The sequence below is a fragment of the Antedon mediterranea genome, chromosome 5 (genome assembly GCF_964355755.1).
Source record: "Antedon mediterranea chromosome 5, ecAntMedi1.1, whole genome shotgun sequence".
Classification (NCBI taxonomy): domain Eukaryota; kingdom Metazoa; phylum Echinodermata; class Crinoidea; order Comatulida; family Antedonidae; genus Antedon; species Antedon mediterranea.
This window is the reverse complement of record NC_092674.1, coordinates 14,062,460-14,134,548: the sequence shown is the minus strand read 5'-3', so window position 1 is coordinate 14,134,548 and position 72,089 is coordinate 14,062,460. Positions and strand designations below refer to the sequence as shown.

The 72,089-nt window shown below is 33.2% G+C and overlaps 4 protein-coding genes across 6 annotated transcripts in view; 1 reads left to right on the top strand and 3 right to left on the bottom strand.

Annotated features, from left to right (window-relative positions):
• LOC140049444 (uncharacterized) overlaps positions 1 to 10,539 on the top strand; it is a 16,213-nt gene extending 5,674 nt beyond the window's left edge. The window contains exons 9-18 of the mRNA XM_072094326.1: positions 540 to 629; positions 940 to 1,119; positions 2,050 to 2,292; positions 2,518 to 2,712; positions 3,197 to 3,379; positions 4,499 to 4,810; positions 5,510 to 5,587; positions 5,850 to 6,051; positions 6,766 to 6,795; positions 9,357 to 10,539. Coding sequence (XP_071950427.1) covers positions 540 to 629; positions 940 to 1,119; positions 2,050 to 2,292; positions 2,518 to 2,712; positions 3,197 to 3,379; positions 4,499 to 4,810; positions 5,510 to 5,587; positions 5,850 to 6,051; positions 6,766 to 6,795; positions 9,357 to 9,634 — 1,791 coding nt within the window. The 3' untranslated portion in view covers positions 9,635 to 10,539. The remainder of the gene's footprint in view (positions 1 to 539; positions 630 to 939; positions 1,120 to 2,049; positions 2,293 to 2,517; positions 2,713 to 3,196; positions 3,380 to 4,498; positions 4,811 to 5,509; positions 5,588 to 5,849; positions 6,052 to 6,765; positions 6,796 to 9,356) is intronic.
• Positions 10,540 to 23,115: 12,576 nt separating this feature from the next.
• Positions 23,116 to 33,744, bottom strand: LOC140049338 (organic cation transporter protein-like). The gene is made up of 8 exons (XM_072094210.1): positions 33,188 to 33,744; positions 28,735 to 28,838; positions 27,430 to 27,584; positions 26,326 to 26,494; positions 25,771 to 25,900; positions 25,110 to 25,195; positions 24,252 to 24,460; positions 23,116 to 23,353 (listed from the first exon to the last, which is right to left on the bottom strand). The coding sequence occupies exons 1-8, from the start codon at positions 33,596 to 33,598 to the stop codon at positions 23,232 to 23,234; spliced, it is 1,386 nt and encodes a 461-aa protein (XP_071950311.1). The 5' UTR covers positions 33,599 to 33,744; the 3' UTR covers positions 23,116 to 23,231.
• Positions 33,745 to 34,576: 832 nt separating this feature from the next.
• LOC140048585 (integrin beta-PS-like) lies at positions 34,577 to 46,794 on the bottom strand. Of its 2 annotated transcripts, XM_072093336.1 has the most exons (8): positions 46,721 to 46,794; positions 45,574 to 45,658; positions 44,746 to 44,948; positions 44,170 to 44,299; positions 40,027 to 40,134; positions 39,264 to 39,430; positions 38,105 to 38,823; positions 34,577 to 37,385 (listed from the first exon to the last, which is right to left on the bottom strand). In XM_072093336.1, exons 1-7 carry the CDS (start codon positions 46,727 to 46,729, stop codon positions 38,761 to 38,763), a joined length of 765 nt encoding a protein of 254 aa, XP_071949437.1. In that variant the 5' UTR covers positions 46,730 to 46,794; the 3' UTR covers positions 34,577 to 37,385; positions 38,105 to 38,760. The 2 variants fall into 2 exon arrangements, with proteins under 2 accessions (XP_071949437.1, XP_071949436.1); XM_072093335.1 differs by lacking the exons at positions 34,577 to 37,385; positions 38,105 to 38,823 and having other exon boundaries at positions 38,837 to 39,430.
• A 1,873-nt stretch (positions 46,795 to 48,667) lies between these two features.
• LOC140048586 (uncharacterized) lies at positions 48,668 to 56,939 on the bottom strand. 2 transcript variants are annotated; one of them, XM_072093338.1, is made up of 7 exons: positions 56,856 to 56,939; positions 51,911 to 52,157; positions 51,260 to 51,710; positions 50,730 to 50,816; positions 49,955 to 50,032; positions 49,379 to 49,486; positions 48,668 to 48,969 (listed from the first exon to the last, which is right to left on the bottom strand). In XM_072093338.1, the coding sequence occupies exons 2-3, from the start codon at positions 52,112 to 52,114 to the stop codon at positions 51,423 to 51,425; spliced, it is 492 nt and encodes a 163-aa protein (XP_071949439.1). In that variant the 5' UTR covers positions 52,115 to 52,157; positions 56,856 to 56,939; the 3' UTR covers positions 48,668 to 48,969; positions 49,379 to 49,486; positions 49,955 to 50,032; positions 50,730 to 50,816; positions 51,260 to 51,422. The 2 variants fall into 2 exon arrangements, with proteins under 2 accessions (XP_071949439.1, XP_071949440.1); XM_072093339.1 differs by lacking the exon at positions 56,856 to 56,939 and having other exon boundaries at positions 51,911 to 52,214.
• Positions 56,940 to 72,089: the final 15,150 nt, after the last annotated feature.

Genomic DNA, 72,089 nt, shown 5'->3' with positions numbered 1-72,089 from the left:
AGAAAAGAAATCAACTAGGCCTAGAGAAATATGCCTAATTACCGTAATAAAATAAACGCACTGCTTTGAATAAGCAGACGAACCTACCCCTCCTCCCCAAAAAAAACATTTGGAATAAACTCCCCTCAAATAAATTGCCACTATACTTATATACGTTCAACGTTATGTTAAAACATAGTTCTAGATGTAGTAGAATTCATTGATAATTTATCAAGGATTTTGATATTTTTTATTGTATTTCATAATATAAATTCATCAAGACACTAAGAAACATTATTTTAACAAATAACCAATAAATATCCAGTAAACATTTAAAATGTATATTTTAAAATATCTCATTAAAGAATTCCAATAACAAAGATTAGGCTATGGTAGCCGCCCCCCGAAAATAGACCGAAACAAGCTGTCGAAACGTCCGTGGACCAGACTGCTTTTTACCCGAGTCATTATTAAACATTTCGAGAACCATCGTCTACACTTACTAGATGACCCTCTAGTCATAGTAAATAGCTGTATAAATAATTGTTTTTTTTATTTAGATCTTTATGACACTAGGAGCAGTGTATCTAGTTGTATTTGACATGAGTAAAAACCTCTATGATCCTGCAATTGTCCTAGATTCAAATGGAGTAAGTATGTTTTTTTAAGTCATTTGTACAATTGTTGAGTAGATTGAACAAGTCACGAGGAATCCTAACTGTTGATGAAGATCATTTATTTAAAAAAAAAAAAAAATCACTATGCTTATATTGTACCGTAGCGCGGAAAGAATTATTATTATTATTATCATTTTTGTTTTAAATTATTATTTTTATAATGACCTTCAAAAGTTTAATTGTGAAAACAATTGTTGAAGTGTATGTTTGGCTTTGTATAAACTGAAATGAAAATTTCACACACAACTAATTTATATATAATATATTTTGTTTTATGTTTTAGCACGAACGTGTACACCATTTGACCAATCTCCAATTCATATTATCGTCGATCCTCTCAGTTTATTCTCATAGCCGTAACGTTATTGAGAATATAAAGGAGAAAGTTCATTTACCTGTTATTCTTATTGTGGGTACGCACAAAGGAAAGCTTGGAGACACGGAAGAGGAACGAAATGACATGGTACAAGTCATATTTTACGCAATTCTAGAAACGTTACTTTAGTTTTGAATGATTGAGTGCGCTGCTTGCACAGCATTTATTGTCAAATATATAAAACATTTAAAATGTATTATTTGTACACAGACAAACCTCGTAAAATTATTTTAAAAAAACCTCAAAAAACACGATAATGAAAAAACACATTAAAAGATTAAAAAAAGCATACAGGCAAAAGAGAAATTCCAATAACAACAAATTGTCATGATGCCTACAATGAGACACAGTTTATAGTTAGACTAATCTTATCTAGATGTTTTGCTATTATATGGAGTTGACTTTCTATATCTACCAGTTCGAGTGTAAAGAGATCTAATACGGACTAATGATGGGAGAAATTCGTATTCTAAAAATAAGGGATGAGACGGTTTGTGGGAGTATACGCTATACCTTTAAGGATCGCAACTACATATTTAGACTTGAAGTCGCATAGGTTTAGGCCTAATTTTGCTATTTTATTATATTTTTTACCAAATTATTGTTTAATGGTCATCAAATTTAAATCGTTTGATGACCTAATAGTGAAATCATATATAAACAATGTTTACTCACTTCAGTCACGTTTATTATTACATTTTATATATTGTAATTATCATCCTAATACATTCAATTGACCGCGTTAATTTTCATTTTTTTTAAATAAAATATTCTGACATAATCGGTACGGTATGTTATCCTAACTTACATCAATCAATTGTACATTTGAAAATTTAGACAGTTGTAAAATTTAAATTTTGTCGCCAATGTTAACGTTTTATACAAGGAAGACAAAATGAAAATGGTAAACATTTTGCATAACATGTTTAATAATGTGCTTATATCCTGTGTCTTATATTGATAGTAGGCTAATTGCATCTTCACAATTTAGTTTAGTTGTTGTTTTTTTTAATTCAGTCAAAGAAGTTGTTAAAGAAGATTGACGAGACTCTCATAGGGAAACCGTACCAAAAGCATGTACATGGAATGTTTGCTGTTGAAAACAGTGAAGCAACTACTGATAAGAGCTTTGATGATCTTAAAAAAGAAATTAATAAGCTTATGAACCATTTAAAAAAGGTTATTCCGTTGAAGTGGATGCGCTTTCGATGTGAAATATATAATCTACGGGTGGCAAAATTGATATGTACTTTAGAAGAGGTAAATTAAAAAGAAATATCCATTATTGTACCATTTTTATTTTAAAATGGTACATTTTTTGTAATACAACGGTTTTGATTTGTTAAAATTCTTTTAAAATGTACATTATAAATATTTATTTATAGTAAAAAGAAAAAGCAACAGTAAAACTGTTCGTATTACACATTGCTGATACGATGTAAGAAAAGAAAATTAGATTTTTGTATTTCGATGTAAACTTTTCAGGTTAAAGTTCTGGCAAGAAAAAGCGGAATTCTTGAGGAAAATCAACAGTCGGCCCTTCTTAACTTCCTGTATGATCTTGGTGACATCATCTACCTGCCTGATAATGAATCATTAAAAGACGAAGTGGTGGTAGATCCTATGGGATTGGTTAAAGTTATCACCGCGTTTGTCACTGTGATTCCACCTGACTTTCCAGTAAGTTACCTCATAGTACGGGCTGACATTTTCCTTTAAAAAGGATAATGTGAACAACTTAGTTTTATTATCATTTGTCTCAATGTTTACTTTCTCGCTTTCTGTAAAGTCTTAAGATGTATGTTTCGTTTTTTGGCTTAATAAACTTTCATTTAGATTATCAAATTCTGTTTTATATTATTTCTACATCTCTTTTAAATATCATATGAAATTTGAGCATCATAGCTCGTAGTTGGTTGTTACTTCTTTCTCTACAACGTCTCAAACCTGCGACGGTTTCATTTATTTATCAACTTACCATTTACAAGATAATTTACACTGATGTGCCTCCTTTCCAAAGAATATATTATTGATATGTTTTGCTGATGATCCAATTATCCATCAAAAAGAAAACGTATGAGGCCTAATACTTTTCACCATAGAATGTATTGTGCCTTATACAGAAACACAAAAATCATAATATTTATTTTGTATTCTATTTTAGACAGGTATGTATCGTGAAGCCTTTTGGAACCTTAACAAAGGCATACTGGATGAAACGTTGTTACACAAATTATGGGAGGAGCAAGGTATTAACATGGAGAAGTTCCAGTACCTCGTAGAGTTAATGATCCGATTTGGCTTCATTTGTAGGAAGATAACCTCTACTAGTCAAGTCACGGCAACGGTATGGGTTTTTTGTACTTGACTCGAGCATACTTGGTTAGGTGGGTTGACAATGACAGAAATAGGTCCCTGTCTTCTATATATGAATTTACATAAGGGCAAAATGTGGTCAATCGCGCGTTACTTCTAGAATGTTTACCCGATGGTATATAAAGTTGGTTTGTACTCTCGGTACTGATTTTAACCACCTGATGTAACCCTGTTTGGTAATTATGTTGAGTTAAATAATTAGTTATTTACAATTAAACCGAATTTAGCTTCAACTATTTGCTCCGACCTTGGTACACACAGTCTAATGGATGTCCATCTTGAAAAATACCAGTTTTTTACGCTGACATTCGAGAACCATCTGCGGGCACGACCTAGATGGTACGCGAGCGAAGCGATCATACCAAACATTTGTATATTGATATTAGGCCTATAATATAACCCCGTTGATAATGCTTCCTGGTTTATGTTTGTGTTGCGAGCTGATTCGGTCAAAATAAGAAAATTACTGGTTTAGTGCACTACATATACTCATAGTACATTTATTATTGTGTGTACGATTTCAATTAAATGGCGTCTTATATTTTTTTTAAAGATGTATTGTCCCTTGAAACACAACAAAATGGAAAAAAAATATTCTAAATTTAAATTGGCCACATTAAAGTAATATTAAAGTTATTCAATTTTACGTAATTAACAGGTAAATTAATGTGATTACATTTCGTTTGGAAAATCGTCACGAGCGAAAGTAAACAAAGATTTCAAACCATGAGTATGCATTATGCATGATGCTAATTAGGATTGTTTACAACTCATTGCGGTTGAGAAGGTGTTTTCACACAGATCGCGAAGAAGTTTTTTTTTATTATGCATACAGAGTAGCCAAACAAGCGCGTTGCATTATGAGATATGTTTTGATCGAAAACTTTGACTGGAAGTCAAAGTTATTTTTTGAACAAAAAAAAGGTATGTATTTCGGTTAAATTATGTTTTTTCCGACTAGTTTTTGGTGAAAGTTAATAACTATTATGATACTTCAAAATGACCCACTTTTTTCGAAATATTAAAAACATTTTTTTTTTAATTAGTCAAAGGGACAATAGATCTTTAACAATTTCAATTAATATTTCAGGAACCAGAAGGTGTCAAGCAATCGTTTTTTGTGCCACTGCGACTTGCTTTTGATACTCCATTCAGTGAATCGAGATCTCTACCTGATGACAACCAATCTATCAGTATCTATTACGACCTTTGTGGATATCTGCCTGACGTAGTGTTTCCATATTTAGTTATTGAGTTCATTAACAAATATCAGAAGAAAACCGGAGATGATCCAGCATTAACGCATGATTTGGCCGAACTCTACTTAGACCAATTTCATCACGTGATCTTGTCTCTTGACAAATTCGTAACTAAGAAGAATGAGCGAAAGTTCCTGTTAAAGGTATGATATATTATTTTCAGTAATCTACTACTTTTCATATTTCTTTTAGTAGAGTCAATGTTTTAAAAAATGGTTTTATTAGTAGATTAAGTCAAACTTATAATTCTTTTACTTTAAGAAACCCTGAGTTAGATATCTTTAGTAATAATTTCCGTAAGTTTTCGTAACATTGTTAGTAGTTTAGTTTAATGTTTGTTATTGTATATGTTCGTGTTTGTCTGTGTTCTCTCTTGTAAGTGGTGAACCATGAGCTCACTGTTGGTTGGGAAATAAATAAATAAATAATTCAAGTAATATCCATTTTTTAAATCCTATTGTATAGCAACTTTTTAGCACCACCATTACCGGCGCGGGTGGAACACTTTTTCCAAATTTACAGGCATCAGAGAAACTTCAAATGTTATTACTGTAATTATATTGTACTATCAAAGGTGAACAAAAACAATGTAAAACGCAAAAAATAACTTTATGTTGCAGCAATTGCCGGTACCGATTATTGATTTAAAACGCTTTAGTACTGTATGCCTTATATACAAAAGAAACATAAACATCATTCCTTTAATAATTTTTGCCACAATCACATTTAGCTTACACAACTTTGGACAAGATAAAGTATAGGCCTATATTATGACAGAACATTCGTTCATAACGTTTGCTATGCACATACCAATATACTGCATGCTTCTTTAAAAATATTAGGTAACTATTACGCGTAGAAAGGCAATTATGGAACCAATAAACACAGTATGTGAACTCACTCCCGAAGCATGTAAAGAGGTATGTATTTATATATATATTATAATATTAAAATTTACCTATTGTAGGCTTTTTTTTGTAAGTACTCGACAAGTAAACACATTTTGCCAACGTTAATAATTTATGCAGGTCAATTAAGGTGGCTCTATATTTATTTCCGTTTAATATTGTATTTTTGAGGTTTATTTAAAAAAAAAATAACAATTAATTTTGTACAACTTTTGCTATTGATAGACATCCTAATTTAAAAAAAACATTAAACTGCAATTCTTGTTTTTGAAAGGTGTTGTCAACGATTGAGATGTCATTTGGACATTCCAGAGACGGTGGTAGGAGGGGGATTACCTTCCACAGATGCATTCCCTGTGTTTGTAGCGAGACATCCGAAAAGAAGCATATGCAAATTCTTGGAGATTTCCAGGATGACATGTTGCCATGCAACATAAAAGGCATGGATGTGACACGTTACAAGCGACTCTTTGGCGGTAAGTTTAAGGATAGACTATACTACAGTAAAAAATAGAGAACAAATAACCTAGAACTGGTTCATAGATTATAGTGTTATATATAGGAAAATATGTTTTATTACTATAGGCTGACATACTGTGGATACTACCCAAAAGTTAACATTTCAATAGATTATGCTTATATATAAGTTATAATTTAACAATTAAATAACTTTAAATAATATATTTCAATCAAAGACTAATTACGAGTGTTTTTTATATCCATGCCTAAATTGTTTTACTAGTGTACAATCTGAGATTCTTTTTTAAATCAAAATGAAACGATGCAATTTTTTTTTAATTTTTAAAAAAATGTTTTGAATATTGTGTTTATTTTGTTTATTTTGTTGTTTATACAATAATAATCAAAAGTTCAGTAAACTTGCGAAATATGATTTTAAAAGTACACTTTATAGTTAGGTATGGTATCATATCAGATACTTCTCACTTATGTTATTTGGTCACTATCTTTTATTTTATTAGCTGCTCGTTTCAATGTAGAAACAAGCACAATTCGACCTACAGTAGGTAGTTTGTTGTCACTGTACCTAAAAACTGATCTAGCAACAATGTTATGTAAACGTTTTGTAAAGTAAGCTAATAATAATTCAATTGTAAGGCTTACCATTTTTTTATATGAGCAATTAGTTTTTGAGATGTTTACTAATACGTAGTCCTACGTTTTGTACATAGATACACCGAGTGATGGTCCTCAGGCTACAGGTTAGTTGGTTCAAATTTTTGCATCAAGTGCGAATTGTTCTTACAGATAGGTGCACACAATGCAAACATTTCGTTAAAATCCCCGTACAATATACGTGCTCTCCTATAACTGTTGATCAGTATTTGAGGCTGATTAATGGAAATATAATGAGGATTATGCATTATAATTCTGTCGCTCTGTTTAGACGCCACATAAGATAAAAAATGAAAAGCTAATTACTGGCCCTGCGTCATATATCATCACAATGGTAATGTATCTAGATTTCTCAAGTATCATATGAATGTTTGGTATTACAATATCACATGTGTGACACATGTATCTCATAGTATCATACAGTATACCATAGACTTGCCCCAAGTCTGTATTATCTTTTTTTTTAATTTATTTGTTTTTATTTCGACCGCGATTTTTGTCTGAAAATACAGACTTGTGAAACACGTATAGAATTCGATTTGCAGACCGCAAACATCCGATAAGAATGACGTAGTTTATCATACCGTATTTGGCTATATGGGGCGGGCGGTATGTAAATATGGATTTCGAATCAACCAATGATCATTTTGTTTCAAAATGAAAAAGATCGAGTACGTACAGTGCTGAATGTACGATCGAGACTGTTGAAATATAAAATCGTAATGCCAAGTTGTTTTGTTTATTAATTGTTTAGTCCTTGGCCTAGACCTCTTTCGTAGGTCCTACTCAATTCGCACGTATGACCTGCCAAATAAAACGCCAATAAAGTAGGCCTACATACCACCACCGGCGGCACACAACAACAGGGGGTTTCGATCCAAGTCGGCCCTAAACCGTCTCGGCCAAAGTCAAGTCGGCCCCAAGTCAAGTCGGCCTCAAGTCAACTCGGCCTCAAGTCAACTCGGCCTCACGTCAACTCGGCCAAAAAATAATCGGTCAACTCGGCCCCGTTAAAGTATGGAACGCAAAAAGTGCAAATGAAGGGGATTGATAAAATAATATTTCTTCACAATTTTTTAACTATGAATAATTCTGACTTTTAATGAATATTATTATTTAGACAATAATATATTTAGCAAAAAAAATAAGAATGATTTCACCAACTTTCCTTTATTTACGTTTAATAAAATTTCGTAGCTGAGCCTCCCTGCGCGTTTGCCAGCTTTTTCGATATCTACAACTGCTACGTGTTTTCGCTGACCGGGGGATTCCCCTTTTTAAAAAACGCAAATCATGCACAAAAACGATGTACGATCATTTTTTCTACGGCCAAATGGTGGAACGTAGGCCTCCGTCTTCGATTTCCTAAAATACGGTACCTGCACGTGTTTTTTGTAACACGCGGGTACTTCTATTCATATCGGCAATGAGTTCATTTTTTTATATATTATATTTTTTATTTCTTCATTTTTTTTAAAACGTGGATAGTAAGAATCGTAATAATATTAAGCACTTTTTGCGTTCCATACTTTATTGTGGCCGAGTTGACGTGAGGCCGAGTTGACTTGAGGCCGAGTTGACTTGGGGCCGACATGACGTGGGGCCGACTTGACTTTGGCCGAGACGGTTTGGGGCCGACTTGACCTGCACCCCGACAGGGCTACACCACCACACAGAACAGGACAGGGTCTGGGTGGGAATTAAATCAAAATTATCTCCGCGTAATAAATGATCCATTCAATGTTTGATTTGCGGAGAAGCTAGCCTATCATATCACGAGTTTTCATGTTCTTGGGAAAAATCTCATCAAATGTTTACCAGACTACTAGTACTAGGCATATAAAATTATGTCTAGCCTTCAGAAACTTTCATAAATGTACCCAAGTACACGTTGTCTAAACGTAACATAGCGCATGCGCATCATCTTAGTTGTTGAGTCTTTGAAATTCTGAAATATGAATATTAAAACGGTGTACGAGTGAGTAGCCAATCGCATGCAGCTGAAACTAGTCAACCGGATAATCGTATGCACCAAGAATTCTTGGTGTCAAACCACGTGACTTGTGCGTGTTTCCCCAGACGGAGTATCCAAAATCAAGTAGTATACGTATGAAACGCCATATGTGCCAAAATATTTATCTTTTTACTAATATTAAGACAAAACTCCGTCTGGAACCCAGACTAAGTATACCATAACATAACACTTAACCTAACCTTATACGACACGTCAGGCTCCACATAAGGTGACATGAGATACAAATGAGATACTGTATTACAAACATATTCCTATGATACTTTGCAAATATTGAAGTATGTGTAGATACAACACTGATAATCGTAAAATATTACTTTAGGTAATATAGATGTGCCTACAGTATGTCCGATATGATGTATACAGTTAAACAAACGTGCATTATAAAATCTCATCTGTATACGTCAAGCAGGAATGCCTCCGTCAGGTGAAGTAAAAAGAAATACAAAACAAAACTTAATAACATTATAAATGTGTATACAGGCCAAATACAACAATTACTACTAAATGTCTAGCAAGCTACCTTATCTGATTTATAATCTATCAGAGACGATGTTTTTTTTAGTGGATGATTTATTTAATTTATATATATTTAATTTATATATATATTTTTAGATGCAGGCTTGACGAGCAGAGAATTAACGGGTGGAGAATTAGTGGATCTAACCAACAACCTGTGCGGTGAATGGGAAGAACTAGGATTACGTCTTGGCTTCACGAAAGCCAATCTTTATACATTTAAACAAGACAATCCTAATAACATACAAGGAGCAATGCAAAGCATGTTGGAGGTTTGGCAGAGTCACGAGAAGTCCAAGCGTTCACAGCTTATAGAAGCTCTAAGGCATACAGGCAGAACAGACCTAGCTGATCAATTTGAAACTGAACCCTAACTTCCTTGTGGGAATCACCACTGGTCGGTATACAGGAGCGTGGCTGGAACGTGCGTGGGTTCACCAGGCAGCAACATAGTCAGGTAGATCGTCGCATTCGTCAAATACGCCACCAGCATCATTAAGAACATCACCACTGTCAATAATTCTCAGGTACATTACCAAAGTTATTGTATACATCATACTCGCCGTATACCAGTCGACAATGTACTTGCACGATTCATTCAGAATCGGCTGGGATTCTCATCATCACATCAATATAATAATACAACCTTTTTCACAATTGTACATGTAACAAAGTCTGTATTCGGTTATAAACCTTTAGACTCTCTTTTATTTGTGTATATTGAAAATACAGTTATGTAAACTACAGATTATTGAATTTATAATTACTTATGTATCCTGAGAAGACAAGCTTACAGGCTTATGTTACAATAATATTATTATATAGACGAATAGTTATAACTTGGAACTTTTAACACTGCACTACAGGCTGTTTAATGAGGAGTAACTCAATCGCCAGGTGATTGGTCAAGTCAATCCGTTTACATTAATACATATATTTTATTATACGTATATTTTGTCAACAATAGAACGAAATCAATAGAATTAAATTAAATTCTTAACATTTTGTAGTTAAGATTTGTTTATGTTTTTCAACAGGACCATAATATTGGTAACCAGAAGTAAGAAAGATTAAAGATTAAAAATTAAATAAACAATAATAAATAACTTGTATAGAATAAATATATATAATAAATAACGAGCCTACACGTGGTGTTATATGATGTATTCAAATAAGTTTTAAAAGCTTTTCATGTTGAGTTAATAGCGTGCATTATAAAATCTTAAGTCTTAAGTATTTTGAAAGAAAAGAAATTGTTGGCTGTACTTTTTTTAGTTTCTTTTTTTGTGGGATTCACTCTAACCTTTTTTTTCAGTACATCATAATCTTTATTAGTATCTATATATAAATTTACGTAAGGGCAAAATTCGGTAAATCGCGCGTTACTTCTAGAATGTTTACTCGATGGTATATAAAGTTGGTTCGTACTTTCGGTACTTTAACCCCTGATGTAACCCTGTTTACTATTTAAATTGAGTTAGATAATTAGTTATTGACGATTAAAACGAATTTAGGTTCAACGATTTTCCCCAAATAGGGGTGTTTTCCAATCGTGGTATACACTGTCTAATGGATGTCCGTCTTGAAAAATACCCGCCACAAAAATGCGAAGAGGCTTCGCATTTTCCTATCTCCTCCTACGATAATTGTTTTTAATAGCTGAAAACTGGTTGAACAGCTAGAGTACAGCATCATAATTTTGAAAATTTTCTTTAAAAATACTATTTTGATAGATTTAATATACGATTATACAAATGTATTGATTTGCGATGAATGGAACATCCCAATTTCTCAGTCTGCCAGAGTTTGGTTTAACACAAGTAGGTAGATTTATGAGCCCTTGGTTTAATACATACGGTAGGTAAATATATGGGCCCTTTGAGAATAAACTTTAGCAATACTGTAAATACCTATTAACTATTTTTGATCCTCATTTGAATCGAACATTTCTTACTGTGAATGTTCGTACTGTTAGGTGTAATATAAAAATATATACAAATAAACGTTATTACTGAGATTGTGGATAGGCTCTACTGTTAGATATATAAACACATTATTATATACACATAAACTTTATACTGACAGTTCCTTCTCAACGTTTGTATTAATTAATAATTACCAACAATATAAACGTCGTAGTGGTGTATCGTGACATGTACTTTAATATTTCAATCGATTATGACAGTGACAGTTTTAACAAAGTATTAAATCGCAAATGTTTTACTGTAGTTAGAGGTATATTATTTATATAGGCGTATAAAACATGAAAAAAATATTTCGTTACTGAGTGGATAAAGAATATATTAAAAAATTGTTCCTATTTGTACACTATCAGCTTTTCCATCCCTCAACCCTAATGTTACATACAAAACACAAATTGGGTTTCTTTAAATGAGTCCAAATCAAAAATGTGGACTCATTTTGTGATAAGTTTCTCCTTCGGAAGTAATTCCCAGGGTGCTAATTTTAGTTGACTACATAAATCATCGTGTCTATTTATTCGTTTCTGTAAACGACAATTATAGTATTATAGTCCTGCGGAACGTACATTTGAAATCGCCAGTTTTGTTACGCTGAAATTATTGTGTATTCAAGTATGCAAGCGAAGCGAGCGTACCATCTAGTTAGTATAATTATCACTGTTGCAAATTATAAGAAAAAAACAAATTTATATTTTGTTTTGTTTCTTTTGATATTTTGATGTTATGGCTTTTTTTTGTTAATAAAAATTGTCCCATTTATTTTTAAGATTATTTTACAATTCAACAGATCATCCATACATTAAAATAAAAATATACGATATGTACATCAATAACCATTATGCAGTGTATTATTAAATCGTTAACAAGGCAATAATTTATGGAACGCCTCCTCTGCCTTCAGTTCACAATGGTCATGTAGTACACATCAATCGTCATGCAGTACACACCAATGGTCATGCAGTACACACCAATGGTCATGCAGTACACACCAATCGTCGTTCACATTTATCATGCAGTACACACCAATGGTCATGCAGTACACACCAATCATCATGTAGTACACACCAATCGTCATGCAGTACACACCAATCGTCATGCAGTACACACCAAACATCATGCAGTACACACCAATCGTCATGCAGTACACACCAAACATCATGCAGTACACACCAATGGTCATGCAGTACACACCAATTGTCATGCAGTACACACCAATCGTCATGCAGTACACACCAATCGTCATGCAGTGAAATATTGCGTAATTTATACCGCCACCTATCGACAAAATCGAATATCACGTGACGTTTATTAGACGGCTGTAAAACTAGGCCATCGACTCTAAGATTTCTTTTATGTTTGACATACTGTACTTATTTAAACCGCTACACATCTCTGTGAATGCTCTGTTTTTTATATATACAATAATTTATTATGCGAGACACAGGCGCGGCTAGGAGGCCATTGCAATTATTGAATTCCATAAAAGAAGTTTAAATAGTCTTAGTTTTACAGCCGTCTAATAAACCTCATAGTAGAGAGGCCAAATACACAAAAGTCCTCTATAAAAAGTTTGGGGGGCATTTTTTGTTAATAGCAGGCAACCATGTTGAATGTATCCTTTGTGGGGTGACAAAAACGATAGGGGTGGATGCCATCTTCAGTTTTGGGTTTTAAGGTCAGTTTATGTGGTCAAGAGGTCAAACAAGGTCAAAATATAGGATTTTTTTTTATTCACGGAAAATCATTTACATCATCAGATCTATCCAAAAAGGTATATCTGAAGATCAATAATAATTATGAGATAAACATTTAATTTTACACATAAAAACATAGGAAATTAAATATAAAAGTGTCATTTTCTCAAAATGTTGTTTTCACATATTTCTGTAAAGTACACACAGTTTTTAATAGGCTTTTCCCAGTCTGTTGTAAATTTGTCTTTTTCATGTTGTCCACCAGTCATCGTTTTAATTTTTTGTCAGAAAAAATAGGTCAAGCGTTATATGTATGAAACGCCATATGTGCCAAAAGATTGGTCTTTTACTATAATATTATTAATATTACCTATAATAATGTAATACAGTAATATTTAGAAATTTGATTTTATAAAAATTATTAAAACTACCTATAATAATGTAATAATATTTAGAAATTTGTTTTTAGAAAAATTTTAAAACAGAGTTATATGACCTAATGTCGAGATGTTTTTGTTTGGGTCAGAGACCCCCTATAATGTAATTATTTAAACATTTTTTTTGTTGTCCACCAGTCATCGTTTTGATTTTTGTCGGAAAAAATAGGTCAAGCGTTATATGTATGAAACGCCATATGTGCCAAAAGATTGGTCTTTTACTATAATATTATTAATATTACCTATAATAATGTAATACAGTAATATACCATCTAGGTCGTGCCCACAGATGGTTCTCGAATACATAATAATTTCAGCGTTAAAAAACTGGCAATTTCAAATGTACGTACAATAATACATGTCGTTTACAGAAACGAATAAATAGACACTGATTTATGTACTCAACTAAAATTAGCACCCTGGGAATTACTTCCGAAAGAGAAACTTGTCACAAAATGAGACCAATTGTTGGTTTTCAATTGTTTCTTAGAGCCAATTCATACTTAAGTTGGTTTCTACCCTACCCACCAAAGTTGTTTTGCGTTTAGGGCATATGATGCACCGTTGGCCTATCAGGCTCTACTATGGCTTTACAACGCTACTCATGCCAGTGAGGGAAGGGTGATGATATGGGTGGTTTAACTGCAATAATAAAGATGTGTACATAATAAATACACGGCGACTGAAAACGCTAGCACCAGCTCATTATCCGTTTAAAAAAAATTATATCCAACCTCTGCAGCACAAATGGATCGAATTTCTGTAATGAGTATACAGTACTTTCTTTTACGACGCCTGAGGGAATAGACACTTGTGGAACGACACAGAGATTGGAATGTTCCATTCATCGCAAATCAATACATTTGTATATTAAACGTATATTAAATCTATCAAAATAGTATTTTTTAAAGAAAATCGGCCTGTCTTCAACATCATGATATTGTACTCGAGCTGTTCAACCGGTTTTCAGCTATTAAAAACAATTATCTTAGGAGGAGATAGGAAAATGCGAAGCCTCCTCGAATTTTTGTGGCGGGTATTTTTCAAGATTGACATCCATTAGACAGTGTATACCACGATCGGAAAACACCCTATTTGGGGCAAATCGTTGAACCTAAATTCGTTTTAATCGTCAATAACTAATTATCTAACTTAATTTAATTAGTAAACAGGGTTACATCAGGTGGTTAAAATCAGTACCGAAAGTACGAACCAACTTTATATACCATCGAGTAAAAATTCTAAAAGTAAGGCGCGATTTACCGAATTTTGCCCTTACGTAAATTTATATATAGATTACCTATAATAATGTAATAATATTTAGAAATTTGTTATTAGAAAAATTTTAAAACATATATATATGACCTAATGTCGAGATGTTTTTGTTTGGGTCAGAGACCCCCTATAATGTAATTATTTAAACATTTTTTTCATTAATTCAATGATACAAGTTTTTATTGAAATCTCGAAAGAGAAACCTGGGTATCGAGTCTTTGTTTTCAAAAACCCTAACTATTTGACGTTATCAAGGTTGGAAGGAGTGGTAATTGGGGACTTCTTCTTCTACTGTGTCCATGAGGTATGAAATCCATTTCTCCAAAAAGACATAAACGCACTTGAAGAGGTCAACGTCATGCGACAAATCAAATTCCAGCTATCCATTCTTATTCGTATGAAGATCGTTTAAAGTTTCTTGGCCTAACAACCCTGTATGACAGACGAATTCATGGTGACTTGATTGAAAATTTTCCAAAAGATTTCGAGGGTGTAGCCAAGGAAGACTTCCTTCAAATGAGATGCAATCTAAGCAGAAATACACGAGGACATCAGCTTAGACTTTTTAAACCTAAATTTTACAAAGGACTGATAGGAGATCCACTTTTTCACAATTAGTAATTATATATTTTAATAGTTTGCCAACCAAAGTCGTCATTTCTGAAACCACCAACACATTTAAAAACCGATTGAATTCGTTGTAGAAATGAGGTTAAAATGGTACTAAACAAATTTACCTATCTAAACTATCAGAACCAATATTCTAAACACTGAGTGGATGATTGATCAATTCAAAATAGAATCATTGGTATAACAAGAAACGCTGTAATTCATTGATAGGTTCTGCATGACATGGTCAGACTGATCACGAATCACACAATACACAATATTCTTTTGAACTGACAGATAAGGAAGATCTTATATTTAAAGTAACAACTTATTGAGGAAAAAAAACAGTAGAACTTCATGAGCCACTGAGAAAGCATTGCTCTAAACCTTTGCGGATTTCTATAAGGCAACTGTTTCGATAAAGTATATAAAAACTGACAGAAAATCTGCTGATTAACCATTGGAGTTTGATCATAGCCCAATTTTAATATCTTTAACAAAATATGACTTCACATATCTTGATGGATGGCGTTGAAATACCCACAGATGTTCCAGAAGAAAACTTACAGTAAAAACTTAAGAGCCATTGTCTGTAAGAATCAAAGAAATATCAAAAAAAGTGGCAGACTCAAAAAAATGGATTTCTTTCAAATTTTGCACATGGCTATATATGTGTTGAGAGAAATCAAATATGAAGTATTTTTTATTTCACAAGTATTTTTCCATGGCAACGGCCAAATTTATGTTTTTGACAAATTTTGTCCTTTTTTAAGGTTTTTTAAAATGGATATTGGCACTACTTTGATGAACGATATTTTTGTGTTGTTCATTTAATTATAAAAAATAATTAGTGTATGCATAATAACAATGCATTGTGTACCTGTTTCAAAATGTTTTATTTTTTTTTATTTCATACTTTGGGAGATACCATTTATTTAAAAAGGGGTGTTTTTCACTTTTTTTAAATTGTTCAATGCAACTAAACTTTACTTCACCATAACGCCCAAAGTGGTGTATTTTTTTAGCTGATTTATTACAAATAGGTAGTTCTAATGTTTAATAATTGATTTCTAAAATAAAATACTGGGGTAAATTTAAAATCTACAAGCAGTGTTGCGAGAAACATAGGCATTTTTATATAAAAAAAAAACATGGTATATTAGTAAAAACATTTTATTTTCTTTGATTATTTGATTTGAAACTCATTGGTCAGAAAAATTCTTAATGTTTTATATAGTTCTAGTTGTGTTGTGAGAAAAAAAATTAATTTTTAATTATAGATTCTGTAATTCCCAGTTTTAATGTCATTTTATAGGTTATATCCTCTGGAAATTTGAATAAATTATCAGATCGTTGTGAATTTTAATCTTTGCAACAGATTACTCCTCTCTTATTTTGAAGCTCCTCTTTCATTTGTTTACTTCTTTTATTTGCTAACCTAAGCAGATCCCACATGCCCATCCACCACCACTTTCGACTACCACCCCTCCCCACCCCCACCCCGACTATAACCACAAAAAGATAAACTGCAACACTTTGGTTGATCATCCACTATAGAGTGTCAAATGCATGCATTCAAGCACCAACCACACTGCCGCTACTATCGCCCCAATGAATAGACGGATTCAAACTCCTCCATCCCACCACCTCCCCTTTTTCTCCAAGCCCCCACCCACCCCAAGTTAAAAATTGCAATGCAAAACATAGGACATAAAGTTAATTTTTTAGACCCTCGCCTTCAACCACCTAACTATTTAAAAGTCCTGGATCCACCACTTTTCCCTCCCCAAAATAGAACCAATCAAAAGTCAATGATATACTCAGGTATGTTAATGCTACATAACAAATATTGAAGCCCTGATTTGAAATTTCATTTCATTTAAGGTCAGCATGTAAAATATCACACTTTATTATTAAATATTGGTTTTAAATTCTATATTTTTTTACTGTGATGGTTGGATTCAGTAATAACTATTAATTAATAATTATCTGATAATTATTTAATTTCCCTTAGTTATGCATAGCAACAGTTACTATGGTAACTAAAAATGAGATATTCTTTAGATTTTGCATATTTATCTCATACAAATTTAAATTTGTAGATTATTAGCAGGCATGCCTTATTTGCATTTTCAAATTACCGTTTCACAAGGTCATATTCGTAAGCACTTTCTTCTGTGATTATTTTTATTCATGAAAACCCCATATTTTATTTACAGCGGCCACCTCCCTTAACGGACGCACTTTGAAAAGCCTGTTTGTTCTTCCTATCTAATTAGTGCATTTGGTGCTTACCGTAAGCAGCTGCGAGCACCTCTTTATACTAAAAATGAGATTTTTTGTAAGAGGCCAATCGAAAAATGTGATACTTATTGCATGGACCTATGAATTAGAGGTGCATGTTTATTGTATTTCTTTATATATTAGCTTTATTTTGAAGAGGTTTTAAAAACATTACTGTGAAGAGATGAGAAAACTAGACAGATTTTGACCGACCATTTTTCATATGATAAAAGTTTTTAAAATTTGTCTGAAAATGCTAAAAAATAATAAACCACCTGATTATAAATAATAATATGCCTACAATTAGCTGGAAAATTGAGAGGCTCGTTTCTTTAAGAATATCGTATATAGCCATAATAAGTGATTTTGGCCCTTTATCGGCAGAACCTCCCGTAAGGGGTCACCGCCCGTAAGCGGCCACTTTTCCAGGTCCCGAGGGTGGCCACTTACGGGAGGTTCAACTGTATTTAACAAAACAATTATCCTTAGTTACGCATAGAAACAGGTTCTAAGATAACATAAATAATACATTTTGACATAACTTGACCCAAAAAATGACCCTTTCACAAGGTCAGACATTTTCTGGGATTCAGTAGATAAGTAAATTTGGGAAAAGGTAGTAAAGCTATGTAATCAATTGTTTGTAGTCATGAAACCCCATATTAAAAATATTGTACTTAGTTACGTATAGAAACAGTTGCTACAATACACTATAGGTAAAATGTTGATGTCATTTGACCTCAATATGTAAATTTTTTTTTTTTCATGAAACTCCATATTTAATTTTTTTTTTTAATATCATTTGTTACGTAAACAGGTTTAAGATAACACTAAAGGTAATTTTTTTTAACCTTTATTCAGATTCGGCAAGACTTTCTTTCTGAGATTATTAGGATTCAGTATTTAAAGTAAATTTGGCAAAAAGTAGAAATGTAAAACTATGTAGAAAAAATGTTTTTTATTTATGAAAAACCCCTTATTTTTTTTAAATTTTCGCATAGAAACACTTACTATGGTAAAATGTTGACCTCAAAATGAATGAATTTACAAGGTCAAGTTTGTCATTAATGGAATGCAGTAGAAGTAAAATTGTATGTACAAATGCAATCAATTCTTTGTATTTATAAAAACGCAATTTTTTACGTTTTTTTTTTAATTACTTTCCTTAGTTACACATAGAAATGGTTGCTAAGGTAACACTATAGGTAAAATATGAAAATTGTTGAGAATTGTTATGAACTATCTTGTAAATTTTGATCAAATATTAATAGTTGTAGTAAAGTGGGGACCTGTCCTATTTTGCATTCTGACCCCTTTTGACCTCAAATGACCTATTTACAAGGTCAGATTTTTTGGGAGGTCTTTCTGTATCTCTTTACACAAAATAGATTTAAAAATTTATAAAAACCATTGACTCAATTATTTCCAAGTTTAACATTATTTTCCATCAACTAAATATTTCAATGCAAAATACTGTTTTTCTGGCAATTAATTGAAATAAACCTGGCAACACATTCTCCTATTTTATCTAAACTATTCGTATGACTCTAGTAGCATTATGACAAGCCATATATACATTTTATTATTGGATTAGCCATATTTAAATTGTGTTTCATGTGTTTTGGTTGTTGATATTTTGTTATATTTTTTGCATTTTTCGTATTTTCCTGGCAACACAAAACCTATGTACGAAATTTACCCCAGTGTTTTTTTCGTGATTATTGTTGACAAACCTATTGACTATCAAATTAAAAAACCTCATTGATTTAAAAACACCACTTTGGAAGTTATAGGTACGTTTATGAGGTATACTTTTATAAAAAAAATATTTTTTAAAAAAAAAACCCTTTTTAAAATAATGGTATCAACCAAACTCCATTTTGTAATTTTTTTTTTTTCTATATTAAATGGAACTCAATACATGTTGTTTACACTGCTATAAACAAAAACTGTATACTGTAAGTATTTTTGGTTAAAATAAGTATACAAGTTTGTACTTTTTCACTATAGAAAATCTGTGAAAAATGGCAAAAACATCAAAATTTGGATAATTGACCGTTGTCATGGCAACGGAGGCTAAAAATTAAAATGAATGTTGTAGATATGCTTTTTATTGAAATGTCTATTCATGGTAAAAATTTGAGAGAAATCCATTTTTTTACATCTGCCACCAAATCTTTGATTTTTACAGACAATGGCTCTTAAATGCACTATAGGATGCAGTAAACATGGCTGTAAACATTTGGTGACTATGCAAGTATTTATGCAAGTTACCTAGATATTTCGTCATTTTGTTGTATTTAATCATTACATTGGAAAGGGGTGGATAAAAGCAGTGACACGATTGAAAGGATAGTCCCAATGTACTAATCTGTACTTCCGTATGTGTTTTGGGCCACACTCATCGGTTTGGAGGAGAACAATTATCACAAAGTTTTTAGACATTCTTTATGTCAATAACAAAGAGCTTGCAATTATACATGAAAGTGGATGTTAATTAATGATATGCACTTTGTAACAGTAGCCTTCAAAAGTATGGACGATGAAGTATAGTGAACAATAAAGTGGTTGAAAACCTATTAAGAATAATCTAATCAGCTTCCATGCCATTAAAGGTTGCAGAACGTCATTATTTGCTGGTTATGGAAAGAGGTCATACTGGAAATCATTTGTGACGCATCCACTCCTTGTAAATGGAATTGATTAAGATTAAGACTTTCCACATACAGTGTACACTAAAGTTTGCAAAACATATGGTACTCTTGAGCAGATAACTGTATAATAACAGACTACTCTTTGGTGCTACCTCCATCTAGACTCAGTGACTATATACCATTAACACTAGTGATATATATTTCCCTTAAATATTAAGTATTTCACTTCACTCAATAAATATTTAAGTACCTGTATTTCTACTTCGGGAAACACTTAACATTAAAAAAACTCGCCTATGGTGAATACAGACATCATAGAACTTAAACATACGAGCCAACTATCAGGCAGAGATCAGTATGTGGCCTAAATAAATCTTCTCGTTTGGAAGCCCATAACCCAGTTGTCAGTTTGGAACTTGTTACATGTGTATGTAAACTAAAGAGCCAGATGAAGTTGTTACAGAAAGCATCAATATGTGGTTGTGATTCAATCATTTGCCGTTACCCAGATGGCCAGTAGGCATTATATATCAGTGCTTGAAGAAATACCCACCTCAGAGCGTTACCTCCTTCCATCGCAGAAAAATGTCGAATATTGGCATGTGCCCATGCCGCCCATTACTCCCAACCCACAAACCCTCTGTGACCGTTTTTAAATGAAATTTAAGACATTCCAGTAGGCCTCCAATTTCGGTTATTTTGATACTCTAGGACTCATCCTCTCCATTCCTTGAACACCTTCCAGGAGTGACTCAAAAAGTTTAAAATCTTCCCAGTACAATTCTGGTCTTTTTGACATCACACTATAACCATCAGCCCCAGGCTATCGATAATTAACAGGTCTGTGCTCTATTTGACCTTATGACCTTGAAAATGACCTTTAACCTTGTAAGTTGAAAAATTGATGAACTTCACCATCTACAGCAATTTGTCAATAATGATCCAATAATGGTTACATTTCTTTTAATTAGCTTATATGTTGTTGAAAACAGCTTAAACCTCTATTTTACCATATTTGACCTTATAACCTTGAAAATGACCTTTGACCTGAAATTTGAGAGCGGCATCCACCCCTATCTTTTTTGTCATTCCATAAGGGATATATTCTACATGGTTGCCTGCTATTAACAGAAAATGCCCCCCATGATGAAAAAGCTCACATTGGCCGCCCTACTATCACGTGATATTCGATTTTGTCGATAGGTGGCGGTATAAATTACGCAATATTTGACTGCATGACGATTGATGTGTACTGCATGACAATTGGTGTGTACTGCATGATGTTTGGTGTGTACTGCATGACGATTGGTGTGTACTGCATGACGATTGGTGTGTACTGCATGACGATTGGTGTGTACTGCATGACGATTGGTGTATACAGCATGATGTTTGGTGTGTACTGCATGACGATTGGTGTGTACTGCATGACGATTGGTGTGTACTGCATAACCATTGGTGTGTACTGCATGACGATTGGTGTGTACTGCATGACGATTGGTGTGTACTGCATGATAAATGTGAACTGAAGGCAGAGGAGGCGTTCCATAATAATTGGATAATTTGATTATATTTTCAAATACTCTAAGTAGGCCTACATTTTTATAAATTTGAAATTTAATGCTAAACACAAGTCTAAATTTAAATAGTGTGAAATACAACCAGTAGTTGATGAAATGCGTTTAGTTACCAGGTTTATAAGAACTTCCACTAATTTGTTGATATAGTATTCTATAGATAATCTAGAAATACTGATACAAATCAAGATCATAATGTTCATTAAAACACAGTGTAATAGCGTTGAGTATTTAATAACCCTTATCACCACAATTGCTTATGAGCAAGCCACTGGATTATTTATTTTTTGGGAACTTCTGTTTTTCACGTTTTTACCGAAGTCTATCATGTTACGTCGGTGTAACCTTTCTCATGATATCAATGTTGTTTGTGTCATAGCTTCTTTTTCTCCTAATTCTGCTGACGATAATTTTGTCAAAGATCTGAAAATAAATTATAAAACGTTAATATTATCATTAATGGATATTAAATAGTGTAGAAAATAAAGTGAAAGAACTTATACAAATACACCCAAGGTACGGCTGGTTAGTTTAACATAAAATAGCTATTTTACGTTTTAACATGTTTGTTTAGACCATGAAATTCAAAAGTGATCGTATTCCTGTAACATAGGCATACGTCTACACGTCTTCCCTGGTCGAAACGATGCTGTAAACTTAGAAAGAAGATAAACCACACAAACAGAGACCCAACAAAAGCAACATGCTCTTACTAGCGATGACAACAAATGATGCAAATATTAACTTTATAATTACAAAAAACAACAAATTACACATAATCATAATTCGTGCCCTGATAGATTAGAAATCTTACTGAACCCATTATGTTCAATGACTGCGGTTTATTAGTACATTCTGAATGCAAATTTTGAAACATTTGCAAACAAACCCTTACATTTTAAGTTCTGTGACTTCATCCATTGTATCTGGTAACTTTCTATTGGCAGTTTCGGGTAAAAGTAAAACAAGTACTCCAGATGAAATAGCTAATACACTGAATGTTAACATTGCAAGTGGTGCCCAATACCTTGACAGGTGGAGGATATATGGTGATAGGATGGCTCCAATCCGACCAGATGTTGAACAAATACCAACATCAACTGACCTATTGCCAAATGAATAAAGCAGTCGGTTAGTTTGACAACTAGATACATTTATTCAATAACGCCATCATCATAATGAAGATGGAATGGATAAAGAACACATCAACATTACAATAAAAAGAACTAATGAGATTATAATGTCAAAATAAAATAATCATCAGCGAGAATCATTGTTTTATTCTGTATGAGTTTGATGATAGTGAATAGGGGAGTAAAAAGATGATGTGCTTTAAGTCCTCACCACCTCAGGACGTCGAATACACAATTATAATTATTATAATATTACAGTTGCTCGTTTAACACAGTATTTAACTTTTATCAATTGAACTAGACTAGCTATAACCACTAAATAGGAGAATATTATATTTCTAACCGTATGTTAGTTGGATACAGCTCTGCAGTATAGAAAAATATAATACCGAATGCAGCGGTTACTCCAAACTTTCCTACCATCGCTACTGTCAGTCGTCCTATTCCCATTGCTTTTCAACAAAATAAAAAATATATTACAAAGTCAATTATTGGTATAAACAAAACACAGTGATGTCTTACTATATTTATTCATAAAAAACCAATAGGTGATTCTAGTACGAATCACCAATAATTAAAAGGAACTTTTAATTCATAGATCTTCTTCATTGGCTGCCAGTTCATCGCAGGATTAAGTATGAATTACTCATAACCACATTTAAAGCACAACAGAATATTGCTTCAAATTATTATTTGAGTAGAATCTTGTATCGTATCAACCAGCTTGCTCACTTAGATCATCAGATGATACTATACTGTTTAGAGTTCCATCAGACTTGGACAGCTGGAGAATGTTATGGAGAAGTTTACTATACGGCGTACAACAAATCGTCAATGTGGGCACCATTTGAGAAGTTAATTAATAGAATAGAAAGTATACAAAGGAAAGCAACAAGAATAATGATGTTTAGAAAGGTTCCTGTGACACATCTTATTTGTATAGATTGAAAGTGCTAGAATTATTATCTATTGATGACTTGTTTAAATTACAAAGACTTCTATTAGGACTTAATGTGCTGAAATGTTACTGTCCTCATTCTTATAATAATGTAGTATATTAAAACTACTGAAAGGTGTCCATGTAAGTTTTTACGTTGGAATTCGAAAGGTAATACTTTCGAAAGCTAATTCTGTATTTGACTATGGAAGCAAATACCAAATCCTTTAAACAAACAGTTTAATTACCTTAGTATCACTAGTTGTCGTAGACCTTTATGGAATTTTAACTTGTTTTAATCATTTTTTAACATGTATGTACTGCAGCTATGAGCATTTGATTTGAAATATGAAGGATTATAAATTCTTTTATTATTATCATTATTATCATTATTGGTGTTGTTGTTTACTTACGAATAAAAATAGTTAGTAAACAAGCAACGCCACCGAGTAACAATGTTGCTGATAAAGATCGTCTGCGTCCAAAATAGTCCAGAGCTACAATACTCAATGCATAGGCAGGTATCTCGGTAGCACCAGATACAAGAAAAGATATGTAATGATTAACGCCAAAATCAGAAGTACTCAGAGAGAGGCCAAAGTAGGAGATATTAACAGCAATCCTAAAAAAAAAACAATATTTAAATATTTAAACAATTATTATTATTAAAAATAGTCACAGTATTGATAAAATTAAAATATATTGTCGCCTTTGACGTATGGTAACTATTGAATAATACTAACACGCTATTGATAATCAGCCTAGTCTATCTTCTAGCAAACTCTAGTTTTCAAACTTGATTTTTGAAAACTGCTGACAACCATCGTTTGAAGAAGGCCTGCAAAATGACAGACTCCAATAACAGCAGGAAAACAAAATTCTCCAAGCAATGGTAGATGCTAAGGTATTAGACAGCTTTAGTTTGCCAATTTTGAGTTTGACAAAGGAAGTTTTCCAATGTCTGTTAGCGGAAAACTTGACAAAACTATAGAAAACTATTTAGTTTGCAGAAGTTAGGTCGTCAAAAGCCTCTAGTAACTAGTGTCCAACAGACACAAAAACATCTGCAAATTGTTAAGTTAATTATGCTAGTGTAGAATATGCTATAGGGAAGTGGAGACAAACTTTTATTTTTCAGAAGTTTTCTGAGGTTCCTTAAGTTTTGTCACCATGCAGTAAACAAAATGAAAAGTTTGCTTGTGTAGACGTTTAGTGTTTCCTAAAAATAAATCCGTACACATCAGGTAAAACATATTATAAGCATAACTTACCAGCATAACATAACATTAAACGTTCGCTTACAAACTGGCCATGGTCTAAATAAATCAAGAAACGACATGAGTGAAGATGGTTTACCCTGAAAATATAAAAGTTCAGCAAGTGAATAGAAGAAATGTTATAACTTAAAAATAATTACATCCTAGTCAAAATATCTAAGAAGCTTTTACCGCAAAAGAGAAAGGTGCGTTTAAATTTAGGAAACATACATTTCTTTTGATGTTGATAACTTAATAAAATACCCTTGTTTCGTGTGTAGGTGTATACATTTTTATCTTCATATTTTTATCGTTTGTCTATCAAGGAATACCAGAACCAAGAAATAAGATAAATGTGCCCATGTTGACTTTTAAAAAGATACGGGATAAGATACATATACATCTTCACCGTTTATAAATTAATTCCAGTATTCAACTCTGGTGGTTTGTAATGTCTCTATGCCTCTTTAAATCCGTTCGTTGTTGAAATATCTGCATATATTGTAATTGTTTTACCATCAGGAAAAACCAATAAAAAACATTTTGTATCATGTATGTGAATGAATATTATTATTACTGGAAATTTTCAATAATATAAACAATCATTGTTTTAAAATTAAGAAATATTAGATAACGTTTCGTATACCTGATTATATGTAATAACTATTATACGTACAGTGTGTTCAGAAAAGTGAAAATCTGTTGGCAAATTAACGTTGTTTACAGTTGCTGCCTTCTCAGTTATCTTCTTTGCTTCATCATATCTTTTTTGAGAAATCAACCACCGTGCTGATTCTGGGAAAAATCTTGAAAAAGAGAGATTATTCGTATTTAAAGAGAGTAATTTCGGTCAAGAATTTGAGCGAATGCATTAATTATTGTTTTGTTAAAAACTAAAATAATTTTCTATTAGGCCTATAATGTTAAAATATAGGCCTTATTTTAGTTTAACAAAACAATAATGTATTTGTTAATTTAGCGTATTTGATAGTTTTTAACATGTTCATACATGTTTTATCATTACACTGGTCAAAGTGCCAAATAAATGAATGAAAAAAAAATGTTAATCACTTCAATTTACTTTCACTCTTTTTGTTGTATTATTTATAATAATTACAAAGGAAAGGCAAAACTCCTGTTGTGGACTTGAATATTTGAGAATAAAACAATAAAATAAAATATGCAAAAAGTGTTACAGTATTTATACAGTGTTTTGGTAACTTTCTCTTACGGTATATAAAGAAAATATAATAGCCCAGGAACACTAGCCACAAGCTGTAAAGTTCGCCATTCACGGATAAAGTATGCAAGTCCTGCCATGATTATTAGACCAAATGCAAAGAAGAATTCGATAACAAGTCCAGCATATGTTCGTTTGGAAACACCGACAGTCTCGGTACCTAAAGAGAATCGATAGTAAATCGTAATAATAATAATCGTAATCGATAAACAATGATTACCATTATTATAGTGTATTTTAGTACAGTTTAAGGGCAATTTATACAGACGATTCAAGCGGTAAGTGGTAGGTGGAAAACCTTGTGCTTGTCCCAGGTAGAATTTGTATCTATCATGAGCGGGTTTCCACTCAATCGCTCCTTGTTTTGTAAAAGGTCATACGAAATAACATGATTCTATATAGGCTATTTTTGTTTTCCGCTTACCCCTTACCGTTAACGATCGTTGGTGGAAATTGGCATTTAGTATACTGTACTTACATTAAACTTTTAAAGGGTTGCTCCGGGAATAAAGTAACTATTGTTTATAATTATATTTTTCGTCAGCGTTAAAGCATAATGAATGTAGGCATACGGCTTTACCACGTTGAAACATTGGTTCTCGCCAGGTCGCCGAAGTTAAGCAACGTTTGGTCCGGTTAGAGCTTTGACAATAATCTGGGAATATCGGGTGCTGTATATAATGTATATATGAAGCTTGGTTCCATTAGACATTTGAAATCATAACTGCTGACACTTATGGCAGCCCCTGTTCAGACGTATTGGTTTATGCGTCTCATCTGGTTAAGGTGGGCATTGAACGAGTGAAGCACTTGATTATTGATTGGACCAAACAAGTTGATTTGTTCGTCCATTATTCACATGAATGTAATGTAAAATTATTGTTGGTGTCTTTCGCGAAAGACATCGACTAAAGAAAGGTAAGGCAGAGCAATGTTTAGCATCAAGCTACTATTTCAAGATGTTATTGTGTCAATCTTTGTTGGAAATACAATAAACTCGATCTACCATAATTATCTAAATAATTACTATATATAATATAATTAGGTGGTCTGCACTGAGCGAATATTATGCATATCTATATATAAATACCCTACCTATAACAAAGGCAGTGATGAAAACAGCAATGTTTGCTGCCGCCGTGATGAATCGCAACGCCGTGTAAGCAGCAAACGTATTCACAAAGGAAGTTAATATTCCAGAGCCACACTGCAAGCCTACAGCTAAAAACAAAACAGGCTTCCTCCCAAACCTATGAAGAAAATTACAACAAAAATGCGTATTTGCATCATGTAATAAATTATAATCCCAAATACAGTGTCATTTATCAAACAAGATACAGTGCGGGACTTTGGTGAATACATTGAATGAACCAAAGAGTCATTTTCTAAATTAGCGTTATAGCTAAAATAGCATATTATGTAAAATAATTTTAACAAATCAATTAGTCAAGAGTTTTACTTTACTTTTGTTGTATAGCTCCATTATTAGCACCAATGGTCTGCACTAGTCCCATTGTATCATATCTGTTTCAGATTGTTACCAATTTTAATTTTAAACCGGTTTAATTTGTTTAAAAAGTTTCTTTTATTCGAACAAAGCAATATTTATAAGTATGATAAACATAATACAGTAAATAGTTTTGTCATTGTGTCTAAGGAACCAAATAAGCTCAAAGAGCTTTTATATTGGTTCCATCAGGAAAGACATTATTAGTAAAATGTGGATCAATATACAGGAACAAAGAGGGGTTACAGAGACAAAGGATAAAAGCTGAGTTGAAATATTGGTTTTATTGTGATATTAGGTATTTTTGAATTTATATTTAAATGTGATGAAAGTACAAGTATGGTCAAGTAACTAAACTTGTTAAGGGAGTCCCATAGTACGGGTCCTGTTGAATGATTGGTTTTAGAAAGTTTCGGCTGAGTTAGATTGGACATATTTTCATTTCGGGTATTTTAGCTGTGCAGCTCATTATTCTTTAGAAAGAATTCTTTTTATTGTTAAGTCGATACATGAAAAGGGATGTCTGTAATTTGTTTATGTCAAAGATATTTGAGGTTTTTAAGTCACGGAAGAGTGACATTATGCGAACTGTGATTTTGATTATAGAGCAATTCAATGGAATTATGTGTACGGTTACAACATTCGTTGTTTAGCTCATAGCACCAACAAGGATTTATCATTAGATATAACAACACAAAACAATAAATAATTGGAATGTTCTATTAATTAAGCGTTTAGTTGCAAATAAATTTGACATATGAATTTCGCAATGATAATATATAAGTAAGACCATTCAAAATCTACTAACTACATACACCCCTACATTTTAAAACAACAGACAGACCAATACTTCGCCGGTCGTCTGTTCAATTAGGAAATGCTAAAATACTTACTTGTCCGCTAAAGCTCCAAAAACAAGTGAACCAACTAGTGTTCCAACAAAAAAAATTGACTGTGAAAGCGATGGCTTTGCGGCCTTATCACAGACAAGATCAAACTGAAATTATAAAACAGAAACTGGTAAAATCAAGATAATGGTTTACAACTGATAAACACTAAACGTTAAACACTGTTTGGTAATAATATAATAACGTTCTTGTTTATACATTTTCATTACAAAATGTGATACTTTAAATGATTTAATAAACATGCAGTGAGCTGTACAGCATATACAAATAAAATTAAAAATAAATGATCCTTGTTTATTATGTCTTTCTTGTAACTATCTTTCAACATTCGTATTTTATTTATTCAAACATTCTGAAAAGGCATTAGTATTCTACTTATTTTGTGCCGATTGTCGTCTTTCCTATCCACAACAAAAAGTAATTCTTCGTTAAAGTGCACAACAACATCTAGTCAACGTCCAGATTCAGGATGAACAGCTTCTCAGGTGAACCGAGATTCGCCGAATTTCTTATGGACTAGTGATTCTACAATTGTGCATGGTATAGTCGTTAAGTTAACTTTGATTTGTGTAACTCGTTATAATCGTATCACATGCATCATTTGCCAAGAAATTATATATTATAATGTGCAGTAGGCTACTTTGAGATTTTATTCAGTGTCTTCATGAGCTCTAACAATGTCACCTACCAACGTAATAACAAACAAAGGGAAAAAATACGATCACCACAATCATTAGGACGTCATTAGAGCAAACACTCATACTTTCAATCGCAGTTTGTACGGTGGCCTGTAAGCGTCACGGCAACTTTCCAAAAATATACGGCAATTTACAAAATAAACCTCGGTAATTTTTTTAAAAAGCCATGGTGTTCATTTTTAAGTTGCTGTGGTATTTTTGTTCAAATGCCGTGTTTTTTTGTAAATTGCCGTGGCTTTTTTGTAAATTGCCGTGATATTTAAAAAAAGTTGCCGTGACACGTACAGGCCACCGTAGATTTGATAACCCTGACCAACTTAGTTTGGTTTTCGGTAAACCTAAATTAAATTTGATGTACTATCTAACTACTGTTTAAAGATTAGCTGATAAAAAAGGGTTGATATAGCATAAAAAGTTACGTTCGGATTGGATTTCTGAATTGTCATGTCTACTAAAAGCAATACCACGAGAATGGAAAGATATAATTTATTCAAAAAATTGATAATGTAAAAGAAGTTATATCAATACAGTATAGTAAAATGAGTTGTAAAAACATTTGTCTCTTTTTTATCCAAAAAAAATGTAAAGAACCAACCAAGAGTAAAACAAAGTGGGAAACACATTTTAATATAGCGAACGATTGGACACTGACGTGAAAAAGAAAAGTAAATGATATTAAAGATAACAAACTTAAACAGCTAAATTTCAAACTATTGTATTGTATTATTCCTACCAATAGAAAGCTCTTTAAATGGAATATTAATAAGACAGACACTTGCCTGCAATGAAATGTAATAGAAGATGATAAACACTTCTTTTACCAATGTACTGAAGCAAATGATTTATGGAAATAAATTAATGTTTATACCACATATAAGTTTGCAATTGAGGCAAACTTTCAAAATATTGTACTCGGTACCGGAAACAGATATGTTGACCACATGTTCTCTCGTGGATGCTTCTGTATCTATAAAGCACACATTTTGAAAAAGTAAAGAAATGGAATTATGGTTCACTTTCTCGCCTCTTTTTGGCAGAAAAAATAATAGGTTATACCTTAACCGACTATTATAATACGGTATATTCTACAGAGGTTTATATAACGCTGTGCAATGCCAATAGGTGGTTAAATCTTTATATAGAATTATTTTAAAAAAATGAAAATAAATGAAATAAATATTAAAAACAAAACGAAACGTAACATATAAGTAAGCAACAAATATAATATAATATATGAGACATAAAATTAAAACACAAGAGTAAGGAAAGAATTTTTTAAAGCTTACTATAATTATTTGAATTTTGTATTTTTAATTATGTTCTTATTGTAAAAAAAAAAAAAAAAAAAAAAAAGAATTAAGAATAATAATTGTATTGCATTTTATATATTGTAAATATTTATTTATTTATATACCTTTGTCGTGGGTACGTATGTATGCATGTGCGCAATCATGTACTCGAATATATATGCACTTGTGTGTTTTGTACAGAGACATAGACCTATTGTAGAAAGGAATAGTTAAAATAAAAGAAAATAATGGATAATATATATAATATATATATATATATATATATATATAAACAAATCAGGCAAAGAACATTAATTCTAAACCGGCCGGTGATATACTGAAATTTTATTAATTAATTTGAAACGATAAAGATGAGGAAATCTGTGAGAATGAGAAAAAGTCGCCCCAACCGAGACTCGAACTCGGACCGCCTGCTTGATATGCAGATGTCCTAACCATTAGACCACTGGGGCTTTCATGGTATTGTTCGAACTCGTTTGGATAGCGACTCTTCAACATTCTCGGCGTGGTACGGCGGAACAGCACTAGTCCTCAGTTGTACGCACGCGCACCAGAGATCAAATTGATACGCCCTCATCTTACAGTATTTTTATTCACGAGGCGGGATCTCCGAAGAGATACTTTTATATATATAAACAAATCAGGCAAAGAACATTTGACCGACTTGTTTCGATCAAATCGTACTAAAGATAAAAGAAAGTACAAGAAAATAACAGAACAGAATAACAAGGGAATATATATTTGGATGAAGTGTAAAATCATTGTATTGATCATTTGAGAATGAAATGAATAAAATAGTGGTTAACGCCACAAAAGAGAAAAAAAAAAGTTACGTTCGGGTCTTTTTTTCAGTGTGTCATTTGAATATAAAACGAAATGTTTGGAGTTGTGATAATTAGTTCACTGGATGGCCCCGGCATTTATACTCACAATGCATTCATACGGAAGTGAAATGTCTTGTTTTGTAAGTAACGCGGTATGCGGCAAGTGTATGACTATTATTCGATATTTTAACAAATATATTGACACATTATTGACATTTTCTTGGCATAATTTTAATTGCTATAAATTTCATACCATTTGGCCTACTATCATAAAAATTAGAGTCATGGACTCATTCATTTTAATAAACATTTCATGAAAGATGTTATTGTATAATACTGACAATATAGCCTAACGTTGCAATTTATATTTATCCTATACTACAAAGTGTAACACGGAAAGCATCTCACTCAATCGTGCATGATAAAATGACCATCAAATCATTTCTTTTTTTAAATGGTTAATACAGTTGAACCTCCGTGAGCGTGAGTGGAGATTCTGTCCCAGTAATCTGTTCCCAACCACATAATGCAGTCTTTGCAGTACCACAAAGAAAGACAAACTGTCATTTGATCAACCAATCAGAAAAGTTTCTACCACCATATGCCATTCAGCTCACATCAACGCGTACAATATCTCTTAAAATTCTCTCATACAATAATGTCGACATTTAACCCTCATTAGAATATTTTTCTAAAAAAATCTGTGATAATTTTGTCGTTAACGGATGGGTTTGTATACTAGATAAATGTGCTCTAACCATTGTACGGGAGGTATCTCCCTGGTTCGACACAGTGTCCCTAGAAACCTGTATTACAAAAAGAAACAAACACGTAACTAGAATTCTTATAGGGGTTCGTATTTGAGAAACAGTTGATTCTTTATTAGCAACCAATTACCATTTCGATTAATTGTATTAAAATATATAAAACAGCATAATTTGAAATACACTAAGACCGTGGTGGGCGACGATTTTAAACAGAAGACACGTATAGCACGACTGAGCCAGTTATAGAATTGGACCTTTAGTTGACCGGAAATTAAATAAAAATTTGTCAAAGTTCCAGCTTGGAATTAATTAATTATATAAAATATAAGATAATTGTTCGAAGCTCAATACACTGATTCCAGTGGTTAGTGGTGGTGAGATGATTTCTATCACCTCATCCCACTAGTGCTGAAGCAAGATAATTTTGAGACTTTTACCAACATTACGATATCATAACATGCATTCTTTTCTCTTTCTAAAAAAACTTCCAAGACTTTATGTGTAACTCCCTTCATACCGCCCAAATCAATTTTATGCCAAACAGACCAAATGTATAAGCTCTCTGCTGAGGCCTATTGCAGCGAATAATGTTCTTTCAGCCAAAAAAAAAAACGCTTGTGTTGTGGGCTTGCACACATAGTTATTTATTAGTTCTCCATCTATTTATAAGCATTCCTGTACAGTAACTATTGAGAAAGAACCATTCCCTAAATTGTGAAACACCTAAATGTCCGTATTGACTTGACAAGGAACACAAAATGAGGCATCGTTTGTGATGTCACGCTACTAATATTAACACAATTTTAGATGCTTACTTAACTACCTATATTTGACTTTACCTCTTGGATGATAGTTGACTTGTACTGAGAGGTATCGTATTCCCATCCATTTGTACACAATGTAATGTCAAGTTCTCGAGATACGTTGTTTGTAAAAAGTGCTTCCGTGATGTCTTCGCTCGTATACATCCAGCATTGTGCTTCGTTTGGTATTGTATTTACATCATCTTTAGGTCTTGCTAAGTTTTGTTTTATTTTGATACATGCTTCCCTTTCGACTGAATCACTGTTTGTACAATTAAAGTTTTGTAACTCCGGTACGACACACCAGTGATCTGTTTTAGCGGAGATAAACACATGCGATAGGCTATGTATTGCAACAGGAATGACGATTAGGCAAACCATGGCATACTGTCGCTTCTGATATCGACCGAAGTCGCCAAGAAGTTTTAGAACATCGTCAAAATCCATATTGTAAAACGAAGTTGATATCAATGTGACTATATAAAATGAATAAAACTCTGGAGTAGGAGAGGACTGCACTGCACTGCCAATTGGAAGCCATAATCCTTTTATAAGTTAGACCAGCTAATAAAACTTTATGCTGTGTACGATTAGTCCACTATTGTTGCCTGTGTACATTTTACGGTTAGGTGATTCGCTATAGACTTGATCCACAAGTTTGTAGTAGTTATTGTTTGTTTATTAATATTTCCAGTGAGTGGGCGTTCCAGTTTGTATCTGTTAAGCTTGAATTATATATACAGTATACGTATAAGACGTCATGTGTTATTCTTTTTACCAAGTTTAAGCCAAATCACTGTATAGAACCTATAAATGCGGTGATGGAAATATGATTTTTCGGATCGGAAAAAAAATTGTACATTGTCACCTTTTGGCATCTGAGGCGCTGTAATCGCACGAATTATTAGTTTAAATTGCATGTCGTGTTTCGTTTTAGTTCATAAAAAATGGCTAACAAGACGGACAATGACATGATAATTTGAAATGCTCAAAATAGCCGGCAACGTTTTAGGACATTTATTGTGTGCATTTTAAATGGTAAAGCTCTGTAGAAAGTTGACTATTTTGATATTATAAACCAGTGCTGTATTGGAAAATATCTGGTTTCGAATTTATGATCATAACATTTCATAAAATCGCGCGTAGTTCAGACTAAACGCGAGCATATTATAAAATAAAAATCTTAGGCAGAAATGAATACAGTAAAGACCTATTACCTACAGTATCCATATTTATCTGCTGGTGGTCAAGTAAAAGATTACTGTTCATTCGTATGTTAAGTTAAGTTATAATATAAATTTATATATCGTAAAATAAAAGAATTGTTTGTGCCGGTACTTTATTTTGACAACTTAGGCCTATATTATTAGAAGGATCAATAGACGAATATAGGCTATATTCAATGACGTAACCCAAAGGGCAAAATGATGTGATAAAGTGTTTTATTTGATATTATCCTATAATAATATAGCTATTATAAAAACATTTGTGTACGGTTAATACTATAAATATCTATACAAAATATTACAAGCTTTTTTTTTCAAGGCACTTACGGATTACATTTAACTAATTTAATGTTTCAAACATTATATACATACACTAAATTCATAAGGTTGTAAGACAGCACTCGCAGCGCGCACCACTTCATCTGCTGGACATTGCAAGACATCGCAGTGTCCTACGCTGTCGATTTTAAAGACGAGAAGACGATACAACGCCGTAATATACCACACAGGCCATACTACTATTAAAGCAGCATTCATTATTCTAAAATATAACGTTACGTAAAGGTTGTACTAAAGTCAATTGATTTAATGAAAAGTATATGGCAAAATACACGTACAGTTAATATCAACACTCATAATAAATAAACGCGTGATCTATATTATACCTGGTGTACAAATTGAAGTTGGTGCCTTCATGACCAATCGACACATTGCTATTTATTATTGCCGATCTCTTTCTTCTAGTATAACATTATGATCAGATACAATTATTTACAGACAAAAATAAATAAAAATAAAATTGTGTAAACTAAGTTATAGGCCTAAATATATTACAAGATTATATAAAAAATGCTGTTGGAAAATCAGATAAACCTTTTTTTTTTATTGTCACAGAATTGGGTTAGATGTGATTGTGTTTAGTATATATTATTTAATAATTACATAAATACACTATTTTATAGTAATTCACAATTAAATAAAAAGCAATATCAATTTTGGTATTGTTGATGTTTTTTTTTAAGTAGTGCGGGGAGCTTTGTACTGTAATTTTAAAAGATGAACGAGTCTTACTCTTCGCTGTTCCTAGTCCATAGCCAAGATTTTTTAAAGAAAATATAGCTGTAGGCCTAGTATAGTAGTAGATGAATGAATTTGCCAAATAATTGTCATGAGGCCTATTTACCACTTTCGCTGCTGGTTTCTAACTTGAAAAGGGCACCTTAGGATTAGAATTATTTTTAACCGAACGACCCGACATCCCTGGACGAGCTTGTGCTCTTACATAGGCCTACAATAAGACTTGGTTTATATTAAATTCACTAAATACTCAATGTTTACACAATTCAAACCCTTCAACTATTAATAACTACCACATTGATACTAAATAAAAAATCAATAATGTACCGGTAAACAGTTTTTTTAAGACGGTTATTTCATCAAAAATGTCTATTTAAAGATTGACATTAAACTTGAATTAAATAATTCTAATACAAAATCTAATGGCAAAAAGATTAAATTAATGACGTTTCATATATGATTTTTAAAACATTCTCTGCCAATTTTATATATTTGCCAAGGAAGCAGACAAGAAGACGCAAGATGAAATAAAAGTAGCATTTGGAAAACAATAAATTGTAGAATAAATATACGAGTTCATGGTTAAAAATGGTTGCAAGGTCATTAATAAATCCATGCCATAATAACACGATAATAACTTATGCTCCTTTGACATTATAATACAGTCTATTTCGAAAAAAGAAGCCCATAGTATCTTGAAAAGAAGCCTAAAAGGCTTGATATCGAGATGGACTTATTTTCGATGTGTTACGGTATATTATGTATATTATTGTTTGATCTTGAAAGTGGTTCCACGATGGTTCATAAACGTTGTTATCTGTTTTTGTTATTACATTTATGTTGAAATTATATAGTAAAAGGTCTTTTATGTCTTAAATAAGTAATAATATACACATAAATAACAAAGTAACAATAAATACAAACTTAAAACAGTAGTAAGTAGTAATATTACAATATGATTTTACAACCAGTATTGCTTATTAATGTTTATAGTGTCAGTATGGAACAGTTTGCCTTTTATATGACCTTTGTACAGGTTTGACACTAATGTAAATGGAGTCAAATTTAGAAGAAAAAATGTTATGTATTGACCTGTGATTGTATAATAGTGAATGAATACATTGCCGAATGGCCCAAGTAAAAAAACAGTAGTAAGTGTATATTGTGAATTTAAGGAAGGATAAATATAAGAGATCTATTCAGAAAATATGAACATTTTTGTAAAAGATTTTTGACGTTTTCAATACTTTAAACATTATAAATATTCTTTTTAGCTTTATATTACTTTTTATGTATTAATTTAACAATTAAACTTTTGAAACATATCCATATAAATTGGAGAATTATCATCAAATCAGAAAACTAGATATTTAGGATATTTTTATAGAAGAGGGAAAATTCCTCCATCTTTGTTATGTACCTGCATAAATATTACAGTGGAAACTGTATTATAGGGACACCTTTGGGACCAGTGTCCCATTAAAGTCTGGTTCCCAATATGACACAATGCAATGACGTAAGCCACAACGCAAAAGATTATTCGAACATGCGTCCTTCTACTGCGTCCTAGTGGGAACCAAGCTTAATAGAGTTTCCCTTGAACACTGGCTGTGAGTTCTTATTTATACAGTCAGTACTGTGTTTAAGGTTTACTATAGAGTAACCAATTACAGTACTTTTGGTAAGCTCACTATTCTGTCATAATATAAGATATTATTATAATTTAAAAAATATGTGAACAAATAACAACATTTTCACATGTTTTATATAAAATATTTATCTTAAATAAAATAAAGCACTTTTTTTAAAGGCAGAAGACATGGCCACACCACTATACGCTACTCTAATTTATTCTTAAATCCTAATTTTTTTTGTCAAATCAACCTCTAATTTTATCACATATTGCAACTTAGCACCAAATTCAGCATGATCTAAGGGCCTGTTCGTAGGGGTTGAAAATACCAGCTTATTCCCGATTTCCGTTCGCGTGATCCAATTAACTTTTGCCTCAGGCTACAAAAAATTCGAGGTAAAATGTTCACCAAATTTGCAGGTTATTTTAGCGATAATCCAATTATACTCGGCCTTCGAGGATAATAAATCTCCGATAGAGGCAATGTGTCAAATTTTGACAAACGTTCGCTGCCTAGGCCCGTCATTTCTCCTACGAAGCTCTTCCATACACGCTTCGAGAGCGATCGTCAGCTGGTGCTGTCCTTGTTGGTGTAGACCGCTTAGTAGGCCTAGCTGGTCGGGGAGCCGCTGGTCGGTGGTGTTTCCGTCGTGTAACATTGGGCTCAAATTCTTCGTCAATGAGTAAAATAATGGTCGTCAGGAGAAGGCATATTTCGGCAGGATTATCGGCGTTAAGAGGCATAAGGTTTGTCGCAAGGATAAGCAATGTAAAAGGTAGCAAGTAATTGTTATTGTAAAGAAAGATCGCGAGTAAAAAATATACAACACGAAACTAGCGTGCGAAAATGGGGTCGTAGGTTGTAAAGACAACTGACCTTAAAACGTAATTTCCGGTTTGTGATTCGTCGATTAAGCATTTAAGCGGTTAAATATTTCAAGTACGAACAACGCTCAATTTATAACCCGAGGCATGGGTGAAATTAAGCGCTTATTTTAACCACCGTACGAACACGACCTAGTACCATTGAGGTATTAATAGATTGACTAGAGTGCTAACTATGTTACAGAAAAATGATGAGGACAGTTCTGGTGCTTAACAAATTATCCGCTGTATCTTTTCAAAAATATTATTTAGTAACATAAAACTTATTTGTTATGGTAATGAATACAACAATTTATTGTTAAATATGGAGTTAGCTCTCTAGCCAATGAATTAATAACTCTAATTATAGTACAGACACTTCATGTTCTATCAGATACCTGTGGTGAATTCTGTTTGACAAGATGCTCTGGTTGTTAGTTTCTGGTATCAGACCATTTTATATAATTATGTGGTATATTTTGTGTTGGCCACGACATCTAGTATTATTAAATATAATTTGACATGCCTTGTGGATCTGGACAAGCCACTTTGATCTGATATCCTACTGTGTGGCCCAGTGGAGAGTATCTCATGGTACTTTGATCTGATGTCAGTTGTAGCCTAGGGGGCATTTCTTTTTCTGATAACAGGCTTGATGGATCTGTCAGTTACAGTCTGAACTTTGCCATAAATTATTATTCTGATATCATTTAGTCTGTGTATCAGTTTTCAAATTGATCGGGCCTTGTTGGATGGTTCTGACTGAGGTCTTGTTTGGTAACAGGTATCAACATCTTGCATAAAACCTTCTATTTACCATATGTTGGATTCTTGTAGGTTGTTGTAGAAGATTTAAAAAGGGGATTTATATTCTGAAAAAAAGGCAAGTAAGTATGTCTAGGTAATATTTTCTTGGTTTAATTTTTCATAAACATATAATTAAATTTCAATTAGTATTTTCAATGCTAATGTTCCAATGCAATGCATGTTAATCACAGAAATTGACATAAATATATACTTATACTTTTAATTAAAGGTATTTACTAATACTGTTAGATTTAACATTTTCAATTACAATACTACGATACATCATAATCATACTAGAAATAGATATAGAGATAGATAGAGAGTTCAAATGCAAATAGAAATGTTTAAAATAAATAATGTTTTCTTGGAACGTTAGCTACAGTGAACTTGGATGCTATGTAGTGGTGACTCTACATAAAAATGGTCTGGTCTTTAAAGGGAAACCATAAATAATAAATAAATAAACATTATTAACTACAAGATAAAAAAAATAATCATTCCTTACTGCATCTGTTCGTGCATTTTCTAACTCTTTCAAAAATTTAGCATATTCTCGTTTGTCATATATATATGTAGCTATCTTCCAGGCCAGCAGAAGGGCTAGACCAACTAGTAATATACCAATAATGATGCCAATAGCCAGCCATAAGGCATCTATTCCTTCTGGGCAAGCTGAAAATAAAGTACCACATGTTGATAAATATTCATATAAATTATTAACATGAAGTGTTGCACATGTTGAATCAAGACAAGCCGTGTTTGCAGCACTTGACTGACATTTATTTTTCTGCAAATATTTCCTACAAAAAAGCCATTACAATCATTTTTTTCACTCTAACTCTATCATGCATTTCACATACTTTGTACAAACAAGTCTAGTATAATAATGAAGTGCATGTTTCAAATTGAAAAATAAAAGATGTTTAATATACAATGAATACAGGTACTCTTTCGTAATTGTTTGTGAAAAAAGTTCAGTATGCCTGCTGATGTCCATCAAATTGTCCCTGTCAAATGAGGGGATGTATACTGTAATATGAAAGTGTGTGTGCGCGTGTGTGAAGTGCACAGAGATCTCGATATATAGCTCTATGTCTACACTATCAAAATAGTTTGACAAAAAAGTGTAATGTACCCATTACGGTAGTTTTCATCACCCTATATGGGCACATAACATGTTTTTGTCACATAAAGTTTGATAGTGTAGACAGAGCTTTAGACAATGTATTGGGTTTCATTTTGCTGGGTTTTCTTTTTACATTACTTACATGTTATTTTCTGTACCAGAATCACCTCCATTGTTCCATTCATAACAAAGTTAAAAGAGAAGAGACAACCAAGTTCATCTTTGTATGTACAAGGATCAGTTCCATTTACTGTGAAAAAAAACCCACCAATTTGGCATAAATAAATTCATAACCTCCATACTATTATTTTATTTTTATACACTTTTATAATTTTAACTGTAGTGAACTACTTTCTATCTATAAAGATACCAGATATTTCAATAAAAGGTTAAGACAATTGTAGAGTACAATGATGATGCGTTTCATTAAACAAACATAAAGTCATGGTTATGTTCCATATAAAATAAAGTTAAGTGGCAATATTCAAAAAATGTTTTTTTAACCAAAAGGTGTGGTCCTCATATTTATTTTATTTCAACAATATTTAACAAGGATAGTACATCCAGACAAAGCTGATCATAATAGGGACCCTTAGTACAAAATAATTTGACAAGACAACATAAAAATATAACACTTAAAAACAACATTTATAAATAAATAAAATAATTTAAAAAATAATTAAAATCAGAAAAAAATGATTTAAAAAAAAGAAATCGCTACAAACGCTAGTGAGTTGACCAATCATAATTGACAGTTTGTATAATCCATTGCGTTGACAATAACGTACACCATACGTTTTTAAGGATACTTTGCTTCAAATAGTTATTTTTTATGATGTTAATGTAATCTACATATGTTTCATTGATTGTACCAGCAATATTAGTATTATCATTTCTAAATTGAATCCAATTGCCATCAGATTATTATATTAACATCAATAAAATATTGTTAATATATACCATATTTTTTAACCCAATATGTTGTCAGAACAACAGCCAATCAGAAAGCAGAAAATGTTGTGTTTTTTGTCGGAACACATATATTTAGTGGCTCATACAAAGTTATGATTTGTACTGTACAATATGCGGTTTTCGTACCAACATCAAAGTGAATTCTTTGTTTTTATACCAATATCAGAGTGAATTCCTTGGTTTCCATACCAACATCAGAGTGATTCCTAGAAATTTATTACAAAATCATGGCTAACCCTTGTATTATATGTCTTAAAAATTGTGAAATAATTCCAAATAATAAAAACCAGAATTTTATTATTATTATTATTGTTACCGCGATTTTATGAATTTCAATGATTGTTCATAGATTAAAAACTAATTGTCATTTTGTATTGAAACTTGGGGAAAATTTAAGTCGTATCATGCGCAAACTTTCTATGGATTAAAAATGGCAGGATGCACAGAAAGTTACGCGCGCACGCGCGTTTAAAATTTCAAAATGCGAAAAATCAACTTCTAATCAATTTTCTACGCGTTTCATGTCATTCTGAGCATTTCAAAAATTCCCACGCATGCGCAATTTTTTTACGCGCGCGTGCGCACGTAGGTCAAAAACATCCTTTTTTTGCTTGATTTTTGTTTTTTCAGCTTTCTCTAGTAATTTTACCAACTTTCAAACAAATTTGACTTAAAATCACGTCATACGAGCACGTACAATTTGACAATTTGCGCGCGTTTTTGATGAAAAAGTTCAAAAATTCGTCAAAATTATGCCTTTTTTAAAACAGTCATAGATTGTAAACTACGTGGTGAACTTTTTTAAAATTAGATATTCTGGAAGTTGATGAGTTGTAGATATCGAATCATGCATGAATATGGCTAACTGGACATTGTGCCGTCATCGTATGGCCACTGGAATATAAAATATAGAATTTTTGTCTCTTTCGTCATAGCTCACAACATTACATAGAGCGCATCTCCACTTAATCCGTATCATTTTCTTCCATTTTTAGTCGCGTGGAAGCGACTCTATAGTTCACTATGTCGGTCGGTCTGTCTGTCGGTCTGTCTGTCTGTCGGTCCGGTATCACTATGCGTTTTATCGCTTTCTGACCTTATCTTGATATCAGTTTAATCTAGCTAGGTCAATTTTTCACAGTATATTCCTTATGGCCAGGAATCAATGTGGTAATGTTTTCACGGTGCGCAATAAAAAATTACGCAGTCTACGCACAATTTAACGAAATCACGTTTGTAATCATATCTTCACAACCATGAATCACAATTAAATAAAATTTCGTACTCATAAATTTCAGGGCATAAATCATCATATGGCAATACAATTACGTGCGTAGCGCATGTAACGCATGCGTACGCGCGCTTAAAATTTTCAAAATTTATTTTCGATGAAATAAGAGTACATTTCAGGCAATTTTAAGCGTTTACAAAATTGCCATGAGTGCGCATATTTTTGCGCGCGCACTGCGCGTTAAATGTTATTACGCACTCTTTTTGCTCGATTTCTGTTTTCTTGACTTAATTTTCAACTCGAAATTACGTTATACAAGCACGTCGAAAGTGACAGGCTACGCACGTGTAAATTAAAAAAATATATATGTTTTTAAACATTTCAACATTTTTAAACATGTTCAGTAATTTCGGTCAGTATAGTTCACTATGTCGGTCGGTCGGTCTGTCTGTCGGTCTGTCTGTCGGTCTATCTGTCGGTCCGGTATCACTATGCATTGTAGCACGCGACTTAATGGCTGTTGGCCTTGTTTTTATATTGTCTAGGTCAATCAATTATCTTTAGCATGATTCACCATTTTAAAAATTGTGATGACGTCATCATGTTCAAAAGCAATAAAAACTTTTGTCACTTATTTTCACCTATTCTTCACTGTATGTAGTACGTATACAGTATAGTGTATACTGTATATACTTAGACGTGACGCAAAATAGAGAGCGCACTAACATTTTTTCAAGGGCATAATTGTTTTTTCTGAGTGTAATATTCTAACGTATGACGTGCACGTGGATTTTGTGCTCTGGATAACCTAACTCGTCCGTAGTGACGAGTTCAAATCTAGTTAAGTTTTATATTTTACTGAAATCTCTGGCATTCTCCAATTCATTACACACCTACCTAGCACAAAATATAAAGCATCCACCTGTAAAACTATGTGCAGATACAAGGTTTTTATAGAAAGCAATGCATAGTTTTCTTCATAGGGGATATATTTCAACAGTGGATAGAGCAGTACTTTTTATTTATTTATATTTTGAAACTTGTAAATAAAATGTTTTGGCAAACAATGTTTCAGTCATTACTGCCAAAAGTCAAGGGTTTATGTGTAATGTCCCACCCAAGAATTACTTCCATCAATTCCTGATTTTTTTTTCAGTTCGCAAAAAGTAAAAACTATTCGAACAACCAATTTCCCAGAAAGGAATTTATGAACTGAAACATCAATATGCAAGTGCTGAAAGATCTTGATTAACACAAACAGGGCTAGCCCTATAATTTCGCTAGATCAGCAATACACAACCCCATGGAAAACAGATGATGAGGACCATTTTTTAATCAATTTAATCAACGGATGAATATATAAATGAAATTAAATAAAAAATAAATATAATAAATAAGTTTATTACTTTTCAACTTTTCGACTTCTAATACCAATTAAACCTTCTTCTTTCCTTATAAATAATCTTTATTTTTTACAAATCTTTAATAATTCAAGATAATAAACAGCTAGTATATAAAACTATTAGATCACAGAAGATTTCCTTTAAGTGCTTAAGAAAATCCTTATAATAATATTTTACAATGCCATAAATTATACAGTACCTGCTAAAACTCAGTATAGATTATACAGTTCTTTTAACATCATGAACAGATAGCTAATAAAGAGCTTTCATTTCTGTTCATTTGCATAACAGCGTAGTTTTCAGAGAAAAGTTTCGTTAAAATACTTGTTCATTTTGCTTTGACAGGAAGTGTAGTACGCAATGCATGTGTCGTGAAAGCAACATATGCATAAGGCCCTCTTGCCTGAACAAATCAGAAACATTTCCTAAATTGTTATATGCTTCTCCTACTATACTTCATAGTTTATAAACACTGTGAACCACCAATTACAACGTGGCAACTCAAGACATTGAATTGTACTAATGTAATTTAATATGTGTTTTATCCTTTTTAAAGTTTTTTTATCGGATGAATACAATAAAAGAAAGGAAACAAGAAGGTTTACAGAATCTTGAAGACAAATAAAATAAAATAAATGAATTTATTACTTTTCAATTAAAATGTTTCTACAATTCTTACCTATTAATTCTTCTTCCTCGACAAGTATAATTCTTTGAGGACACTCTTGGCATTTTTCCTCAGATATACCTGTACCGTAAGCTAGACATTGCACACAGTCACGATTGCGATCACATTTAGCTGGACATGTCTACAAACATCAGTAAATATGATTATGTTCAATTGGGGTTCTGTCCTACAGTAAGTACAAAATAGGTGGGACGGATCGTCTATAGAACGATTCGGTGATGGGTGTCACATGACTTAAACTTAAGACAGTTTTACATAGAAAATAGAATTATATTATAATACAAATACATTTATTCATCATCAGAAAAATCATTGGAAAAATTATGGTACAGTATAAATTATTATGGTACTGTACAATGTTAAAATGATGAAATGGGGTCTCAAGAAAACAGAAGCTTTGTATAAAAGAGATCCCAGATTACATGAAAGAAAATAATTTAAATTGAACTAATGGATAATAATTTATTAATATTTCTATGAATAGGGCATTTGATCAATCCTGATGATGATGACATCATACATTTGAATTTGAGGATGCACTAAAGATTTTAACATAAATGAACTTACATCACAATCCTCACAATTTGGGCCATCGTAGACCAGTGTTGCATTACACATGCAAACACCACATTCACAGTGTCCAGCGTCATTGCACTCTTTTCCAGTAGATGCTAGGCAGTTTTCAATGCTGGTTGGACAACTACAATCAGGACCACTATAGCCTGGCTTGCATTCACACTGACCACAAACGCATGTTCCTTTTGATGGACCTATCAAAGTTAATAAATATCTATAAGCTCTGTCTACAGTATCTCACTAGTTTTTGACAAAAAAAGGGTATTTATATGATATGATGTTATCGTGTCCATCGGCAGGTCAATTTAGGCACAGAAAGTGTGATAGTGTAGACAGAGCTTAGTCATAAATTATTTCTATCAAGTCCATGTTATATAGCACAGAGCATACTGTATATTATACACAAGATGCTCAAAACCATTTTTATAATAATTAATAATAATTAAATACCTCATTTGTATACTACCATTTTCATGATGTTTAAAGGCAATTTACAATAAAAAAAAAATCACAGAGAAATAATATAATACATTTTCTACAGAGATTGATTATCTTATTGCACTTATTGAAGTAACTAAACTATTTTGTTTCTGTTTAACCTGTTTATGCAATAATCTAATAATCTAGTTTGGGTAATAATACACACTGTTTATTGCAGTGACTCTCACAGCTTCTACATTTGAAACAGACTAAATCATATTCAAGATATTTAGTTACTGTAGTAGAAAAATGCTGATATGGTCCTTAATATTGTGAGCAGAGCTTAAATTGACCAAAGTCTGTGCAGGAAAAAGAAAATATAAACAAAATTGAACATACCACCACAAATGAGGTCAGCAGAATCTCTGCGACCAGAGAAGTTATCACAGTTGCAAAACTTTCCTGTGATTTTTTCTAAAGGATTCTTGAAAAAGAAAAAAATATTAATCATAACAAAAAAGCTCTATTTATAATACATTTTATATTATATTAATCGCATTCAAGAAAATATATGACCAGTATATTATCAGGATCCAGGTTACAACATTTGGTAAAAAATTAGTGGGTTGGATTATAATCTAGCTTGGCATTATAAAACATGTTAATATGGTAATAACATTTTAACTGTAATATATATTTATTGATTGTATATTATTATTAACTAATTTTTAGTCATTTGTAATACATTTCATTTCAGTCCTTGACTGTCGTTTTGTAATATATTTTTATATACCGAATAAATAAAAAAAAAATATATTTTATTAAACTAACTGGTCACGACACCAGTGTCTGTGATCGCATAGTGGTTGACTATTATTAGAAATAGAGAAACTTAACATGTACAATAGTTATAAATAACAAACTTGAGTCTCGCCTCCTCCTCTCAAACCCTATATAAAATAGTGACATTCTCTATGTATAGGGTTACATTATTTTTAATCTTTTGCACCTACTAATTGTCAATTATCATCAGCAACAGATTTTAAAAAACTTCTTTTTTCCTCTAATTGACCCACTATAGTATACTCACAGTACATACTGTAATAGTTGACCTACTGATATGGCCCAATAAGAAAACTATACTAAATCATATTTCACCTACTTGTCGCTTGTTACACACACATTTCTCACATATGCATTACCCTTGCCCTGAACAAACTAAAGATGAGTTACTTCTATTGAAATAAATAAAAATAGGATTTGACTAATATTTTTTAAACATAAAAGTACATATAGGCCTATACATCATTTCATTGATTGGATATTGAAAATAAGAAATCAAAATTATGCTTTCTGCCCTCTATAGTTTACAGTATGTGTTCAGAAAATAATGGTTAAACAATTGTAAAATACTCAACAGGAATATTTTTGTTATGCTTGATGTATGATAAATAAACAATAGTAAACTAGGTTAGCGGTATATCATGCTTTTGCAAAAAAGAAATAAAGTAAAGAAGTTGAAAAAACCTTAGAAAAATTAACTTACGTTTGACATGGTAAACTATCTGCAAGTGTTTCAGTTTCATCTGAGCCAGTGTCATCACATTCACAGACCTCTCCATACCGGCCTTCATTACACTCACAAATACCACAGACCAGTGAACCATTACCATTGCTACATAGCTCACTGTCTGGTGTCACAGATGTGGTACATTCACATTCACAATTTGTTCTTATGACAACTTCTAGGTTCTCTTCAAATCCGAGAGGTTTAACTGAAAAACTAAATATTTTGATAAAAATTCAAGCACATCATGTAACTTGTAACTTATTAATATTAGATGAAAGCTCTTATTTGTTCAACCACTGCGTATTCAACCGCAGCGCCTACCAGATCAGCACACCGGGAAACGATCCCCTACTCTTTTCGAATAGTGTACCAAGTTAAGTACACAGGACCAACGGCTTTACATCCCATCCGAAGGACGAGGCAATGAGAGTAAAGCATCTTGCCTAAGGATGCAATTAGTGTGGTACAGATAACCTCGAACCCATGCCTATCACATGCTAGTCCGATATTACCATTACACCATCACTCTCCAGTATAAACAACTGTTAAGTACACGGGACCAACGGCTTTACATCCCATCCGAAGGACGAGGCAATGAGAGTAAAACATCTTGACTAAGGATGCAATTAGTATGGTACAGATAACCTCGAACCCATGCCTATCACATGCTAGTCCGATATTACCATTACACCATCACTCTCCAGTATATACAGCACCCGCCGCGATTTCTAGACGGTCTCCCATCCAGAACGCAACCGGCCCAACATTGCTCAACTTCGGTGATCTGACGAGAACCGGTGTTTCACCGCAGTATGGCCGTATATATTATTATGTCATCATCATGCTTTATTGTCACCATTAAAATCATCATTATTGATTATGTCACTGCATTTAAAAGGGAAATGCTAGAAACACAAGAATTGTTATGTTGCACAGAAACACCATCAATTGAAATACATGGTCATATTAGTAAGACAATTTTTTTAAATCTATTTTGTGTTTTATGAATAAATAATATAAATTTTAGATTTAATAACATTGGCAAAACTTTACAATAGAAATAGAAGACACTAGAGAAATGTCTGCAAATTTTGGGTCGGTCAGGCTTGGGCAGCAGAAACATTTATTTTAAGCGTGCCAATGCATACACCAAGGTTAATGCCTCACTTGTGATTAGTAATAAACAATGTAATCATGTCTTACGAGATAGGATTTGCTGTACACTCATCAACGCTAACATCTAGTTTAAATTTAATGACATTTCCTAAGCGAATGTTACTACAGTTCTGCGAATTAGGCGTCAATGTCTCGCCATCGCAATAGGCTGAGTAGGTTACATGAATAGGAGCTGTCACCGTGTCTACAAGTTGAATCTCAGATGTAATTTTCTATAAAAATAATTTTTTTAATTAATTATGATACTAATAACTAATAAAACATGTGCAATAAACAAAATGTGTGCATTAATCCTTTCGCTGCATGGTGTATAACTCCACATCTGTGTGAAAGATGTTTTTTACAGAATTAAAGTAATTTTGAACAAGAAAAATGTTACTTTAATTGAGGTCAAGTCTTTTTATGTAGTTAAATGTTTAATTTAAATTAAATTTACATCAAACTTTATTTCATTTCATTTATTTTTGTCTCCATAAAAATACAATATAGAAAAACATGGACAAAGAAAAGAAAACATTACACAAAACTAGGCAGAGACAGGATTCCTAAAAAGCAAACTTAATCACTATCTAGTAGGTCTCCTATTGCACTGATAGTATAAAAAACATTTACATATAACATACATATAACATATAATTTGTATCAACATTAAAAATGCATATAAATACTATATAAAAACAATTAAACAAAAATATATTGCAATATCATTAAAAATCGTCAGTACTTTATTCATCGAAGTCTGTAGAAAAAGCAATTTTTCAAGAAGTTTTAATGGCATGTAGGCCTAATTTTATTTACACTCGATAAAGGCCTATAAATCCAAAAATTGTTTCACAAACAGCATAAATGTTTGCTTAGCTGGTTTTGTGTTAATGACATAATAATTGGTAAAAAAAAAACTACTGGGAAAAAATCTCAAATAAAAATAAAGGTGCTAAGGAAAACTCCAAACTTACATCATAACTACTACAAACAAGTTCAATAATGTTTCTTGAATCACTAGCTAGTGTTCCCACAGATCCACCTGGGAAAAACTCATTTACAACTTCCTGTTGAAATGAAGAAATCAAAATTAAAATATACCTCATACTCTGGATGGGAAATAAAGCTGCTGGTCCCTTGTACAATGCATGTTAAAGAACTTGGTACATTATTTAAAAAGAGCAGGGTTCATCTCTTGGCGTGCTGATCTGGGTAGATGCTGTACTGTTGGCAGGTAGGTAAATCATTTTTTTCCACCAAATTTTTGGAATTGAATAACTATTACATGACATTAAAATGGCATATCCAACCATTATTTTTCAGATAATATATATATATATATATATATATATAAGTTGATCAAGTATCAGATATACTAAACCCATGCACTAATAGGACTAGCATGTGGAGTATTCTAAAGAACTAACACAAGATACTAGAATGTATTCTATCTTTATGATTCAACATATTCAATACCTGATAAAGAGCTGGATCGTCACGCTGTTTTGATTTTGCTACTGCAAAAATTGGAATTACATTTCTTTATAAAAATTTCTCATGAAGCTGTCCTAAAGATGGAAAATCCTGAAAATAAACAAAGTAAATGTAAAATATGTATATCAATCATACTTTGTATTGACCTCTTTTTATCATAATTTGAGAGAGGGAGTGGAATGCATAACAAGAAATTGACAGGCGTTTGAGAAAGCGTGGGTTCAGATAGTGTATGCGCCATTTTGTCTCGTTTCCCCTCTGATAGAATTATGTGGATTTTTAATAGATAATACAGTCAACTCTCCCAATATCAGAAATCTTTTGTTTTTAATGGTAAAAATTAATTTATAATTCAAGAAACGTCTTGTTTTGGGAAAGTTTTCAGTTTTCAGAGAGTTCAGTTGGTAGGGTTGACCGTATTATTATTATTGTAATTTAATTTATTGTGTTTTTTATATGATTTCAATTCAATCTCGTATTTGGATTATTGTCCGTATTTACATAAGTAACACAACAATGAAAAATGAAATCAGAAAAGTAAATCAGAAAATTAGTTACATTTTTTACAGAATGAGTATAATATCCTTGATCATCTAAATGACATTCACCCTCGTTTGGTAAGGTCAGCCCGCCAACCTAAAAGAAAAATTAAAAACATTTGGTTGCAATTTTTTTTTCTTCCACTTTTGAACTCACTCATAATGTGAGTGAATTATTTACAATAATTAAATTATGACTAAATATTTTAGCCAGCTACCCTTCAAATACGTCAGCTACCACTCAAATAATCCAGCAAACCTCAAATGATACAGCTACCCCTCAAATGGTACAGTTACCCCTCAAATGGTACAGTTACCCCTCAAATGGTACAGTTACCCCTCAAATGGTACAGTTACCCCTCAAATGGTACAGTTACCCCTCAAATAATCCAGCAAACCTCAAATGATACAGCTACCCCTCAAATGGTACAGTTACCCCTCAAATGGTACAGTTACCCCTCAAATAATCCAGCAAACCTCAAATGATACAGTTACCCCTCAAATGATACAGTTACCCTTCAAATAATCCAGCAAACCTTAAATGATACAGTTACCCCTCAAATGGTACAGTTACCCCTCAAATAATCCAGAAAACTTCAAATGATACAGCTACCCCTCAAATGAGCCAGCTACCCCTCAAGTAATACATACAGCTACCCCTCAAATGATACAGTTTACAGTACCCCTCAAATGAGCCAGCTATCTCTCTAATGAGCCAGCTACCCCTCAAATTATACAGTTACACCTCAAATGAGCCAGCTACCCCTGATATCTTACATTTTTTTTCTACAAACCTTGCCATCAAGTGCGAAGTGAAATCCTGCATCACTCATATAAATAATAAAATGACGTCTTGAATAATTACGCCAACCTATTTGCTCCTAAAAAATCAATTACATCAAATGATCATTAAAAGTGTGGAAGGCCTTCTCTTGGTTGTGTTTCATTTTGAATTCCTGTTTTAAAGATGAAAAAAAACCCATGAAAATAGGCAATTTTGTAGTTCTAATGAAATAAAGTTAATCACTTCTCTAGAAAAAAAATGTTTTTTAACTTATGTTATAAAACTTAGCCAAAAGAAAAAGTTAAATTAAACACAAATCAAACAAACATTGTAAACAGTACGATTACAGGCTCACTATTAATTAATGTAGGCCTACATTAAAATTAAATTAATAGTATTGACACATCCTTTGATTGATAGTTAAATCAATATAAACATAAAATAATAAAACTACTTTTGATCCATCAATATTATGCAGGTTAATTTAGCATACATCCCAAATGTGAGTCATTAAACAAGTAAATAGGTAAAATTAGATACCCTGCAGACCGTAGCTTGCATACGGGCATCAAGTCCACCCTCGGGTCTATCAAGACTCATCGAAAAGGTTTGATCTTTAAGTGTTCTCTGAAAAAATTTTAAAAAAACATAAAATGGGCAAGATAATTTAGTATTTAAATAAAGTCCATGCAAAAAGCAAGGCTCAGATTTTAGCCAAGCCTTCATTATTTGTCCTTATTTGCTGGCGGAACACACTGCAATCCATCGGTGTAAACACATCTCCATTAATCCAATAGTTGCGCATATACGTGGTCATCGCCAACATGAGTGGTGAGTTGCCTGCAACCTGTTCCAGGCGCCGAAACACAGCAGGTACATGCTCCACTGGCAAAACGGGTAAGGCCATCAGTTGTCGGACGAAGAGTCTGGTATTTGGTTCCTCCATGTAAGCACGTTGAAGGCCAACTTCTTGTACCTTGCGAAAGATAGCCTAAGAGAAAAATAAGAAAACATGTATAACATAACATTAGTTCAGCGTTTACATTTTGGTGGAGCATTATAAAGATAGGAACATTTAAGAAACACATGCATAAGAAATGATTGTTGTTATGACGTTTCCTTTTTCGTGCAGCAGTGGAAAGATATAAACAGGAAAGGAAATGTTGAAATAACCAAAATGTGAACTCTTACCTGTGTGTAATGAAACAAGCAGCCAGTCATGTCGATGTTCGGGAGAACCTCACGCAAGGACTGCCACATCGACGCCTCAAAATCAGCAACCACTTTTACCACGCTGGCAACCGGCACGATGCGCAAAACAGACCTCAACACAGCCGTGTAATCTTGTCTCCGCTTCCCGGACATAATGGCAAACAACATTGGTACCTGCTTCATGGATTCACCACACCTCACAAAAAGTTAGGTAAGCCTAGAGGGCCTAGGTTAATAGTAATACGAATCGTGTAGGTAGTGTAGGCTAGAAAGGGTGTCTGATCATTTCGGCCGCCAGTCATTTCGGCCGCCGGTTATGGAACGCCCAAAATCATGAAACGCCAAAAAAGACAAAATATGTATTGTTCATTTCGGCCGCCAGAATCGTCAATATTGTTAGTAACGTATTTTTACTTACTTACTTGTCAAAAAGGGTGTATACATGTGCCTATCGCCTGAATAGACGTGTGTAAATGGTGTCAGATGAAATCGGTCGCGCTTGAAATCGATCGCGTTTGAAATCGGTCGCGATAAAATAAACATCCGGTATTTTGTATGGAGCGCCGCTAGATACGCTTTTTATCCTATTAGTTACGATATCGGTCGCGTTTTATTTTGGTCGCGCTAATTTGTATATGGCGCATTAGATACATTTTTAATGAAAACGTTCATTATGTTTTTAGTTAATTTTGAATTTTGGAATTTCTAATAATACTACTGTTTGACATTTTTTTAAACCTCGATCGTTATTTTTTAAGTACAGTAAATATAAATATTTATCTCATTATTTATAAATAATTTGTGTTTCCATTTTATCTTACAGGTTTGAATGAATTGTGTGTTCTTTTAGCATGCCGTTGTTTAAGGTTTTGAAAATAAATAATAATTTAATTTAATTTAATCGTTCTATACCTGCAAGTGGATACCAGCTCAATGAGGTTTATGCAATAAAGGAATTTGATGCATGATGATGATTTTTGCATTCGATATCCGCCACTCTGACGTGAGCATGGTTTAGGATAATAATAAAATATATAGATAATATTCCGTTATAAATCAATCTACCAGCCCTACAGTATGTCTATGATGTACAATGATAGATGTGAGAATAATGTATGGATAATTATAGGTGGACACGATTCTCAAAGAGGTACTGATATTTAAAGTGGAGCTACACTCAGACTTTCTCAGCTTATATTATGTTTAAGTATGTTTAATTGAAAGTGATTACTAAAAAAAACAGGGAAAATACGGAAATATTTTCCAAAAACTCATTTCTAAAAAATCGGTCAGAAAATAGTGTTTTTTAATACATTACACTTTTTCAGTAACTTAGGGGTTATTAGTTTACAATACGTCGTGAAACGCGTTACACTTAGTAACTGACGCGTTTTAGTCGCCGGTGAACGCATGGGTGAAATGTCTCCCCTTGGTAAATTATGTGTCGAAAAATGGGGAATACATTTTATACGATTTGTTTAGGCCTAGGCCTAAGTAATATTTCCGATAAAAATGTCAGTATAATCAGGGAGCAACTCCCTGGTATAATTTACATGTATTGTAACCTCATGATTTGCACTGTACAACAACAGCATAATAATCTTATCAGATTGTTTATTAACTTTAAGCTAGGGCCAGGCATAGCTAAGCCGTCTGCTCAGCCTAGCTAGCCTTGAATTTTTTGTCTAGGCTAGCTATATGCATTCATGGGTTTGACAATTCTTGGTCGTTTCGCCCCATTTATCATTCCTGGGTTTTCTCGCACATTAGAATTGTGAAACACAAAATCCTATACAGAACAAGAGTAGTAAAGCGATGTGGAAGCTTAGGCCTGACTGAAAAGCAAACTATTCAGGCACCCTATCATGGCCCATATGGGTAGGCCGAGGTTGGGTGACAGCAGAACAAACTTCACTGCTGAGTGTCAGCCTAGCAGCTGGAGCCCAAGCAGCATCGGTACATACCTACACTCTAGTAGGCCTAGGCCTAGCTTTATTGAATATATAGCCACATCTTTCTCAAATCTCGTTAGATTTGACATTTTAGTAATAAGTCTCATAATCGCATTATTACACTGTGAAACATGATAGGGTCACATTCAGAATGTTTTAATATACTTTTTGCCTGTCAAAAATAACATCGCGACAAAATAACAGATCGCCAGCTGCAGTAGTGTGATTGTGAAAAATGTCACGTGATCATACTCCCTAGCAAAATAAAAAACCCAATTGGACCCGAACGGGGGAAAGTGTCTATTTACGCAAAATTGCGCAATGTATACGCGATAACTATACCAGAAATAGAAAGATCTGGAAAAATTACATAAAACTACATTTAAAATTTTTTTTTTAGTGAAGAAATTAATTTTTTAGCATTATTCAAATATACCCCCCTTTTGCATGTAAAAGAATAGGAAATTACAAGGTATCCCCCCAAAACGCAAAAAGGCGTGATTTTCAAGAAACTCGTACTCATTGAAAAAAAAATCAAAAAAATATGAAGTATGGGGGATGATATTTTTAAATAATAGTTGAAATGTATGAAAAATAGTAATTTTCTGGGTGGAGCTCCACTTTAAACATTTAGATTTACGAACGTCTGGATGTTATGTGAGACTACTTACTTAATTATTTACATTAAATGATTATTGTAAATAAAGAAATAAAAGATATTTTTCAAATTAAAATCTATTCTATAGTATTGACGTACAGTATACGTAAATTATATACATCGTTTCACAAAAACACGTGCAGGAGGCCTATAGACGTTTTAAAAGTATGGTTATTAGTAATAGACGTCATCTTTACCTGGCCATGGACAACGATCGTACGTCGTGTTTTGTCCATGATTTGACACACTAACAAGTGCGTGCTTTTAAAAAAAGGGAAACCCCGTCAGCAAAATAACGCATTGTTAGAGGAAACAGCTGCACGATCATAGAAGGCGCATCACCGATATGGCTTATTCGGGGGTTTATTTCAGTAACTCGCCTTTTAACCATCCGCATATAATGATCATTTTTACTAACAACTATTTTAAACACTAGAAATAAAAGTATACACGTGATTTGTCTCAACAATTATTATTATACACTTAATATTATCCTACATAACGGATGTAAATAAAATAAAAAATTAAAAATTAGGTGATCGAATAGTATGTTGTTAACGACATGATATAATCTGCCACAGTATGCATAAGTATAACAATGGATACGCTGGCTTTACGGGCTATACATTGTAACAATTATTGTTTTTAAATAAATTGTTCTCTTTTACGTAATTGCTTGCATAATAAAGGACAGACGTATTCTCTATATAATATATTAATTACAGTACATATAACTGGAGGTAAATTATTATATGCCTGATATAATATTTACCTAATTTAATATTTAAACGTGTTTAGAAATGACTATTTTGGAAAGACATAGTCCTTCTCCGATTGATAACCAAATAAAAAATATCCACATAAATAATCTAGCCCCTACAAAATATCAATTAAATCTATATAAATGAAGAAAATGTATATCCCGCTAGCATGCATCCCGCTCCATACAAAATAGGGCGACCAATTTCAAACGCGACCGATATCATCAAAAGACCGTGTAAATCATTAGTTTAGTAGTTTTAACTAAAGTATTTCTACACAACTTATTTTATTTCACAGTGGTTGTTGTGTGTGTGGGGGGGGGGGGGGGCGCTGAGAGGTTGTTGGGCTCAGTCAGGAGAAGAAGCCGGCGAATGACCGTAAAATAGCGCAACTCTATACAAATCAAAAAGTATGATCGTTTTTGTTGATTGCTGCTTGCTTTTTGAATACGCACGTCTATTCAGGCGATAGGCACATGTATACACCATTTTTTATAATCGCCGTGGTTAGGATTCCGGCACCGGAACTCAACTGCCCACCGTTAGGGAATCCGACACGCTATTGCGCATGCCCAGAGCTCTGGGAAGTGAATTATAGCTTAATAGTGCCACACACCACAGCACCGAGAGTCGGAGTGTTATCGAGATTTACTGTAGCCTAGTTAGTCGTTGCGCGAGCGATGGATGAAACTTGGCCTAGCTAGGCCATACATGAATTAATAATTAAAATAGGACTACGCCACGCGTTAAAATATTATTATGATATTAATAAGTATCAGTACCTATCTAAGAATCACAATGCTGTTTTTAGCGTTGCGACCCCGACTTCCCGAACAGTTTTTTCACATCCACGCGGTGGCTGCCGTCGACAAATCAACTTGTTATTGCATGTTATGTACAGTAACTATAATGCGTTATATGAAATCTTTTATTTTGTACATGAAAAATCATAAAACTAGTCATGTAATTATATAATTCATAAATATATGAAGTTTATAAATATGAATGAAGCGACCACTTTTTAATTACAAAATAAATAGGCCCACTGGTCACGTCTAACTGGTAGGCCTAGCCTAGTATTTACTATTAGTGGATCCCGTATCAGTAGGCATCTAGGCTAGGCTATAGTTCTTCGCTGTGGCGCAGCTATGAAATGACCCATCGCTGTTGATGATAAGTATAGAGTCGCCAATTACCTCGTTCTGGGCATGCGCAATAGCGTGTCGGATTCCCTAACGCTGGGCAGTTGAGTTCCGGTGCCGGAATCCTAACCACGGCGTTTTATAATTGAGGCGTGCCATACATTAACAATATTGACGATTGGCGGCCGAAATGAACAATACATATTTTGTCCTTTTTGGCGTTTCATGATTTTAGGCGTTCCATAACCGGCGGCCGAAATGACTGGCGGCCGATATGCACTGTGACCCTAGAAAGTAGTAGTAGGCCTACTAGAGTAGGTATAGTGTGTAGTAGCCTGTAGGCCTAGCCTAGCCTAGTACTAGTAGGCCTAGAGTAGTAGACAGTATCCTCCTAGGCCTATATTTACTTACTCTTGCTCTCTCACGTTTTTCGTAGGCATTAGATCGTCTTTTCTTTTTGTTATTTGCAACCAGTTGCCCTGGAGGATCGGGCCGTATAAAAACAGTTGGTATTGCTCCGATCCCTTTACCATACCACAGGCCCGTATCCAGGGGGGGTGCGTTGGGTGGAGACGCACCCCCCCAAGTCCCAAAAGGTCCACTATTTCCTCGGTTGGTATTTTTTCTTGTCTTGTTTAACTAAAGACAATATCATTATATATATACAAAATTTACATTATCAATGGTATACAAACAAAAATATGCTAATATAAAATGAAAAAATACCGGTAATTAAATTACGGAATCTGAACTGACTACAAACTCGATGTAAAACATGCGCAGTCGATCATGTGACGACAAGCAATAGCTTAGCGCTTCATGTACGCGGTACGCGGTAAAGTGTTTGCTGGAGAAATACAGACAACTTAACGTCGGGGAACACGGGTACTTTTTGTCGGGGAATATAATATACAGTAAAAAACGTTCGCGTTCACTTCATATAGCTTCAGCGCCTAGAAAACCACGACGTTCCATTGACCGTGAGAGTACGTCAGAGGGCTAATATGCACTTTTATGCATTCATTATTGCCAGCGATCTAACTTACTAATAAACATTAGCTAGGTACGCACTTGTCTGGCGGTATCCCTTTGTACGAATCGTTCAACGTTGGGTCGAGACGCGTGATATCAAGTTTCATCCAGGGACCAAAATGTGTAATGTAGTTATTTTCCAGGCGAAGTTTACCGACGGTTACCGAAGGGAACACGTGTACTTTTTGTCGGGGAATATAATATACAGTAAAAAGCGTTCGCGTTCACTTCGTAGCTAGCTTCAGCGCCTAGAAAACCGCGACGTTTCATTGACCGTGAGAGTACGTCAGAGTGATATTATGCACTTTATATGCATTCATTATTGCCAGCGATCTAACTTACTACTAAACAATAGCTAAGTACGCACTTGTCTGGCGGTATCCCTTTGTACGAATCGTTCAACGTTGGGTCGAGACGCGTGATGTCAAGTTTCATCCAGGGACCAAAATGTGTAATGTGTTATTTTCCAGGCGAAGTTTACCGACGGTTACGTCGTGTACTGCGTCGACGTACGCTACACTACAGCAAAAACGAATTATGTTAATTGTTCGTTTGTTCACCAATTTTTTAATTTACAAGTAACCTTCTGTACCGTGGGGCACCTAAAATAAATTTTTCATCTATTACTAAACAAAAAAACATGCCATTTTCGCTTAGCCAACATTATAGCTATAGTTATTACATTTTCAATATCCTGTATGTCATGAATTTCTCACCACTCGGAAGTCCAGATGGTACGCATGCATACACCTGGGAGGAATAAACTTTTTTCCCCGACTGAAAAAGGTCTACGCTTGCGTTTTTTAAGCCTCTAGGCCTGATGTTTCCAAAGTATAAAATGCAATTTTTTGAAGACCTGCAGCTCTAGTTTTAAACATTTTCTTAGCTCAGCCCCAACAATAAAGCTGGTCATATTTCGAAGAACAAGAAGTACATTTTCCGGGACCTAACATCTCTATTTTTCAAACATTTCAGTCACAACCCATGAAAGGGACTTATATATTTTTTTTCATGTTTTGAAGTATAATAAGTCCAATTTCCGGGACCTCCAACTCTATTTTTCTAAATTTTCTTTGAACTTTTATTTTTTAAATTGAAAAATATGGATTGAAACAGTCATCGCGCATCGTTTTTTTGCACGCAGTATTTTATTTATGCATTATAAAAAATGGAAAAAATGGCTACCCTAAATCTGATTAAAAAGACCTCAAATGACGCTAGAACGCGTTGCTTCCGGGGGCTTCGCCCCCTGGACTCCACCGGGGGCTCTTGGCGGCCCCTGGCCCTCAGCCTAGTGATGCGCGCTTCGCTCGCATAGAACCCTCGTCGGGGAATGTAGCCCCCGCGTCGGGAAGATCCTGGCGCCACCCCTGCTGAGTTGGCCTCATCATGAAAGCGTTAAGTTCTGGTGTCCATCGTTCAACTAGCCCAAGCCACAACAGAGAGTCTTACATCAGTCTTTAGAACGTCAAATAACGCAAATTTTTCCAGGGCCTTCGGCCCCTGGACCCTGACCGGGGGCCCTTGGCGGCCCCCTGGCCCCCAGCCATTGTTGCTCGCTTCGCTCGCACCCCCCCATTATAAATGCTGCATACGGGCCTGTACCAGCCGCATATAATTGTTGCCACTCATCCTAATTGAACTTGCAACTTGCCTCGTAGTCCGTCTCCAGAAAATGATCGCTACATAGGACCGAATATGCGCGCCGAAGCTTGGAAATTGCTCCGTGTTCTCGAAACGGCATTAGTCCACTTCTTCCTCAAAATTTCATCTTTTGGGAACTTATGGAAGTTCACATTGTGTGTATGGTTGTTGTCACAACCAGCAGCTACACAACGAGGCATTTTAAAATGCTAAAACTCTGTGCTTATGTGTCATTTCCGCTAAAGGTCATGTAAAGGTCATAGTCGGTAGGTGGGGCGTGCGGCGAAGAAAACCGTCAAAATCGGTGGTTTAAAAGTCGTTTTATACAACAATGCGAAAAAAAAAAAAAAAATAGAAGATGAAGATATGTTAATTTTGAAATAGTAATGATTTTTAATGAACTGAGTAAAGATTAGTATTGTCACCTTAATTATTCATTGTAATTGTCATTGCACCTTGACATTAATTTAACATATTCAGCCTTATACACATGATCGTCAGCATTTTTCAATAGACCAATCAGTACCATGTCATCTGCGTATTTGATTATAATATGACACATTCTACATGAAGATCGACATTCACTAGTATACAAATAATGAATGTTTATGAGTGCAATGGTACAAATAATGGCACGAGGTGAATGATGAAAGGTTACCGTATATCAACGAGGCAAAGCCGAGTTGATATAACCTTTCATCATTCACCAAGTGCCATTATTTGTACCATTACACGAATACAAAACATTCATTATTTGTTTTATATAACATCTAAATAACAAACAAAAATGTTTCAAAAAGTACTATTTAACGATCGTTGAATAGTGCGTACTATTGCACGCCATGTGACCCACATTCGTCCAATCAAATGACAGGAATTTATATAGGTGTTATATAATATATATTATATTGTAAATAAACTTGGTGACAGACAACACCCCTGGGGTGCACCAGTGTTGATCCTTCTAATCTCTGAGATAGATTTACCAACTTTAACATAGGCCTACTGTAGCCGATTTGTAAGAAAATCACCAACCCATAGAGCAAGGTAAGGATTAACCTTCCATTCAGACATTTTATTCATTAATATATATGAGGCTGCATCAAATTAAATGCAGATGAAAAGTCTATGAATAGCCCTCGAGCATAGGTCCCCTTCTTATCTAAATGTGAAACCACCATGTCTAACAAGGTTATAATAGCATCATCGACCCCTCTATTACATTGATATGCAAATTGGTTATTATCCATAAAATCACTACATTCAGACATTAGTTGACTTCTAACAATTTTCTCAAGGATCTTCATTAGAATAGATGTTAATGCCACTGGTCTGAAGTCGTTAATGATTTAGGGTTACACATTTCGGAACAGGTATAATCTCAGAGACCTTCCATAGATCAGGTACCACACCCCCGTGTTCAGTGAACACTGGAAAAGCTGGCTTATTAGGCCTATTGGTGAAAGCTGAGAGGCACATCTGGGGCGGATCTATACATTTTTGAGAGGGGGGAAGGGCACATGTATTGAGTATTTGAGCCACAGCCCCCCCCCCCCCATGGTGGGGGTTGTGGCGAAGCGAATTTTGTCACAGGACACACTCTTAGATGGCCGGAAATGGCACTCTCGCACGCAAAATCCATGATAAATGGCACCTTTCTAGTTCGCCGGAAATGACACTTTATTAGCAGGGATAACGATGCAAAATTAAAAGTTGTTATTTTTCAACCAATTTAAACATTATCTGTTGGTATTTTGTTTCAATATTCCAATAAAGAAAGAATTACGAAAATCTGACTTGTAGTTTTCGAAATATAGGGTCTAAAACATTGCCGAAAATGATCGTTTTTAGCCACGAACGTGACGGTAACAAATTGCGCCATTTTTCGCTAAAATAATTACATATAATTACGTTTTATAGTAATTTCTTTTATATATCAACATTGGAAATAGGCCTATCAATAAAATATGTTATTAAATGTTTATAAAATATATAGAGTTGTTTATTTAACGGAATTCGTACAAATTCATTGCTCTAAATTTGTGTAGTACCCTTTCGCGTAATTTTTTTTTTCCAGGACGAACGTGGGCAGAAATCATGAATAATTCATGATTAATTATGACATTCAACCGTGAGCTCTGCCGATCGCGGGAAAGCTCAGCTTTGATTGGCTTACGATGACATCATATCACAAAATGGTGGTTTTGTAGTTGAGCCTCACGTAATTTTCACAAATATTGTTTCAAATATGAAATAAATGAACCTTCTTTATGGTATGTATGATTTTTCTTTAAAAGATTTGAATAATAAAGGCTTCATATCGAGAAAAAAAAATTTTTTTTTGGCACTTACTAATAAATATTTCTCAGAGAAAAAAGCACATGGCTTGTAGAACTATATTATCTTGGCGTAGGAAGACAAAAAAATCCCAGGTCATGAGAGGTTGAATAGTGTAAGGACCGTTCGATGATTTTTGAGTACTACCGCGTATGGTCGTACGCGCTAGATAGTACGATATTTTAACTACATTTTTTACATGTTTGGTTGGATGTAATGGAAATAAAAAATAGTTGATCTGATGGAATGATATGTAAATAAACAAATACTCAAAAGAATTATGTTTACAGTTCAATTATTTTCAGAATAATAATACATAAAAATGTGTTTACAAATGGACAAATAATCGCGTCAATGACATATTGCGCATGGTAACGTACGTGGAGTTGAATCGTAAACAGTTTACATGCGCCCTCTGTAGTATGTGAAACGATCTATTTTTAGAAGTTTAAGTAGAGATCATCACGCGTCACCACCTCTCACGATGCTCTTTGATCGGCCGCCGTAACTTAACATCGCGCTAATTGTGATAAATTTCTGTTTTTATTTTTGAGGTTAGTGTAGCCTACTCTGTACACACAAATATGTCACACGAATAAAATATTGAACCTCTAAAAAAAGGGCACCCTTAAAATTTAGGTGGGGGTCCGGACCCCGTAGACCCCCCTCTGGATCCGCCCCAGCACATGATCTAATCAAACGCCCTGATACACCGTCCGGACCCTTTGCTTTACTAACATTTACCCTTTCCATATATTTCTTAACATCATCTACATCAATTTTTATTGCACTTTTATCATTCATTTCATTTTTAAACCCTTCAGCAGATGCAGTCATTTCACATTTAAAATTTATTTCATCAAATCTAGAATAAAAAATATTAAAATCATTTGGTTTAAAACTGTGTTCCATTTCATTATTTTTCTTCCCCATACCTGTAATTTTCCTAACTCCATTCCAGGCCTGACGGGTGTCCCGGCACTTGAATTTGTTCTCAATTTTTTCTCCATATTCTTTTTTACATGCTTTGATTTTCTTATTTACACATTTTTGAATCTTTTTCTTTTCCATCTCGTTGCATTTGTTTTTGGATGCAATACATTTCTTAAGTAATTCCTTTCTTACATCTTTTGTGAGCCAAGGCTTATTATTATTAAATATTCTAATTTTCTTTTTGGGTAAGATGACCTACTTTAGACCTAGTAATATTACTAGGGATATTCCCCGCAATGCCAGACGGGCATTCTGTGAGAACGTAACGCCGTTATATTTAATTCCCCCTCGAGGCTTTGACACCTTGCGCGGTCAAGTGTATCACTTTGCCGCCGATTCAATTCAATTAACAATAATAATGTCGAACTAGATGGATAATGAGATAAGAGAGCTGCTTAAAATAAAGGGACAAGAAGAAATTTGTAGCATATAATCTAGGCCATAGCTCTTCAATTTGTTGGTGCCTGACCATTCGTCGCCTTGTAAATTTTACAGCCTGACTTCTCCTTCTAAGGTGTTTTATTGCCGATGACGGCTATTTAGGAGCCATTGTCTGTACAAATTTGGTGGCAGATGTAAAAAAATGGATTTCTCTCAAATTTTTACCATGAATAGACATTTCAATAAAAAGCATATCTACAACATTCATTTTAATTTTTAGCCTCCGTTGCCATGACAACGGTCAATTATCCAAATGTTGATGTTTTTGCCATTTTTCACAGATTTTCTATAGTGAAAAAGTACAAAATTGTATACTTATATTAACCAAAAATACAGGTTTTGTTTATAGCAGTGTAAACAACATGTATTGAGTTCCATTTAATGTAGAAAAAAAAATGACAAAATGGAGTTTGGTTGATACCATTATTTTAAAAAGGGGTGTTTTTAAAAAATATTTTTTTTATAAAAGTATAGCTCATAAACGTACCTATAACTTCCAAAGTGGTGTTTTTATATCAATGAGGTTTTGTAATTTGATAGTCAATAGGTTTGTCAACAATAATCACGAAAAAACACTGGGGTAAATTACGTACATAGGTTTTGTGTTGCCAGGAAAATACGGAAAATACAAAAAAATACAAACAAAATATCAACAAACAAAACACATGAAACACAATTTAAATATGGCTAATCCAATAATAAAATGTATATGTGGCTAGTCATAATGCTACTAGAGTCATACGAATAGTTTAGATAAAATAGGAGAATTTCATTTTTTACCATAGTGTTACCTTAGAAACCATTTCTATGTGTAACTAAGTTAAAAAAAACGAAAAAAAAATGGCGTTTTTATGAATACAAAGAATTGATTGCATTTGTAATTTTTCTCAATTTTACTTCTACTGCATTCTAATAATCTTAAAGTGATGACAAACTTGACCTTGTAAATTCATTCATTTTGAGGTAAAATGAGGTCAACATTTTACCATAGTAACTGTTTCTATGCGAAAATATTTTAAAAATATAGGTCTTTTCATAAATACAAAAATTTTTTGTACATAGTTTTACATATCTACTTTTTGCCAAATTTACTTTAAATACTGAATCCTAATAATCTGTTTACATAACTAAGAATAATTTTTTTTAAATAAAATATGGAGTTTTTATGAAAAAAAAATTACATTTTACATGTTGAGGTCCAATGACATCAACATTTTACCTATAGTGTATTGTAGTAACTGTTTCTATACGTAACTAAGTACAATATTTTTAATATGGAGTTTCATTACTACAAAAAATTGATTACATAGCTTTACTACTTTTTTTCCCAAATTTACTTTGAAAATGTCTGATCTTGTGAAAGGGTCATTTGTTGGGTCAAATTATGTCAAAATGTATTATTTATGTTATCTTAGAATCTGTTTCTATGCGTAACTAAGAATAATTGTTTTTTAAAATACAGTTGAACCTCCCGTAAGTGACCACCCTCGGGACCTGGAAAAGCGGTCTGCCGATAAAGGGCCAAAATCACGTATTATGGCTATGCACGATATTCTTAACGAAACGAGCCTCTCGATTTTCCAGAATTATATTATTATTTATAATCAGGTGGTTTAGTATTTTTTAGCATTTTCAGACAAATTTTAAAAGCTTTTATCATATGAAAAATGGTCGGTCAAAATCTGTGTAGTTTTCTCAACTCTGTTGCAGTTTATCTTTTTATGGTTATGTCAGGGTAGGTGAGTGCGGTGGGGGGGGGGGGGGTAGTCGGAAGTGGTGGTGGATGGGCATGTGGGATCTGCTTAGGTTAGCAAATGAAATAAGTAAAAAAATTAAAGAGGAGCTTCAAAATAAGAGCAGAGTAATCTGTTGCAAAGATTAAAATTCACAACGATCTGATAATTTAGTTTAGTTTCATATCAGATATTCAAAGAAAATAAAATGTTTTTACTAATATACCATGTTTTTTTTTATATAAAAATGCCTATCTTTCGGGCAACACTGTTTGTAGATTTTTAAATTACCCCAGTATTTTATTTTAGAAATCACTTATTAAACATTAGAACTACCTATTTGTAATAAATCAGCTAAAAAAAATACACCACTTTGGGCGTTATGGTGAAGTAAAGTTTCGTTGCATTTAACAATTAAAAAAAAGTGACAAATACCTCTCTTTAAATAAATGGTATCTCCCAAAGTATGAAATAAAAAATAAATAAAAAATATGAAACAGGTACACAATGCATTGTTATTATGCATACACTAATTATTTTTTATAATTAAATGAACAAAACAAAAATATCGTTCATCAAAGTAGTACCAATATCCATTTTAAAAAACCTTAAAAAAGGAGAAAATTTGTCAAAAACACAAATTTGGCCGTTGCCATGGAAATATATGTGTGAAATAAAAAATACTTCATATTTGATTTCTCTCAACACATATATATAGCCATGTACAAAATTTGAAAGAAATCCATTTTTTTTAGTCTGCCACTATTTTTGATATTTCTTTGATTCTTACAGACAATGGCTCGTAATTGCTGTACCTGTATAATATATGCACAATATACTGTACATAGCATGTATTGCATAAATATGCTATAAAGGAAGATAATAATCTGTAACTTAAAATTCGCCGCCATATATCGCTAGACAAAAATAATAACAATAAAGGACGCCCTCAATAATTATTTTGTCAGAGACTTTTTATTGGCCGAATATGCCCGACGACTTTCTCACAGAAAGCCGTTAAATACCGGTTATTTCCGGCACGATAGTCCGATGAGAATGGACGGTACGACGCCAGCATCATACCGGTATATTGCAGGCCCATCTGTGAGAAAGGGGCTTAAGTGAAATTCGCGAACAGTGTGTGAGAAACACGCCTGTAAAATCATTAATTTAAGGATTTATTTGTTACTTTTTATGTGATTCTTTATATTAAAATAATTGTAAAGTGAACAAGCTCGAAATACCAAACAACATGGCAGTAATTTGATGAGTGTCGCTCTAACAAATATTGTTTATCGAAAGTTGAAGACTGTCGTTCAGATTTTTAAATATGGCGCATACGGACTCCCAACTTTTGAACAGTTTGGGCACTTTTATAAAAGTAAAATTTGACACGATATGACTTGAATGAAAAAAACAATCGTTACATAAAAATAAACAACATGATGAGTGTATACACGAATCTATTTCGATACGCTAGGCCTATTATAAAAATATAAATAATTGATTATTATGCCTATAATATAGGGGTACTAACAAAGTGCGAGGCAGCGAGGCACGCGAGGCAGGGAAGGCATGCGAGGCAAGTCAGAAATTTATGCGAGGCATCGTTTTACCATCATCAAAAAATGCGAGGCATCATTTTATCATTTCTCAAAATTGCAAGGCAGGAAATCACCGAAATTGAAGTAGCCTAGGCCTAGGCCCGCTAGGCTAGTTTCCTTTTGCACCTGCCTTGTATTTTAACCAACTTTATCCTGAATACCACAGCTTAGAATTAGTAGGCCTACTTTAATGAAGAAAAATCACATAAAAGTAGCAATAAATCCATTAAATTGGTGATTTTACAGACGTTGTTTTTCTCGCATTTCGCACACTCAATGTTCAATATTTTGGTTTCTATGGAACGCCAAAAGAGCAAAATTAATTAGAGGGCTAAAAACTCTGTGGAATCCATTTATATTTAACGCATTATTTGGTGAAAATCAAGTACAATTTCAATAAATGTTGTTACTGTCAGTAAGGAAAAATGTTACTGTTGATAATGTACACGGTTTCGTTAACCTTTTAAAGAATAAAATAGAAAAATTCATCATAATATCCTTAGTAGGATGTCCTAGGTCTAGACAAAGTAGTGATGTTGATTTAGGATTGATTATTATTCTTTGAAAACAGAACAGTATCAGCAGTAACATATTACAGCATTTTTATTGACAAATTAACAAATATATTGAAATAAAACGTGTTTTTCACCAATAAATGCATGAGAAATTGACGCATTCCACTGAGTTTTAGTCCTCTATTATCGTTGCTCCTTTGGCGCTCCATAGAAACAAAAATATTTAACATTGAATAAGTGAAATTCGCGAACAGTGTGCGAGAAACACGCTTGTAATTTGTAAAATCATTAATTTAAGGATTTATTTGTTACTTTTTATGTGATTCTTTCATTAAAGTACTCATGAGGTATACTTCTAAGGTGTGTTATTCACACGATAAAGTTAGTTATCAAATTTGGAGTAAAAATACAAGCGAAGGAAACTAGCGCCAGGTTTATTAGTACGTACATGGACAACAATAAATAAAAATCGTTCGTAATATACCTAGCTTACTAAAACAGGAATAGTGTATCATTATTAAATATTACACCAATTATTATTATATCAAAATTGATTAAATTATTTTCTACATAGGCCTCTTATCTAGGTTAGGGCTAAGCATATTAGCTAAAGTTTAATTTTAGGCCTAGTATTACAATTGTCGGACGTAAGTCTTTTTTCACACGCGCTCCAGAATTCTGTCGCAATGTTTTTCTTTGCGGCATGTTATTGGATCGCCATATCAGTTACCTTTTATTCACCGCCAGTTATTGAACTTGACCTGGCAATCGCTGTTCACCTTATTTGCGAGAGAGGTACACGTGTTGTTCCTAGATAATGGAATGTCAAAAATGTCTTTGGCACGCCGCTCAGAGAGAAGTCTGTGCGTTGCTGCTGAAACCACGTGCTATAGGAGGGGAATGCACCACAATCCTCTGAGCTGAGGGCTGAATCATTCCGCTACCTGCTAAATAGTAAAGAGGGATTTTCCATCTCTTGGTTCTACCGGATCTAGGCGCAGGGGTGTGACAAAATATTATTTTCACTCTGCTATGTTGGAGAGACATGTGAGTGAACACGCTCGAAATGCCAACAAACATTGAAGTCATTTGATGAGTGTGTCGCTATAACAATTATTGTTTATCGAAAGTTGAAGACTGTCGTTCAGATTTTTGAACCGTAGTTTGGCCACTTTTGTAAAAGTAAAATTTGACACGATATGACTTGAATGAAAAAACAATCGTTACATAAAAATAAACAACATGATGAGTGTATACACGAATCTATTTAGATACGCTTGTATCGATTGATTATTAGGCCTATAATATAGCATAATAGCACGTTAAGATATGCCTCGCACCTTTTTTAAATTGTAAACTATATGCCTCGCATGCCTCGCACTTTTGGAAATGATAAAATGATGCCTCGCACAAATATTTGGCGTGCCTCGCTGCCTCGCACTTTGTCAACACTCATAATATAGCATATAGCACGTTAAGATATGCCTCGCACCTTTTTGAAATTGTAAACTATATGCGTCGCATGCATCGCACTTTTGGAAATGATAAATGATGCCTCGCACAAATATTTGGCGTACCTCGCTTGCCTCGCACTTTGTCACACTCTGTATAGAGTTACAGTATGTCACGGATGTCAATATAAATTTGTGTTTTATTTGAAATAAATAATAAGGTATTATAAATGCATATTATTATTTATTTATAGGCCTGCTGGTGCGTTTACAATCGTAAATCCATACATATCTAGGAAGATATATATATATATATATATATATATATACACCAGGCCTATAGAACCAATTACGGTTATTTAAATAAACGCCAATTGAATCAAAACCGCCCCACCCCCTCTCCCCATAAAACGTTCCTTGGAATAAACGCCCCTTGAGTCTTGAATTTAGTCTATTTCGAATATAGTGTATGTAATAGGCTATTCATAAAAAAAGCTTTTAATGAACTAATCAAGTTCTACTACTCTAAATTGCATATAATTTTGTTTATGTAGAATGTACAAGGCAGGCAATGCAATTTATTTTAGAGTGATTTTATTTTGTATATGTTTTAAATTAAGTATCTTATATTATTGTTATTGCTATTATTCGCCAGTTTCATAATGTATTTTTGTTTGTGTTTTAATGTTTTTCATATGGACAAATGAATATTAGGAGCAGTATCAGCACTTATTCTTGGTATTAACTATACCTACAGAAAATGTCCTCTAAGATATTAATGCTTTTGCTAAATAAATAGGAAATACGAATTGCTAATTACACCACCGCGATAAATACAGACACACTTTAATAATGTGTGAAATATGGTGTTCCAAGTTAACTAGCTAGAAAAATAAAGGGTCAATGACCTTAATTGCGATATATTAAATGTAGGCCCATTGTAAGATATCAATAAACTGCCAAGTTTTACCGTGACCATGTGCTAGCCACTCGACATTCTACGCATACGATTACAGACTGTGCTTGGCAGAAGGGTCAGATCCCTTCCTGGAATTGACATTCGTTATATTTTAGTTACCTAGAAGTACGTTATGTTCTAATTAATGAATAAAAATAATTCTGCTCTTTAGTGCTACTTTAAAACGTTAGTAAGAATTAATGATGCCTGTCTATTTAGTTTAAAATCAAGAAATGTCGTTGTGTCGCGACAGTTTGTTTTAAATAAGTTAATCTCACATTAAAACTAGTATCCAGTTGTGATTGATTCTTGCTATATACAGCTGCAAATTATACAACAACTATGTAGTGCTGGTTTTTCTATCTTAAACTTATATAAACCACAATGTATTCTTGCTAGTAACAAAGTTATAAACAATACATGAACATTGTTATCTATGTTATCTATTCTTAACAAATAAATCTATCTGGTATGCTTACAAGCAAACCGGAAGTTTTATAAAGCAAGCATTCATTGTTTTTTATTTTTATTTATTTATTTATTTTTATTTCAACAATATTTTATGAGGGTGGTCCATCCAGCATCAGCTGATCATTGGGGACCCTCAGACAAAACAAACAGAAAATACAAAATAAACTACAAAAACACAAAATAAACAAAGATATAAAAAAAAAAAATATTGTTCTGCTTTACACACCTTCAGAAAAATAATGCAATCGTGAATAACAAACAGTGATACAGAAATAGGCAGTGCTTGTTTTCTATCTTTAAATAGCACAGTGTATTATTGCTCCAATATGAATAATATAAGGAAGTTATACAAAGTATAATAACAGACCTCTCATTGTTACCGATCTTTTCTCCAATAAACAAATCTTTCTAGTACCGGTATATCGGAAGTGTGGTAATTGTAAAAGAAAAAATGAAACACATTTATGCTCCAAATAGTATTTGTTTCACAGCTTTATATAAGGCAGCTTTAAAAGTGCAACAATATTTACTGATTTTTTTTTATAAATACTAGTAATTCGCAGAAAAAAAAACAGGCGAAGCTTAAAAGAAAAATAAAACACTGATGAGTGTATTGTCATACCTATAAGGAAGTAAAGTAGACTTACAATAATAATCCTATGAAAACATAAAATCAATTACATTGTACAGTTGATTGTACATTACAGTATCCCATCAATTTGGCCCTGGTTGGAATATTTTATATTATGTACAATATTTAGGGTTTTTTTTTTTATTCATGCAGATATGTTTACCGTGCCTCACAATGTTATGTTATGTCCGTTCATTTTTATTTATTCATTTGAAAACAACAGGGAATTATAATTTTGAAAGTGTGCAATAAGCAATTATATCCGATTTTATTTTTAATATTATTTTTTATTAGTGGTAGGCCTACTGTTCTACGCGTATATTTATATTATTAACCCATTGCCAGTAAATAGACCCAGTGTACCAACAGATTTTAGGTCAGTTACAATTACTTTTAATCTAATGTTTAGAAAGATTGAATCAAGACTTAAGAAAACATTTGTAATGTAGCCTGGATAAGAACCAATTTGCATAGAGAGGTCAACGATGCTGTTAATTATTTTCTCAATAATATTTACCAACGCCTTGATTCCAAAACAATGTTATGTATAGGTGGCCAAAGCTATTAAAGCTGTTAACAGTGATAAACCAAGGACGTAACCAAAGATTTTCTTTTCAAGTTTCTAAATTTAGCAGATAAGTTTTTCTCAGAATATAATAAACCTAAATGTAAAGATTACTTAACGCCATGGATTTCAAATTTCAAAGATACTTATTATAGATTGTTTCTTGACAAGTGGCGTGAAAATATGAAAGCAAAATCCTCACTTACTCAATATGCTGAATTTAAGACTGCACCTAGGAATATCTCCTTGATAGTACCAATGTTTATACGCTCCAACACACTAGCTTTAGATGGTCGGACATACAAATAGGCCAATTTTTCTATAAATGGAAATTGCACATTGTGCTCACTTGATGTCATTGAAGATACAGTAATATGCACTTCATTTTTGATTGTGCAGCATACAATGATATAAGACAAACAGAAATGCAAAAGTTAAAAGAAGCTTTTAATTTTAAATGGACAAGAACAATCCTGGGAGATATTTAATACTAGCACAAATGCCACAACATTTATGTTAATTTTCGTAAATATTTATCTATGTTATAAAGAGCAATCAAACCATTTCTTTGATAAATATTGCAAGGAATAGGCCTATGTGTGTAAAGCGAATGGTGTAGTGGGTTTATAGTGTTGGTTCCGAGCGTATGCTTTCTCTGGCGTATTAATCCACGAGACCGTACACAGACTGAAAGTGATTCCACACACAACAAGTATATTTTACTATATCAACTTGTATTTCTTGTAACTCCGTATTAATACAATACAACTTTCTATCAGTCTAGACCTTTCTTCTCTATACTCTATACGTCTTTCTACTATCATAATCTTTTCTCTTCTCTTCAATATATATAACATTTCTTTTTTATACTCAACATGCAAATGAGGGGCTTCAGAGGAGGATATTCCTTCCTTCCCTCCATAAGTTTCCCTCCAAAATAGTACCATATGATTGGCTTATAAATTTAGCAGATCTAGTCTAGTCTAAAACATCTTTTATCAAACCATAGGAATGTAGAAACATAATAATATGACACATGGAATAGGAGATCTCTCCTTTTTTAATTGGAATGTATATTTCTATTTTTGTATTTCTCTTTTTTACTGTTATATTTTGTTTCTTTGGACGCACCTTCACAAGTTGAAGTGTGCCACTGATAAAAAAAAAATGTAGTGCCAATTAATTATTTTTATTATTAAATGGTCTATCTTTATCGATTCCCCCAGTGCATTTAACACTATTTTACCTCAAGTTTTAATATTTCATCTCA

Bases quoted from the DNA above. Each gene is read 5' to 3' on its own strand.
- LOC140049338 (XM_072094210.1), bottom strand. From the start codon at position 33,598: ATGGATTTTGACGATGTTCTAAAACTTCTTGGCGACTTCGGTCGATAT. The intron at 28,839-33,187 runs GTAAAGTCAAAT...TTATAATTTCAG, and splicing joins AGTCAACTATCATCCAAGAG to TTTGATCTTGTCTGTGATAA. The intron at 25,196-25,770 runs GTACGTATAATA...TTATATTTTCAG, and splicing joins TTCACTTTTCTGAACACACT to GGTAAACCATCTTCACTCAT.
- LOC140048585 (XM_072093335.1), bottom strand. The intron at 44,300-44,745 runs GTAAGTTCATTT...TGATGTTTGTAG, and splicing joins CAAATTGTGAGGATTGTGAT to ACATGTCCAGCTAAATGTGA. The intron at 39,431-40,026 runs GTAAGTAATGTA...CTTTATTTTCAG, and splicing joins TCTGGTACAGAAAATAACAT to CTTGCCCAGAAGGAATAGAT.
- LOC140048586 (XM_072093338.1), bottom strand. From the start codon at position 52,114: ATGAAGCAGGTACCAATGTTGTTTGCCATTATGTCCGGGAAGCGGAGA. The intron at 51,711-51,910 runs GTAAGAGTTCAC...TTTTTCTCTTAG, and splicing joins GCTTGTTTCATTACACACAG to GCTATCTTTCGCAAGGTACA.